Below are 72,089 nucleotides of genomic sequence, written 5' to 3' on the forward strand. Positions count from 1 at the left end.
ACCCACCAAGACTGGAAACTGAAAGGTACTGGAAAGGCATATGGGAGAAGGAGGTTGCACATAACAGCAGTGCACAATGGCTGGTGACCCTGAGAGAGGAGCACAGCAACCTCCCTGAACAGAACCCAGTTACCATAACAGTGGCAGACATACAGGAAAGAGTCTCAGATATGAAGAACTGGACAGCACCAGGCCCGGACATGGTCCACACCTACTGGCTAAAGAAACTCACAGCACTCCATGAGCGCCTAGCAGCACAAATGAACCAGCTGCTGAGGGATGGGACACACCCAGGATGGCTAACCGAAGGGCGAACGATCCTGATCATGAAGGATCCCTCAAAGGGTACAGTCCCATCCAACTATCGGCCAATAACCTGTCTCTCCACAACATGGAAGCTCATGTCAGGCATCATTGCGGCTAAGATAAGTGGACACATGGATCAATACATGAGCGAAGCACAGAAGGGCATTGGTAGAGATACCAGAGGAGCCAAACATCAGCTCCTGGTTGACAGAACAGTCGCACAAGACTGCAGGTCCCGACGTACCAATCTGTGCACAGCCTGGATTGATTACAAAAAAGCCAATGACTCGATGCCACATACATGGATCACTGAATGCTTGGAGTTGTATAAGGTGAACAGGACCCTAAGAGCCTTCATTGCGAACTTGATGAGGATGTGGAAAACCACACTTGAAGCCAATGGCAAGCCACTTACCCAAGTGTCCATCGAATGTGGCATATACCAAGGTGATGCACTCTCCCCACTGCTGTTCTGCATAGGACTGAACCCCCTAAGCCAAGTAATCACCAAGACAGGCTATGGATACCGCCTCAGAAATGGAGCTACAATCAGTCACCTCCTCTACATGGATGACATAAAGCTGTATGCTAAGAGCGAAAGGGACATAGACTCCCTGATCCACACAACCAGGATCTACAGCAGTGACATCGGGATGTCATTCGGGCTTGAGAAATGTAGTCGGATGGTGACTAAGAGAGGAAAGGTAGTCCGCACTGAAGGGGTCTCACTCCCTGAAGGAACAATAGCAGACATTGAGGACAGCTACAAGTACCTCGGTATACCACAAGCCAATGGCAACCTCGAACTGGCAACAAGGAAAGCGGCTACGGCCAAATTCCTCCAGCGAGTGAGGCAAGTCCAAAGAAGCCAGCTCAATGGCAAGAATAAGACCCGGGCAATAAACAGCTATGCCCTGCCAGTGATCAGATACCCTGCAGGAATAATAAGGTGGCCAAAGGAAGAGATTCAGACCACGGACGTTAAGACCCGAAAGCTCCTAACCATGCATGGAGGGTTCCATCCCAAATCCAGCACCCTGAGACTGTACGCAAGCTGAAAGGAAGGAGGCCGGGGACTAGTGAGTGTGAGAGCCACTGTCCAGGATGAAACATCCAAGCTCCATGAATACATCAAGGAGAAGGCTCCAACGGATGACGTACTCAGAGAATGTCTCAGACAATGGGGAACAGAGGATGAGGCGCTGGAAGAGGGACCATCATGGGAGGACAAGCCCCTCCACGGGATGTACCACCGGACCATAACTGAAGTGGCTGATCTCAAGAAGTCCTATCAGTGGCTAGAGAGGGCTGGCCTGAAGGACAGCACAGAGGCACTCATCCTGGCTGCTCAGGAGCAGTCCCTGAGCACCAGAGCCATTGAGGCCCAGATATACCACACCAGACAAGACCCAAGGTGTAGGTTGTGCAAAGAGGCACCTGAGACGATCCAACACATAACTGCAGGGTGTAAGATGCTGGCAGGGAAAGCCTACATGGAACGCCATAACCAGGTGGCTGGCATAGTCTACCGAAACATCTGTGCGGAGTATGGACTGGAAACCCCAAGGTCAAAATGGGAAACACCTCCGAAGGTGGTGGAGAATGACAGAGCGAAGATCCTGTGGGACTTCCAGATCCAGACTGACAAGATGGTAATGGCGAACCAACCAGATATCGTGATCATAGATAAAGGGCAGAGGAAAGCCGTTGTAGTGGATGTAGCGGTCCCAAGTGATGGAAACATCAGAAAGAAGGAACACGAGAAACTCGAGAAATACCAAGGGCTCAGAGAGGAGCTGGAGAGAGCCTGGAAGGTAAAGGTGACAGTCGTGCCTGTGGTGGTCGGAGCACTCGGGGCAGTGACCCCCAAACTAGATGAGTGGTTGCAACAGATCCCGGGAACAACATCGGACATCTCAGTCCAGAAAAGCGCAGTGCTGGGAACAGCAAGAATACTGCGCAGATTCCTCAAGCTTCCTGGCCTCTGGTAGAGACCCGAGCTGAATGAGGGACGGACACCACCCGAGGGGTGAGACGAGGATTTTTTTTTTTATATACAGGTATATTCTTACATGTTTTTGCTTCTGTGATACCCTACTTTTTTTGTGATTTGGTTCCGATGTTCCACAAGAAAAGCTCTGATGAAACATTCCACTATTCTCAAATACCTTAATCTTTATTTTTCTACACAAAATAAGATGGGGGGGGGGGGGAATTATAAATCAAAGAATGTAATTTCCGCTGCTCCTAGATCGGTTCAGGGTCCTGCGCCTGCATATGATGTAGAGTGGTTGAAGGTCAGAAACCATGGAAACACAAGTTTGTCGTGGCTGTTTAATATTAAATGAAATAAATTAATTAAGAAAGTTTGAAAAGTTTGGCTAGTGGCTAGCATGGAGTTAACGCTACCACGGACACATACACATAAAACTTTGCTTGTGTGTAGGTAATAGTGCTAGCTCCGTGTTCGCGTCTTAGCACTCATTTTTCCCGTTCTTATGCGTGTGTAACGTCAGGTCTGGTGCTTCGGCAAAACTGCAACTCTGACACCAATGTGTTGTTTATCTGTTTGAATGTGTCTTCAGCAGCAGCGACGGGTTGTTTACATCCGTGGTTTACACGTGTTATCAAGCTGGTACGGGACACCGTTGGCATGGTCATGTTGCCGCTACAGTGTGGGTGCTCCGAAGCTGTTGGCCTTCGAATTAGACAGACCTACCTATTTAGCACGGAGGTAGTGCTAATGCATACAGCATCCATATCAAACTCGCGAGGGCTGATATTAAACTTTCATATCATGGTGAGAGCCTCAAAATAGCGTCCTGTGTCCCGCATTTGGCCCACGGACCACGGATTTGAGACCAGTGGTCTAAATAGTACTGACTGGGCCCTGATCTATGGCACTTTGACATCTGCTGGCTTTTGCAGCTTATTACAATCCTTTACAAACTTGATACTTGGTGAGGAATGCATTCAGCCCTTGTATGTCCAATGCATTAAAATGCAACACTTGAATTAATTTGTGAGTGGCGTTCAACGGTTTGATTATATTGAAAAAAACAACAACAACAACAACAAAAAACAAGCAGTTAACCATGAGATTGGGAATGAATGAGTTCAGAAAAATATTGGGGGGGTTAAATATTACCTCTGAAAACACATGTACAATAGACCTCAATGAAATTGTTAAACAACTTTTGAAATGAGTTTGATGTACCACCAAAAGCATATTTCTAGCCATGACGTCCGCCAGCCAGAGGCATATGTGCACTGTTTTTTTTTCCAGCGTAAACCCTCACTCAAACGCCAGAGCACAAGGAAGTAACACTTTTTCTCCGTCCTAAAATATTCTATGTGGGAACTTGGTACCCCCAGCCTCTATAGTGTACCTAAGAATGTCAAAATACAAATTCTGTAAATGCAACGTTTTTGTAAGAATTCTATTTTTTCTTTTTACATGACAAATATGTTTCAGAAAACTAGAAACTGCAATTTCAGGAGAAATTGCATGTGCAGCGGTATATATTCAATAGATAAAATGCATCATAATACTCACTAGAGATGCTGATTATGCAATGTATTCAAGTGTGTAGACTGCCACAAATGATTTGTCAGTTAAATTTCGTTTGCTCTTGACTTGACTTGATTTGACTTGACTTGCTCTGACCAACTAATCAGAATGCTGACATTCTTTGGGCCAGTTAGCTGGAAACTGAGAACTGATTGGTTAAAAAAAATTCCCATTGCTAATATCATTTAAATTACATTGGCCAGCCCTCGGCACTAGGAAATTTAGATTGAAATGGCATCACAGTGGGGCATACACATACACAAACTGGAGGCAGTCCAGCCAAGAGAAACATTAAAAGTGAAGAGACTGTTGGGAATAAATTCATACAATTTAATAGAACAAATAATACATTTTAGGTTGTAAATGTAGGTGAGTGCTTCTGATAGTGTTGATGTCCGCAGAGAATGCCTTGCAGGCCCTGACATCCCACCACTGTAAAATACTGTAAATAAAATCCACCCACCTGTCAGTTGTCAGTCTTCAATTATCAATGAAACACATGAAGGTTTACAAGTGGATGAGGCTTAGACATTCCATAAACACAATGGTGCTTGTAAAAGCAGAAAATGACTTTAAAAAACACACCGATGCTAAAATGCGTCATGTGACCACAGTTCTTTGGCGGGGTCAAAGTGAAGTGACCCGATAACATCAAGGAAAATCGATACCCAATCAATCATTGATCAGTACACCTGATGTCAACATTCACTGGATCAATTTATTGATAAGGTGATTGTCACAGCAGTTGATTAAAAGTTATTCTCACTTTGACATCTTATTGCTAGAATAAAAACGTCATCATCTTAGTGTTATTAGATTTGCCTGAGTCAATGACGTCATCCAACAGTGACATCCGGACTATAGGTAAAAGAAAACCTCTTCAACTTAATTATTGCTTCTTTTCTTCTCATCGTTTGGTTTGTGGGAAACCGCGAAAACTGAGGTTCTTCCTGAAGGATGTCATTGATTACTTGAACAGCAGACATTCTGATTCTCTGCGAGACCACACATTGGATCACCCAGTGAACCATCAACTGGCATGCTCATCAGACCAGAGTTTCTGGTGATGTTTGCTCCAAAGACACTTCCTTGGAGGGATCTACATGTTTTCGTGAAGGGGCAGGGTCAAGATAGAGTGAGCTATTCACAGACCTGCGTGTGAGAGAGATAGGGAGAGAGAGAGAGAGAGAGAGAGAGAGAGAGAGAGAGAGAGAGAGAGAGAGAGAGAGAGAGTGTGAGAGAGAGGGGACATCAATATGATAGGTGTTGCCCATTGCTGTGGTAATGGTCATTTCCTGATGTGAACCCACCTGCCGTGTAGCGACTGTCCATGGAAGCTTACGGAGTGAGGCAGTTGGCCACGAGGCCTCGTCTCCGCCCGCATGAGGACAACTTGAGTCGTCCATCGATGCTGCAAAGCTCCTCCTAACTGAGCCTTAAGCTTTTCATCATTTTGATTAGTGCGTGAGGGGCCAATGGTATTCCTCAGGAACCAATCCCTCAGACCTGTCAATTCAAGTGTTAGTGCGTGTGCAAACAGGAGGCAAGCATTAGCATGTTGTACCTTCCAGAGCAAGAGTCTTGTGGAGGCTCCTGGTAGCATCCTCTAGCTGTGCATCCTGGGCAGCGGCCAGCTGGGAGGGGGTTAGGTGGGGTTGGGAGTGCAGCTGGACGTGCGGCACGGGCAGGAAAGGGCCACAAGATTTGGTGCGGGCCACTTTGACATGCCGTTGCTCGCCCATGTGCACCTGGTAGGTGGGTGGAGCTCCTGGAGGCTGCTGGGAGGTGATTGGCTGAGGCGGCTGCCACTGTTTGCTCAACACGTAGTCCAGCAATAGATTACTGTAGCCACACCCTCTTCTCGCAGTCGGCCTGGTATTTGCCGCCTGGGACCCCGTGAAACTGTTTAACCACATCCGACCCTGCTGTTCCTTCTCGGGTGAGGCCGCACCATCCAGCAGCCCATCTGAGCTGTCATTGGGACGGAGTGTTGCGCACACTTTGGCCTCCCCCAAAACTACAGAGTCCGAAGGGCATGCAGATGATGAGCTGATGTGGGAATGTGGTTGGGCATGAGGCTGAAAGAGGGATCTGTGGCTCTGATGATTCTGAGGATTCTCAGACCTGCAAAGAAACACAAATTTAAATTTAGGAAACCTTTTAGCTTATCTCATCGCAGCTTCACTGAGCCATAACAGTGACCTGATGCACACTGAACTCGTCCTGGGTTTGTTGTGACAGTAAACCTCCACTGGAGAAACACCTGTAACCAACGGGGGGCGACACAGTTGTTTGAACTCCTCTGCGCAAACACAAGGAGGAATTGAGAGTGACGACATAATCAGTGTGTAAATGTGCCTTGTGCATGTGTGTGTTACCACTGTCATCTCCAGTAGAGTCCAACGTGGAGTTGCTCTCCCATCTCACGGCGTCGTCTGCAAACATGGACATAACATAAACGACAGTGCTCCCTCAACAGTCCGACTGTGTGCATATGTGCATTACCAGTGTGGCAGCCTCTGTGCACAGTCATCTTGCCATGTCGTGCTTGTGTGTTCTGTTCATGGTGATTGTGTTTTCTCTGTGTGCCACTGAATAAAGTTTTTGTACTCCTCACATGTGCACTATCTTCTTCCTGTAGAACCACAGAAGAAGAGATTACAGGAAGGAAATAGTCCTGCAATTCTTGTCCATCCAAAACTTGTCCATGAGGATGTCACATTGCTTCTAGCAAATATATGACTGTGAACATGAATCTGTCAATCATTTGACCGTCACACAATGCATTGTACACTGTCAGAAAAGAAGGGTACTGTTGAGTCCCACTTTTGTACTCCTTTGTAGTACTTTTTGTCATGTACCCTCCAGAGCTCAAAATTGAACCCCTTGGTCCAAATAGGTTGGTTAAAAAGTGAACATAAATGGTCTAGATCAGGGGTCGGGAACCTATGGCTCGTGAGTCATATATGGCTCTTTTGATGATAGCATCTGGCTCCCAGATAAAAAAAATATTCTCGCTTGTTGTTCTCTCTTTCTGCTTGGCTTTCGACGAAGGCGGACACTTTCTGCACAGCTCCCTGCCCTCCCACCTTTTTTTCCCTGCTCGCCACTTAGTCTTTTGTGCTGTCTTTTGTCAAACCTTTTTTTTTCCCTAGCCTCCTACCATGTTTTCATCCGAAGAACTAACCATGGAATTAGTTGGCTGGTCTCTTGATGTAATCGACAAAATTTTTTCGACGAAAAGAGCGGGCAGTGGGGAGAGTGCTTGCCCTCCGGGCACACTTGCTGCCGGATACGCCCTGGATCCATGGAGAAAGTGGAGACCGGTGTGCCTGACAGTACTGTCCGTGGAGGATGTGGAAGACATCTACATTATTGGCCTTTTGATAACAGGTATGCTGCTGTTTGGTGTTGGCAGCTTGCTGTCCTATCGCAAAATTCAACCAACGGGAGCGGCTCTATTGGAAGTGAAGAAGCTGCCGGTCACTCTGGATGGCTTGGCGCGAATTAGTGATGGGTCCAGCGACACCGATGCGTTGACGCATGCGCCGGGCTCACAGAGCAAACCACGTGTCGGTGCATGTGCTGCTTCATTACGTCACGTGATTGACACGTGAACTGCACCGGCGCAGTTTAGACTGCATCGGCTGCGTTGACACAGTCCAGGCTGCTAATTGACACATCGGCTGCGTTGACACAGTCCAGGCTGCTAATTGACACATCGGCTGCGTTGACACAGTCCAGGCTGCTAATTGACACGTGAACTGCACCGGTGCAGTTTAGACTGCATCGGCTGCTTGGCACAGTCCAAGCTGCGCCACTTAGTCCAGGGGACGTCGACTCAGTGCAGGGAGCGTTGACGCAGTAAAAGCCCGCACAGTGTATCCTAAGGAAGTGCGTCTGGCGACACGATGCCGATTGCCGAAACAAGCCAGACCCTTTCTGTTTGCTGAGAATTGTATTCTGATTTGTTCAATAAAGATTAAAAAAAAAAAACAAAAAAAAAAAAAGCCAGACCTCACCCTCGCTCGAATAAAAATATATGTTTGGGCAATACGGAAAACACACTGATTATCAGAAAAAATGTGTCCGTCTGACTTCGAGCGTCATGTCGGCTGTCATATAATAGGCTATTATTATATGAGAAGTGCTTTATGGACGTTTGTACTGTACGTCATACTCCAGTTGATTGAGAGGTCCCGCCTATAAGGGGGAGTTCCAGAAAGTGACTGCGAGTGAGCACACCGCACGTTTGATGACACTGCCACGTTGCTATTAAAGGTCACATAAAACGTAAACCTTGTCTGCTGACCATCATTACATTGGCTAGGCTAGTTTAGCTGTTGTCGTAGTTCAAAGCTTAATATGTGGCGTGGGTTGGGTCGGCGCCGCGAGTACGTGCTCGCGCTCACACGCTCACAGCAGAGAGCAGCAGACTATTGACTGCTGAGACGCGCTTCACTCGAGTGACGTTGCTACAGTACGTGCATATTATGGAGCAGCTTCCGGACAAATACAAATTGTCCGCCGTGTAGAGCCATTTTGATCTCCTTTTGGAGAATAAGGTATTTATTAAAATCTCCTTGTCTCTCCAAGTGCCTCTCGGATTTTTGACATGTCTTATTCCATTGTGTGCGTGTGTTCTCCACAACAGGGGAAATAGCATGCATTAAACGCAACAGACTGAAATTTAAAACACTGGAGCATTTTATTTTTCTAAATCAAAATTTGTGAAGACAAAGCCCACGAGCATCCTCATTCACATGATTTTCACATTATTGAAACACATTGAATGATACAATATGAATGCATGGATGTGAATGATATTGTCAAGGGTCAATGTCATCTTTATTGTCAAATATGCTTTATGTATGACATGCAGCATAGATGAAATTTCTTCCTCTCAATCCTCAGTGCATACATGCATGCAAACATGCTGTGCATTAAACACACAGCTAAGAAAGGATAGCAGCTACACTGTATAAAAAGGCATGTAATCTGAACAGTATAGACAATATAAACAATATAAACAGCATAAACAATGGCGCTTGTGGCTATTGTGGGTAGAGTGAGGTCGTGCATTGTATACACATCATCATCAAATCAGTTTGTTCAGTCTGTCAAGTGGGTTGGCTGCAGGGATTTTGAAGGTCCAGCAGGTGGCAGTGGTCAGCGACACAGTATCAGTACAGTATCAACACAGTGTGTCATTGTGTCGACACGCCTCATGAGGCCTCATGGACCCATCACTAGCGCGAATGTCCAACACTCAGACTCAAGCGGTGACTGAGCTCAATCGCAATATTGTTGTGATTTTGGAGCGACTCCGCGCGATCGATAATACCATGGAGACGTTGGAATCCACGCTGCGGAAAGAATTTCTGGATCAGACTGATCGGCGCCACTGAGGAGATACAGACCAAGGACTCAAGGCTGTCTGGAATTGTTGGCGGCCGTCTCTCCAAAACAAACAACGCTATCTGGCCTTTCCCCTGGATGGAAATACGCACGGAGTCTAGGGCCCCCACCACCACCCCCCTCCTTCTCGGCCATGGACTGATAAGCCGGGACTGTCTTCATGATGAGCAGACCTCGACGATGCAGCTATGACCTGTACACGCATACACATACACAACTGGACAACCACACGCGCATACACATCCTTGTTATCACCGTCTTCATCGCTCCGATTCTTTTTCCCCCGTGACGTGGTTCGATAATGCGGAGCGCAACGGTGGACCGTGCGGCTGGTCATTTCGGCTGCGTCGCGGTTACCCCCCCCCCCCCCCCTTCCCATTCATCCTCCCCCGTATTACATGTTATGTCTTGTGACTTGTTGTAACTGTCATATGCTTATTTATGTGCTAGGGTCTTTTTTTATCCTGGACTTAAATTATCCTCGGAAGAGGATAGTTCGAGCGTAGGTTTTTTTCCTTCTCCCTACCCAGCATTTTTCCTTTCTGAATTCTGATTGTAATTTCCCCATTGCGGGACAAATAAAGGATATCTTATCTTATTAATGCATCCATCGATCGATTTTTCACTGCTCATTTTCTCGTTCAGGCTGCAGTTGGCTCCAGGAACCATTTTGATTGGATTATACTGGCCAACATTGCTGTTGCTGTGGAAACAGGTGTACCCCACCCCTTTTGAATCAACCCACTCAGCCATTAGCTCAAAGCTAATCCTAAGCAAATAAAATGGCGAAAAGAAAAAAAGATGACGAGTTGGGTAGACTTTGGGACGAATGGACCGAAGGATTCACCTTTGTGGAGAGAACAGGTTCTGCGGTGTGTCTGATTTGCAATGACAAAATACCATCGATGAAACGGTCGAATGCAGAGAGGCACTTTGACACGCCCCATGCTACGGTCACATCAAAATACTGTGCCGAGAGATAGCAGAAAGGAAGCGTGCATTCTACTGAGTAGGGTGCAAGCTAGCCAGCAGTAACTTCGCGTATGGACCCGGCAAGATTACCTTCATTCCGATAGTTTTGCTGGATTTTTAGCAATCGTGAGGAACGGTAAAACATTCACATTCATGGTGAGTATTATCACAAAATTATTTTAAAGAATACATTCAGAGGCTTATTATAATGACATTTTGTTGAAATTTTGGTTTGGTTTGTTTATTGAACATAAAACATATATACAGTAATAATTTGACAGAAAATAAGGTAGATAAAAAAAGAAAGAAATCAATCTTCATACAACACAGTTATTATGTTCAAGGGAGTAGGAAGAAGTAAAAAACTTATCTAGTCCTACCCCGTTATGTGATTGTATCTAATAAATCATTTTTATATCAATCAGAAAAGAAAAAAGTAAGAAGAAAGAAGTCTCCATTAAGGCTCATACTTTACCCTTAACCGTGATATTTTTACAACTTTTGGTTTGTATCGGGATTATATACTTCCACACCCTGACACTCTTGTGTCAATTTTCTCTTGTATTCATAATGGATATTTATATACCTTTCTCTATTTATCAACTTAGTTCTGATTTATCATTATATTTAATGTTTTGAATTTATCATTTTAACTCTGATTGATGTAGGTTGTTTGTACTATTTTTTTGAATTTGTTTTTGAACTCAGCAAGCGATTTACTCATTTTCAGGTCCGTTTCGAGATTATTCCACAGATTAACACCTTTGATAGATACACTTCTTTGCTTAATGTTTGTTCTTGTTTTGAGTTTTTTGAATAAGTTGGTACCTCTTAAATCATAGCTGCTTTCTCGAATTTCGAAAAACTTCTGAATGTTTTGGCAGAGCAGGTTATTGTGTGCTTTGTACATTAATTGGGCGATTTTAAAGTCAACCAGGTCATAAAATTTCATCGTATTTAATTTGATAAATAGTGGATTTGTGGGTTCCGTATATTTTGATCTATTAATAATTCGAATTGCTTTTTTTTTGTAGGTTGAGAATAGGGAGTGTGTTTGTTTTGCAGGCATTTCCCCATATTTCCACACAGTAGGTCATATATGGTAATAATAATGAAGTGTATAATGTGTACAAAGATCTCTTATTTAGCACTTCCTTGGTTTTGTAGAGGATCCCTACGGTTTTGGCTATTTTTCTTTTTACGTTATCGATATGTGGCTTCCAACATAGTTTTGAGTCTATTACTAATCCGAGAAACTTGGTTTCATACGCTCTTTCTATCTCAATTGAGTTTACCATAATTTTAGCTTGGTGTTTGATTGGTCTTGTGCCAAAAACAATTAACTTCGATTTTTTCAGGTTAAGTGACAATTTATTTCTGTCGAACCAGTTTTTTAATTTGTTTAATTCGTTTTCTACGGTTGTCAGGAGCTGTTTCAGATTTATTCCAGAACAGTAGAAAGTTGTATCATCAGCAAATAGGACACATTTAAATTGTTTTGAGACCTTGCAGATATCATTTATATATAAGATGAATAGTTTTGGACCAAGCACTGACCCCTGAGGAACTCCGTGAGTGATTTTTAGTTGATTCGTTTTTTTATTGTTGAGTTGCACGTACTGATATCTGTTTTCTAAATAACTTTTTATCCATTTATAAGCTACACCTCTAATGCCATATCTTTCTAGTTTTTTCAATAATATACTGTGATCTATTGTGTCAAAAGCTTTTTTTAGATCTAGGAAAACCCCAACAGTAAATTCTTTGTTGTCTATATTAGTGGCTAATGCTTCCACAAACTCCATAACTGCCATTGAGGTGGTCCGTTTTTCCCTGAAGCCATATTGATTCTCACTTAACAGCGCATGCTTTTGTATAAAGCTATCAAGTCTGCGAGAAAATAGTTTTTCTAATATTTTTGAAAATTGTGGTAGTAGTGATATTGGTCTATAATTTGTAAACCGATGTCTTTCTCCACTTTTATAGATTGGAATAACTTTAGCAATTTTCATTTTTGATGGAAAGATACCAGCTTTGAATGACAGGTTGCATATGTGCGTGAAAGGTCGCACTACATATTCTATAATCTGCTTTATTATTGTCATGTCAATATTAAAGCAATCAGTTGACTTTTTATTTTTAAAAGTTTTTATAATATTTGATACTTCTTCTTGTTTTACAGCAGTAAGGAACATCGTGGAGGAGTTTTTTTCTACATATCTATCTATTTCAAACAAGTTTGTTGGATCAGGAATTTGTTTTGCTAGGTTACTGCCGATGTTGACAAAATACTCATTAAATTCAGTTGCTATTTCTGCAGTTTTTTCCAAAATAGTATTTTTGCCTTTGATAAAATACTCTGGATAATACATTTTTTTAGGACTATTTCTGATTACTTGGTTAAGTATCTTCCATATTTCTTGTGTGTTACTTTTATTCTGCTCTAATAGTGCATGATAATGATCTCTTTTACTGGTTCTTATAATATTTACTAGTTTATTTTTATAGGTCTTATATATTTTTTCTGCTTCTTCAGTTCTCAATTTTAAAAACAATTTATATAAATTGTTTTTCTTTTTACATGCGTTTTCTATGCCTTTCGTTATCCATGGCTTACTTGTGTCTTTATACTTTTTGGAGACTTTAGTTAATGGAAAATGTTTATCATATAAAGAGATTATGGTAGACTGAAATACTTCAAACGCTGTATTTGGGTCTTCGTTTGAGTAGACCTCGGTCCAGTTTTGTTTTTCTAGGTCTTGCTTAAAGGCGTCGGTGGAGCGTTGGGAAATAACTTTTAAAATACAGTTTTATATCTATATCTATATCTATATATATATATATATATATATATATATATATATATATATATATAGGCGGCCCGGTAGTCCAGTGGTTAGCACGTCGACTTCACAGTGCAGAGGTACCGGGTTCAATTCCAGCTCCGGCCTCCCTGTGTGGAGTTTGCATGTTCTCCCCGGGCCTGCGTGGGTTTTCTCCGGGTACTCCGGTTTCCTCCCACATTCCAAAAACATGCATGGCAGGCTGATTGAACGCTCTAAATTGTCCCTAGGTGTGAATGTGAGCGTGGATGGTTGTTTGTCTCTGTGTGCCCTGCGATTGGCTGGCAACTGATTCAGGGTGTCCCCGCCTACTGCCCGAAGACGGCTGGGATAGGCTCCAGCACCCCCCGCGACCGAGGATCAAGCGGTTCGGAAAATGGATGGATGGATATATATATATATATATATGGCTCTCCAAGAAATGCATTTCCAAATATTTTGCTTTTATGGCTCTCTTAGTCAAAAAGGTTCCCGAACCCTGGTCTCGATTATCAAATGGGTCGAAAGGGGACCATATCTGTACCATTTTGTTCAATGGAAAACAACAGTGACTGCCATCTTGGCTCGCCCGCGGACAAGTTTTGGTGATTTTTGTACCCGTTCAGTATTTTTGTGAATTTGAAGACATTTATCGTGGGATTGTTTGTCAGACATTCTGTTGACTGGGTACATGGAAGTGTCACAAAGTGAGAGCCGACTTAGATGGTTTGGAAAAGTCCAGATGAGAGATTGTTGAGTATGACGCTGCCAGGAAAGAGAGCAAAAGGAAGACTGAAGACAAGGTTGATGGATGTAGTGAGGGAAGTCATGGGGGCAGTTGGTGTTACAGTTGCAGAAGATAGGCTTTGATGGAAAAGTGGAACATGCTGTCATTACACAATACAAAAGAAAAAAGGCACATGTCGATGGAGTATAATAATACATGTTTTTTGTGTGGGCCTGATTCCAAAATTAATGTAGTGGTCCAGTCAAATCATAAGCTACATATCACTGGCATCCGGGAGAATCTGAGTACCTCCAAAATCATCACTCTTCAGGAAATACCCAAAACGCTCTGTTCATTAACATTGCATTATCAAAGAGAGCAAGCTAATTTCAATTTTTTAGATTGGGCAAAAACTGGACACAACACCCACATGTGAACTGACCAAAAGCATAAATTTGGGAAAAAATGTGAACGTTGCCAATTTGTACCATAGGTGGTTCCGGCCTGATGGCATCAATATAGTGTTTGTGGACAAGATCACATAATACATAAAGTGGTATGTGTTTGCATAGTACAATAGCAAAAGTGCATTTAATGTGTGTGGGCATGGTCACATAATACATACTGCATATTATATTGGTGCGTGTGGGTAGTGTCAAATTATATGTATATAGAATCATCACCTTTGCTCTGTACTTCCTGTTGACTTGACGGGATGTCCCTCCTCTGTGCCTCACACAGGGGAGTTTCTCCCCCGTTGCCAGGGGGAAGTCACTGGGCAGCGTACCAGTCAGCTCCTGGCCCATGAGATTGATAGTTCACTAACACCATGGTCACAGGTGTACGGTGACACGAGCGAGTTCACGTGATGCCACTCACCGCCTCCTGCAGACACACATGCCTCAGCTCAGCCAATCGGACGGTGAGCAGCGCCTGCAGGCTCCGTCTCTTCTCTTGTAGAGCCAACATGTGTTCCTTCTCAAAATGTGAGAGGGGCTACATACACATACAAACAGAAACATAAAGTAAATAATTCATATGGGCCAAATATCATTTCTTTATTTCAGGGTTACCCAACCAGTTGATTGCAGTCGACCGGTAGTCCGCAGACAGGATACAAGTTAAGGTGTGTCGAGGGAAATGGGGTAAAACCAAAAAAGATATATCTGTGTGTGTGTGTTATTATATATTTTTGTATTAGTGTACACTGCACCCTAAGCATCCTATCAGTTTCACTTTCACAAAAAAGGACTGTAAAAAAGTAAATAAATGAAAATAAAAAAGTAGGCCACTTTTAACCTACAGTGGCATAGGAAGTTGTCAGCGGTGAAATTGCAGAGAGTAATCAGAGCTGTTGAGCTGTATTTTTTTTTCTTTATTCTCATTTAAAGTTTGTTTGATCTGTAATTCACCAACGGCATTGTCAAAGAATGGGAATCTAGAGCGCCATGAGAAGCATTTTAAAAACACTTAAGCTGTGATTCTTAACACCCGACTAAAGTGTGCCTCTGGCTCCATGTATTACAAAGGAAGGCAGTGTTTTATTTTTCACAAACTCACAAAATCTTAAATCTATTTTATTTTTGTGTTTCATCCCTGTTAGGGCCCATTATTGACGTTGCTTATCATAGCATGTGTGTGCGCGTGCTAGTGTGTATGTGTATGCGTGTGTACCAGTCAAAAGAGGTTGGGCACCCCTGCTTTATATGCAACCTCTTCGTTGCTTGATCAAGTAGTGAAATAAATATGTATACAGTGTAGATATCAGGTGTATTAAGTGGAGTTTTTAGGGGTTGGGGGTTGAGTTGGCCTCTGCCATTTTGGGGCCGGTCTCCCCCATCCTCTGTGCGAAGCTCGTCATGTGATACGGAGGACGGCTTGATGCAGGCTGTTTTGCGAAGTGCCTTACAATGCCTGCAGTTGGATATGCCTCACCAGTCACAGTCTCCCACTGATTGTGCATTGTTCATGCTTTTCTGTCCCTACTTATCTTATAGCGACTATTTGGCAGAGCTTCATTCCTGCAAGAGGACCTTCTCCGAGCTCACCAGCGGATGGCCGTGCTTTAGTGGCTTATGTATGACGCTGCCGCTGCTGGCTTAGATCAGATGCCTGACGTTGAGCCCACTGTGACGTCCCTCATTGTGTCCCCAGAAGAAACTCTTCGACAAATTGGGGTGTCCTCTCCCTCAGAGTTGAGTGACAGACAACCTTCTCATGAGGTCCTACAAGTCAGCTCAACTCAACTGTATTTATAGAGCACTTTAAAACAACCACCGCTGTATACAAAGTGCTTCACATTAAGATATCCTTTATTTGTCCCGCAATGGGGAAATTTACAGTCAGAGTTCAGAAAGGAAACCACAAGGTAGGGAGAGGGAAAAAAAAAAACAGGCTCGAACTATCCTCTTCTGAGGATAATTTAAGTCCAGGATAACAAAAGACCCAAGCACATAAATAAGCATATGACAGTAACAAGTCACAAGACATAACATGTAATGAGGGGGAGGATGAATGGGAAGGGGGCAGGGGGGGTTACCGCCCTCGCTTGGTGGGATGCCTCCACGTGGCGCGAGGGGGAACGCCGGGGGTCTCGAGCCCCTGCTGCGGCTAAAGACCTACCAGCTGACGGGGAAGGAGAAGGGACCTCACCGGAAGGAGAGACACCCGATGCTCGCCCCGCCGGAACGGAGGGAAGTGAGAGTAGCCGCCCCACAACCCACCTTAAACAAAAGTCAGGCGAGGGCGCGACGAGGGGGGAAAAAGGTTCCCCAGGGGGTGAGATGGGGATGGTGAGAAGGAAGCGCAAGCAGGGCGGGATGGACAAAAGACATGTGGGAGGATGGGTGAAAGACAGACTGGTGGGGATTCACCCCCATCCAGGCCCTGGCAGGAAGAGGGGAGCGAGGAGCAGGAACGATAAAAGAAGAGAGAGGAATGAAAGAAGGGGAGACAGGAGGAAAGGAAGGGCGGGACGGGAAAGGGGAAACAGAACTGAAGCTCGGGGTAAGAATGGAGAACAAGTGATAGTCACATGGAATGTGAGGCGATTGAGTGTGAGAGAGACATTTAGAAAGAGGTTGAGGAGAGTAGCAGAAAGAGTCAACAAAGAAAAATGTGAAGTGGTACTGATGACGGAACTAAAGGCAGAAAAAGCCGGAGTGGTGTGGTTGGGTGAGGAGGAGGAACAGGTAGTGCTTGTTCATGGGAGGAAAGCCGGAGTGATGTTGAGGGGAACGGCATTGAGGATGTGGATAGAGGAAGGACAACAGAAGTGGCTGGGAGAGAGAGTGGTGGCGGTGGTGCTGGGAGGACTCAGGCTGGTATCAGTCTACCAACCGAGCTGGGGAACGGATGAACGAGAAATGGAGAGATGCCGACGAGATATGGGGAGTCAGGTGGCGATGGGAGGGAGTGAAAGACTGGTGATTGGAGGAGACTTCAATGCAAGTGTGGGAACAAATGTGAAGATAGGAGGAGTGTGTGGGGGGCATGGGTTGAGGAGGATGAATGAAGCCGGAAGGGACCTAATAGAATGGTGTCAGGAGCACGATCTGGCATATGTTAATAGCTATAGGAGGTTTAGAAGGAGGGGGACGTGGCGACACATGGCGAGTGGAAAATGGTATGAGCTGGATGGATTTCTGGTGAAAGGGAATGAGAGACACCGCATGGTGAAAAGGATGTGGACTATGAGTGAGTATGAATTGTCAGATCATAGGCCGGTGTGTATGCAGGTGAATGGGAAGTGGAAGAGATGGAGGACAGAAGAGAGGATCCAGAGGAGAGTGGTGCAAGAGAAGTGGGAGGTGTTGAAAGTGGAGGAGAAGAAAAGAGAATATGAGGAGAGGACAAGAGAGAAATTGGGGGAGTTGAACAAGGAAGGACTGGTAAATGAGAGCGGGTGGACAGAGCTGGCGAAAATAATGGTGGAAACAGCAGTGGAGGTATGTGGAAGGGAGAGAAGAGAAATATCCAACCCTTGGACGGTAGGGAGAGAGGAGGAGATAGAAGAGATGAAGAAGAGGATATGGGAGAGGGTAGACAGAAGGAATAAGAAAATGGAGACACTGAGTGCAAGGAGAAGGCTAAGAGTGAGGGGAGGTGGGAGAGGAGTGGGGGAGATGGAAGAAGAGCTCACCAGACTAAAAGCGGAAGTGAAGGAAGCGCGAAAGGAATTGAAGAAGTTGCTGAGGAGGCTGGAAAGAGACTGGTGGGAAGGAGTGATTGAGGACTGTCAGGAAGCATGTTCTAGAGGGAGGTTTGGCGAAATGTACAAATGTTTGAGGAAGTTAGGAAAGAGGGATAAACCGGCCGCTCGGAGCACGACTGTGACAGCAAATGAGTTCAGGGAGCATTTTGAAAGTGTGTCGAAGGAGAGGTACGAGGAAGAACCAAGAGTGATTGAAGAGGCAGTTCGAGGAGCCGTAGATCTCAGGGACGATAGTAGAGCGAGCGAAGCAAATAAGATCATGAATGAGGTGCCTGAGAGGGAGGAAATCATGGAGGCTGTGTGGGAGATACGAGAGTCGGCACCGGGAGAGGATGGGGTGAGAATAGGATATTTACGGAATGCGTGTGAGGAAGTGATAGAAAGAGGGATTAAGATAGTGAGGAAGATGTTTGAGCAGAGGGCTGACCAGTGGGATAGAAGTGTAAAAGTGGGACTGATGGTACCGTTACATAAGAAGGGGGACAGGAATGACAGAAATAATTACAGGGGAGTGTGCCTGCTGAGTATGTGCAGCAGGGTGTTAGGAAGAATGTTAGCGAAGCGACTGAGTTGGTGGGCCGAACACCTGAGGCTCCTTGACGAAAACCAAGCGGGCTTTAGGAAAGGGAGGTCCACAGCGGATGTAACGCAGATGATGGTACGCATACAGGAGGATGTAAAAGATTGTAAGAAGAGAGTGACTCAGGAAGGGGTGAAGGATATGAAGGATGACGACTGGCCATGTGCAAGACTGTTAGATTTGAAAAAGGCGTATCCGAGAGTGAGTAAACCAGCGTTGTGGATGTTGCTTGAACGGTATGGGGTGAAAGGCAAATGTCTGGATACCATTATGGACCTGCATGAGACGACAGAGTATAAGGTGAGGGGAAGGGAGGGAGTGAGTGGAGGATGGATGCCAGCAAGAGGGCTGCGAGAAGGATGCTCTACATCGCCGATCCTCTTTAATATCTACCATCAGGCGGTGATGAGGCAGGCACTGGCGGCGAGGAACCGAGATAACAGGGAGGAGAAAATGGTGGTGTGGAGGTGGATACCAGGAGGGTCATTCGCAGGGGAACATGGCTAGGAGAGAGGGAGCTCGGAAACAAAAGAAGTGCGTGTATCGAGCGCCTTGTTTGCAGACGACACTACTATAGTGGGAACGAAAGGAGAGATACACGAGAGTGTAAGGAGGGTGAAAAGTGTGATGACTCAGTGGGAAGAGAGGAACAATGAGGAGAAGGAGGAGGTGCTGGAGTTTGGAACGCAAGAGGGGGAGGAGATTAGAGTGTTAGGAAGCTGGATTGGTACTCAGGCAGACGTGAAGAACAGGATCAAAAGGGCAGGACAGCTATGGGGGAGTGTGAAAGGGTGGCTGAAAGGGACACGACTATCAAAGAGGTGGCAAGGGAGAGTAGTAGAGGCGTGTGTGGAGAGCAGCTTGTTGTATGACTGTCAGGTAAGAACGTGGTTGAAGAAGGATGTGGGAAAACTACAGAAGTGGATGGATAGGTGCTATAGGTATGTATGGAGTAATAGGAATGGAGAACCACTGAGGCAAATGCAAGAAAGGGGAGTGAATATGTATGACGTGAGGAAAATGCTGGGAGTAAAATCCGTTGAGTGGAAAATCGAGAGGCGAGTGTTGCAGAGAATCGGACATGTGATGCGTATGGGAAATGAAAGACTAACAAAAGCTATGGTATTGGGATGGTGGGAGGAACTGGAAGGAAGAGGGAAGAAGATGGGGCGCAAAAGGAAGACGGTGTTGTACTGGAAGAGAGTGATGAGGAATGCAGGAATGGACTGGACGGAGGTGGAAAGATTGACGAGTGACAGGGAAGGATGGAAGCGGAGAGTGAGCGAGCGAATGGATCACCTGTATAAATGGGAAAATCAGAAGGGTCACAGATATGAGGTGGGTAGGAACGAGGAGAGACTGGAAAGGAATGTTAGGAGAGTGAATGACGGGTTGGTATGTAGGTATGAGGGGTGCGGAAAAGTATGCAGGAGTAGAGCTGGTCTAACCATGCACGAAAAACGCATACACCGCAGGAACGAGGAACAGGTGGAGTTTGAGTGTGGGAAGTGTGGGAGGAGGTTTGGGTCGAAAGGGAATAAAATAAGTCACGAAAGGAGTTGCACGGGAGGAGCGTATGAGGAGAAGGGAGAAAGGAGACAGTGCGGAGGGTGTGAAAGGTGGGTGACGAAAGCAAACTATGCCAGACACGTGAGAGGGTGTGAAAGAGTGGACAGAGAGAATGAGGTGGAGAAGGGAGGAGGGAGAAGGGAGGGAGCGGGCGTGGCGCGTGGAGGGGGGGCTGGGGGGGGGGGGACGAAGGGCGAATGGGGAGGGGGGTCGCGGAGGGAGAAGGGTGGCTTGCGGGAGGTGTGGGAAGGAGATGTTGGCGGGGAACCTTGCAAGACACCAACGGGATTCGTGCCGGGTGTGGGACCCGGGAGGGGGGGCAAGTCCCTGACGGGGGCCGACTGCCCAGGATCAGGATCAGGGGATGACCGCGACGCGGCCCGTGCGCTCTGCAGATATTCCACGTCGCGGGGGAAAAGAAGAGGAACGATGAAGGCGGTGAGGATGAGGATGTGTATGCGCGTGTGATTGTCTGGTTGTATATGTGTATGCGTGAACAGGCCGCAGCTGCTTCGTCAAGTTCTGCTCATGAAGACAGTCCTGGCTTATCAGTCCATGGCCGAGAAGGAGGGGGGTGATGGTGGGGGGCACTAGCTTCCATGCATAGTTCCATCCAGGGGAAAGGGGTCCAAATAGCGTTGTTTGTTTTGGAGGGACGGCCGCCAACAATTTCAGGTGGCCTTGAGTCCGTGGCTGTATCCCTTCACTGGCGCCGATCAGCCAAATCCTCAATTCCTTTTCAAAGCGAGAATTCCACTTCTCCCTGTTGATGTCGATCGTACGGAGACGCTCCAGAACCGCAATTGCAGTTGAGCTCAGTCACCGCTTGAGTCTGAGTGTTGGACATTCGCGCTAGACCATCGAGAATGACCGGCAGCTTCTTCACTTCCAATAAAGCCGCTCCCGTCGGTTGGATTTTGCGATAGAACAGGAAACTGCTCACACCAAACTGCAGCATACCTGCTATCAGAAGGCCGATAATGTAGATGTCTTCCCCCTCCTCAACGGACAGTATTGACAGGCACACCATTCTCCGCTTCCTCCATGGATCTAGGGTGTGCCCAGCAGCAAATGTCCCGAGGTCGAAAATCTTGTCGATTGCATGAAGAGACCAGCCAACCAATTCCATGGTTTGTTTTTTTAGGGTGAAAAATACGGCGGAGGCTCGGAGAAGACAGCACAAGGACAGCACATAGACTGAGTGGCAAGCAAGGGGGCGAGGGGGACAGGAACAGGAGCAGAGCAAAAAAGCGTTCACTGTATTGGTAATCATTTCATTAATTTAAGGTTTACTTAATTCTTTCACATTGGTTACCCATTAAAAGTTCTACATTTCACATTATAGTGAAATGTAGAACTTTGAGATATAAAGTTATTTCATCAAAATTTGACAATTTTTTTAAAAATAAGATAAGGCATTTTTTGTTCTATTCCAGAATAATTCTTGCTGCTATGCATTATAATAAAAATGCTGGCAGACCACAGAAAGTGACAAAATAAGTACAGAACTGGTGATGTGTGTGTCGACCCGCAACTTCTGACAGCAGCACTGAACAGACCAGACCGGACAAGTCAACCGTTATTGCCGAGCACCAGACTAGATTCCTCAGGAAATAAAAAAAATTACATTCCCTGTATTCAGTTGTCCTCATTTGTTTATTTTTATTCCAGTATTTTGTTATGATAGACAACATGTCCACATTAACCACTCTAAAACCAGTCCAAATCACAGTTCTGGAACATTTCTCTGTGAAACACGAAACCCTTTAAATACAGCTGACTTTTTTCGTGGTGGTGGAAAATGTGCCCTGATACAAGACACGGCGCATGCTGGGAGCACAACACGGTTGTCCTGACCAAGAAACTTCCAGCATCAGCGCATCCTGTGGCCCATCAAATGCCTTGCCTTTGTACTGCTGCTTGTAGGTCATCCATGCCACCTGTAATCCATATGGGTCTAGGCACACAGTATTGAGTCCAGGATGGTCGGTGATGCAGTCCAGCACCTGATTGAAGTGTTCCTGTCCTTGTCGACGTACAGTCACTCCTTCTTGAATTTCATAGCAGCAAACACATTCGACTGCTGTAGGCAATTGCTGGCATTTACCACAAGTACACCTGAAAAAAAAAATTACAAAAGTAAAATACTGAGCAATGACACCATGAGCATAAATTTTATTGAACAAGTGTATTGCTCACAGTTGTCACTGTGTGGTAGCACCGCACTACGGTTCAGTTACATTACGGAATGTCCTGTCATACTTATTTGTCATGTCCTTGTTTATGATGATACTAATGCAGCGTGTTATACCGGAGACAAATTCCTTGTGTCTTCTACATACTTGGCCAACAAAGACGATTCTGAATCTGATTCTATACTCATCAATCAATAATTCTGTTGTTTATGAAAACATTTGATTCAAAATATACAAGTATATGGATGGAATACTGTACAAATTTAAAAAAGTCATTACAAAAATCTCAAGTACAAGTCAAAAAATGATTTGCTAGAAAGAATGCTCAAGTACCGAGTAGGCTAACTGCTTGAACATGAAGTCAGATTTTTTTTTTTAAACAATGTAATCAGATTGACAAAAACATAAAATTATGTGCACATGCCTGCATCTTCAAATCATAAAAATAATACCAGCCTATATCTTACCAATCTTGATGGGTCTTGTCTCCATTCCATGTCAGGTCGTCTGGGCACATTGTTTGCATCCTGATTAGCGTCTGGCTCGTACATGTAAGGTCCAACATGTAAAATTCCAACCTCCTCTTCTTCACCCAACTCTTCAAAAACTTGGATATCCTCACTTGCGCTTGATCGATCGCTTGTATCGCTGTTTGAATCATTGTTTGAAATGCTTTGCATGTGGCCGTATGGAGTTCTGTCATCACTGTTCTCCATGTGACGTATCACTTCCGGGTTCCGCCCCTTTCAGGCTGGAACTTCGGAAAATCGATTATTTTGTCAAATATACAACATATAAATTATTTTTTCATGCTTTATTTGGTGGACAATGTTTAAGTACTATCTTTGTGACCCTATTTGGCATTTCATGAAATTACTTCACACTTGGCCTTTAAGATAAGGAGACATGTGGCCGAAGTCTACAGGATGGGATGTACAAGGGCCACTGGGACCAAACAGTATCACCTCTGTCTTCTTTTCATTGAAATTCAAGAAATATTTTGCCATCCAGGTTTTGATTTCTTCCAGGCAGGATAAAAGTGACCTTAATGAGAAGGCGTCTTTTTTGCTCAGTGGGACATAGATCTAATAATAATAATAATGCATTTTATTTAAAAGCGCCTTTCATGCCACCCAAGGACACTGTACAGACAATAAGAAAATACAATGTAAAAATTAGTAAACGAGATATTATATAAAAACAGGACATAAAATCATAAAATCATAAAAACATAGGAAATGGAAGAGCTATGTGTTGTAGGCAATCCTGAACAGGTGTGTTTTTAGACGGGACTTGAAAGTGGAAAGAGGTGTGCAGTTTTGGAGGTCCGGAGGTAGGTTGTTCCAGAGCTTTGGAGCAGCGTGACTGAAGGCTCTGGCTCCCATGGTGCTCAGTCGGGCAGGGGGCACTGACAGGCGGAGGGAGGACGAGGATCTGAGGGAGCGAGAGGGGATATGCACCTGGAGAAGGTCGGATAGGTAAGGAGGGGCCAGGTTGTGGATGGCCATATATGTATATAGAAGCAGTTTGTAATTGATGCGATGTTGAACAGGGAGCCAGTGAAGCTGTTGGAGAAAGGGGGTGATGTGCTGCTGGGAAGATGTTTTTGTGATGATGCGAGCAGAGGCGTTTTGGACCAGCTGGATTTTATGAAGGGACTTTTGAGGTAGGCCGAAGAGGAGAGCGTTGCAGTAATCAAGGCGGGATGTGACATAACTGTGGACAAGAATAGCAGTGGTGCGGGGGGTGAGGGAAGGGCGAAGTCTGGTAATATTGCGGAGGTGGAAATAAGCAGTGCGGGTGATGGTGTTGATATGCGAGTGGAAGGTGAGCATGCTATCCAGGATGACACCCAGACTCTTAACCTGGGGGGAGGGGGACACTAGGGAGCTGTCAATGTTGAAGGAAAAACTGTTTACTTTGGATAAAGTGGATTTGGTGCCAAGAAGGAGGACTTCAGTTTTATTAGTATTTAATTTAAGAAAGTTTGTTGTGAACCATGTTTTGAGTTCGGAGAGGCAAGAGGTGAGGGAGGGGGGTGGGAGTATGGAGTTTGGCTTGCAGGAGAGGTAGAGCTGGGTGTCATCAGCAAAGCAGTGAAAGTGGATATTAAATTTGCGGAGGATATGGCCAAGAGGCGGGAGGTAGATGATGAAGAGAAGGGGACCTAGGACAGATCCCTGTGGTACACCTGTGGTGACTGGGGAGGGCTTTGAGGTGAAGGATTTGAGCTGGACAAACTGAGTGCGGCCAGTGAGGTAGGAGTGGAACCAACTGAGGGGAGTGTGGGAGAGACCAATGGAGGAGAGTCTATTGAGGAGGATAGGGTGAGAGATTGTGTCAAAGGCAGCGCTCAAGTCTAAGAGGATGAGGATGGATACTAAACCGGAATCAGATGCTATGAGGAGATCATTCACAATACGGATTAGGGCAGTCTCTGTGCTGTGGCGGGGGCGGAAACCGGACTGAAAGGGTTCATAGAGAGAGTGAAGGGACAGGTGGGAGTGGAGTTGAGCAGCAACAGTTTTTTCAAGGATTTTCGAGATAAATGGAAGGTTGGAGATGGGGCGGAGGTTATCAAAGTTGTTGGGGTCAGAGCCATGTTTTTTCAGTGTGGGGGTGATAGCAGCAGTTTTGAGGAGTGATGGGACAATACCAGAAGAGAGTGAGGAGTGGATAATAGCAGATATGAGAGGAAGCACAGAAGGAAGGCAGGATTTAACAAGGGATGAAGGGAGGGGATCAAGCTGGCAAGTGGTGGGCTTGGATTTGAGTATGAGGTTGGATAATTCAGCAGTCGTTGGTGGAACAAAACTGGAGAAGAGATGACAAGGAGAAGAAGGTTCAGATGGGGGGGGAGCAGGCAGGTTTTGATGGAGTTGGTGATGGATCTTAAGGATTTTGTGATTGAAGTGTTCCATTATGGAGTTGCAGGTTGCTGTGGAGTACAGGTGGAGGGGGAGAGAGTTTGGTGGCCGGAGGATTTTGTTCATGACGGAGAAGAGAGTTCTTGAATTTCCTTCGTTGGAGAGGATGAGGCCGGAGTAGTAGCTGGATTTGGTTTGTGCAATTTGGTCCTTGTATTTAGTGATATGGGTAGTGTACATGTCCTTATGGATGGTGAGACCGGTTTTCTTATAGAGTCGCTCAAGTTGGCGGTTTTTTGATTTCAATGATCTAAGAGCGGGTGTAAACCAGGGGGCAGATGTAGAGAATGAAGCAGTCCTGGTCTTCAGGGGGGCGAGAGAATTTAGAATATTTGTGAGGCAGGCATTGTAGTGAGCGGTGAGGTCATCCGGGTTTGAAAGGGCGTCTGGGGGCGGGGAACGGTCGATAATGGAGCAGAAGGTGTCAATGTTGATATTTTTGGTATTACGAAAAGAAATGAGGCGGGAGGTTTTGATTGTAGAGAGACGGAGTACGATGTTAAAAGTGAGGAGGAAATGATCGGTTTCAGGAAAAACATCAGCAGTGGGCTTGGAGGGGGAGAAGCCAGAGCAGCAAACCAAGTCCAATGTGTGGCCTTTGATGTGGGTGGGGAAGTCAGTAAGACAGTGTATCGCGAGGCTCTCCAGGTAGGATGTGAAGTCTCTTGTGAGTGGCAGGTCGGGGTTGTCCATGTGAATATTAAAATCTCCCAGCAAAATTAAATTTGGCGAGAGAGTGGATAAGTGTGTGATTAAACTGGAAAATTCATTGATGAAATCGCTATGTGGCTTCGGGGGGCGATAAACTGTGGCAATGATGGTTGGCGTGGGTCCAGGGAGTTTAAACACCATGCATTCAAAAGAGCTTGATGCAGGAACGGAGACTGGTAAGACTTTCCACTTCTCGCGGTGGATTACCGCGAGGCCTCCTCCACGGCCGTTGCCACGGGGACGGCAGATGTAAACAAAGCCGGGAGGAGTGGAGTCATTCAGAGCAGCGAAGTCGTTTGTTTGTTGCCAGGTTTCTGTTAAAACGAGGAAGTCAAGTTTGCGTTCGGCGAGGACGTCTTGAATGAGGTGACCCTTGTTCGTAAGTGAGCGGATGTTCAGCAGTCCAAAGTTGACAGCGGAGGTGTCATGTTTGATGGCGGCAGTGCTGTTAGCCGACCTAGCCAGGCGGGCTACTGCATAGTAGTTGGTGTTGCGGCCGCGGTTTCTGGGAGGACGTCGAGAAGTGGACCAGGTCGAGTTGATTGAGCCAGGATTTTTGTAGTCAACATGTCTACGCGACCCGCGGTGAATGTAGCGACGTCGAGGCAGGCGAGCGATGTCAGGATGATGGTGCAGTTCCGGCGGTGGAGGCTCCGGTGCAATCCTCCGGATCCGGAGAAGATCCGCGACAGAATAGTGGAGTAGTCCTGTCACTGGATGATGGCAGAACGTCAGAAGTATCAGAAATAACCCAAAGGCGGCGAAGTTGTGCCGCCCCATGACGAGGGAGAAAGGCCGGTGCGGTGACAGCCGGTAAGTTTAAGCTACCGGCGTTAGCCCGTGGACTAAGTTACGATTTGGGGTTTGATTGATCGGGTGAAGCTATGATTTGTTACATCAATCACAGTCCAAACAGTCCAAAAACAGAAGGGCAAAAGAAAAATCAGAAGAAATATCTGAAAAGTTTTGGAAAAGTTTGGAGTGAGAAGCGGCGACATACACGCCAGCGTCCTCTCACCCCCAATCTGACAGTCATCTGCATAGCAGTGGAAGGAAATACCATATTTCCTTAAAATGGAACCCAATGGGAGCAGGTACAGTGAGAACAGCAGAGGCCCCAGAATTGAGCCCTGCGGAACACCACATGACAGTGGAGCAGTACGTGACTCAGAGCAGCCAAGGCTGAGACAAAAGGTTCTGTCAGCTAAATAGGACCTAAACCACTCAAGAGCGCAAGGGCCAATGCCCACCAAGTGCTGCAAATGAGTCAACAGAATACTGTGATCCACTGTATCAAATTCTGCAGTTGAATCCAATAAAACCAGACACATGTAGTCTCCAGTGTCATTTGCCAGGAGGATGCCATTAAAAACGCATAACAGGGCTGACTCTGTGCTATGCCTCGTCTGAGGGTAATAAATCGGGCCCAGAAGGTCACTGGCTGCTCTCTGCCCAACCTGGAGGGCATTGCTAGCTCACGTTACATCAGCAGAGCTGCCAATATCATCAAGGATGCATACCACCCCAGCAACCACCTGTTTGTCATGTTACCCTCGGGCCGGCGTTACAGATCACACAAAACCCGGACAAGCAGATTCAGGGACAGTTTTTTTCCTAGAGCCATTACTGCAATAAATAACCACAGAAAATAATCAAAGCTACTGCATTTTAAACCTAAACTCACTGACCTCACCGCAAAAATGAGCAATATCTGAGCCATTTCATTTCATGTGCAATATGTGTCCTGCGTGCAATATAAGCCTCAGTCCACACTACCACTACTGCTGCTGTTGTGTGTTGTTGAGTTTTGTATTTATTAAACCATTATTTTATTTTATTCAATTTTATTTTTATTACGAAATGCACTAAGGAGTGGCACCCAAATTTCGTTGTATTCTATACAATGACAATAAAGGCGATTCTGATTCTGATTCTGACTGAAGGACCTCCAAGATGTTATGTTCATCCAAGAAAGATTTCAACTGCATGTGTATCACTTTTTCCAGGATTTTTGAAATGAAAGGCAGTTTGGAAATGCGCCTAAAATTTGGCAGCACATCTTGATCAAGACCTGGTTTCTTGATCAAAGCTTGGACCACAGCATGTTTAAACTGTTGGGGAACTATACCAGAAGAGAGGCTGCTGTTGATAATGGCCAAGACCGATGTACTAATATTCGGGAGAACCTCCTGAAAGAAATGCGGGGGAAGAGAGTCATAGGGGGAGCCAGATGGCTTAGTCTGGCAAACCACATCCTCTAAAAGCGTCAAGGACACAGTTTCAAAAGAATTTAACACAGCTGAACATGGAAGATGGACAGAGGGGTCAAATGTGGTATTTGAAACAGGAGGCCTAGCTGTAGAAACCTTATCAATGAAAAACTTAAGGAATCTCTTGCACATTTCGGGTGAAGATTCCGAGCAAGTAGGCCAAAGGGGTTCGAGTACAGAATCAATGTTTTTAAATTGTACGCGTGCGTGGGTTATGACGGTTCGCTTGAATAAGGTCCGACAGATATTCTCTTTTGGCCTCTTTTACTGTGATCTGGTAATTATGCCAGCAGTCTTTCCAGATTTGATAAGAGACCTGAGATTTGTCTTTTTTCCACTTGCGTTCGGCTTTGCGACACCCATGCCTAGCTGCGTGAGTTTTGTCGTTAAACTAAGGCTCGGGTTTAGGTTTTGGGAGCACAGTTTTTGAAGGAGCCACCAAATCCAGGATGGCACGGAATGATGAGTTGAACCAAGAGGTGAGTTCCTCTGTGTTAGATGAAGGTACGCGAAGGTTATTAAAGGCATCAGAGAACCGACTAGCAGTGAGAGGGTTAAAAATTCGGCGGTTGCGACCAGGTACGGTAGATTTTACAGCAGCACGCGAGAAGGCTACATCAAATAAAACTGCCATGTGATCAGAAATCCCATTTTCAAAGACTTCCGGGTTTGACACCGGTAGACCATAACCGAGGACGAGGTCTAAAATATGACCTTGTTCATGTGTCGGGCTGGTCACATATTGCACAAAATTAAAGGAATCAGCAAAAAGAATGCATGCAAAGCACGGCGTGGGCTACTACATCTTCTTCACACTACGATTAGCAATTCGAGACTTACGCCAACTGGCAAGCAAAACCCAAAATAGCAAATGAATAATGCTGAATGTATGCCCCCAACCCTACACCAATATGTCGCAGAGACGTCAAGATGTATGAATCTAGCATAATCTGTCCTTCTATCAGCATGTTGTCTGAGAGTTAAGGGTGTTTGAACCTGACATATTCCTTCAGCATGTTATCAGAGTGGTAAAGGCGCCTGAATCCTCTGCTTCCCTTTGGCATGTCAGAGATTTTAGGGTGTGTCAATTCAACCTACCTACACCTCAAGACATGAGGGTGAAAGGAAGTACGGAACCCAACTTATACTCCATTTGCATGTTGTCAGAGTGATGAAAAATACACAAAATGGGTCCAGTGTAGTTTCATCAGCATGAGGTCACACAGCTAAGATTGTTGAATCCAACATACCTCAATCCCACTCCCTCATTAGGATAGTGTCAGAGAGATAAGGTTGTCTGCATGAAACGTACCCCTTCCACATGTTTAGAGATGTAAAGGTTTAGGAATCCAACCTACCCACACCCCATCAGCATGTCAGAGGCGTAAACGTGTTGAAATCTAATGTATCTCACCCCGAATCATCACATTGTCCGAGAGGTAAAGGTGTTCGAATCCAACGCCTCCACATCAGAATGTGGAGTACGTCGGATTCTAAAAAACTCAAGAGTTGTATGAGTCCAACGTATCCACACAAATTCCAATTTTGTCAGAGAGGTTAGAGTTGGTAAAGTTCATGACACATAACACATAGCTCATAGCACACACCGCAAATACATTAACAAGCATGCAAGTTGTCTCCTACCAGGTGCTGAAATGAGTTGTCCTTTGACCTCCATGGCTTTTGTGTCCCATTTGACTTCGCCTCTTCCTTCCTGACTGACCGACTCATTTAGCTCAAGCAACGGCTCTCACCTGCAACACATACACAGCCGCAAAACACCAACTGAGTCAAACAGAAGGCGCACATGAATGAACTCACAGACAAGCTCACGCGCCATTCAAGAGGAACGTTCAGTTGGGCAGAATTTTAAGTTCACGCAATTCACTCAATGTTTTTATGTTGTGATTTCAGTTTAGGTTTCAGGAAAAGTGCACTCATTGTCGTACGCAATAGAAAGTAACAACACCAGTGACTGAAAAAAGGGTATAGAGACACTGGTTTTATTTTCCAGCATGACTTGACATCTCCCACACTGCCAAAAGTAAAAAGGGTGGTTCTATAACCAAAAAAAACCCAAAAAACCCTGATCTGAACTCCATAGAAAATTCATGGGCTGTTGTCAGAGGAAGATGTTGGACAGCTATCGACCTCAAGTTTGCTATCAAAGCAACCTGGGCTTCCATTAAACCTATGCAGTACCACAGACTGATAGCCTCCATGCTATGGAGCCTCAACCAAGTATTGAGTTTATTGAAATGAACATACCTTTCAGAAGCCTGACATTTATGCTAAAAATATCCTTTTAATTTTAGACTTATGTAGTATGAAAAAGTGAATTTTAAGTCATTGTCCAAGCCATAATTATCGAAACCATCTAAACCTTTCCCCCCCCCCCCCCAAGATGCTGCCCAAGTAGGCATCCGTCAGCAAGTGCTCTTCTAGAGCCTTTCTTTTTTGTTGTTTTTTTTGTTTTGGGCTTTTTTTTTTGTCTTTTGTTTTGTCACATGGTGTTTGGTGTTATGTCGTGTGGACCTGATGTGGATTGCTTTCAACGTTTTTTGGCCACGACATTCGTCCAAGGAGAAGAATCTGTGCTTGGTGGTTGCGCCTTCTCGGCAGCACGCGTGTACCAGTAAAGAGATTTTGGTCTCTTTATAATCACACTGGCTAAACCCCAGTGGGACAAAAAAGACTCCGTGGATGAGACTACTATTGTAGTAGAAAAATATATGTATTTTCACAGAAAAAGAAAAGAAACATACAGATCACTGGAGAAAGCGTGTCCATCCGACCTCAAGCGTCGTGTCGTCTCAACTAACTAACTTAGCTGTTGTCATGGCTAGGCTAGTTTAGCTGTTGTCGTAGATCAAAGCTCTTTGATGTGTAACGTCCGTTGCGTCAGCACTGATTGGTTGAAGCCAAAAGACACGCGCGTGCGTACATGTTCACGCTGACGCGCGCACAGCACAGTGCAGTGGACTATCGACTGCTGAGTCGCGCTTCACTCGAGTGGCGTCGCTTCACCAGCACTGATTTTGATTGGGAGAAATGTCAGCGCCATTTGACTGTCGGTGCTGGACAGCACCGGGGCGCTTGTGTTTTTGTGCCTGTAATGGGCAGCACTTTTCACAGCCCCTTTTTGTTCAGTGGCGATGTCGGCGCTGTTGGGCAGTCTGCGTTGATGCAGCTGGATGGATGGCTTGTTGAGCCGAGGATGAGGAGAGAGGAGCATCAGCGCGGAGCGCAGATGTGTATTTGGAACTGAGAGTCGGGGGCTTGGAATTGAAGCGGATTTATGTGGGACAGGAGAAGTTAACCAATGCGACATCTTCTTGTTTACCGTCAAACTTAGCTTGAAGCAGACGTATGCACATTTTCAGCGTGACGTCTCTGATCCACTGATGAAAGAACACTTTGATTCTCTGCTCTTTCAACCAGAACTGCTTCAAACAACAAAGCGCATGAGGATAAAGTGGTGAAGATTGCACAACTGTCCGTGTTTTTATGTTATGTGTTGTGTTTATTACTTACTTTATGGTAACTGTTTTCTAAAGCGCTTTGTTATAGCTGCAGCTGTTGTGAAAGCGCTATATAAATCAGGATGTATTAAGATAAGATAAGAAAACCTTTATTAGTCTCGCAATGGAGAAATTCCCAATTCACAGCAGCAAAGTTATGAAAGGAGAAGTAGAACAACAAAATATAGGAGCTGCTGGAAAGGCAGCCACTCTCGCGGCGCCATTTTGAAGTCAAAATAACAAAAATAACACAACACAACACATGGGACACAGACAGTCATGCAATCTTCACCACTTTTCTGCATACACTTTGTTCACAAAGGCCGCGGGCAGTCGGTGGGGTACATCCTAAACTGGTTGCCAGCCAATCGTAGGGTACACATAGACGAACAACCATTCACACTCAGAATCACATCTAAGGACAATTTAGAATATTTCATTAACCTGCCATGCATGTTTTTGGAATGTGGGAGGTAACCGGAGTACCCGGAGAAAACCTACGCAGGCACTGAAACAACATGCAAACTCCACAAAGGAAGGCCAGTGCCAGAATCAAACCCTGCACCTCTGCATTGTGAGGCGGACGTGCTAACCAGTCGCCCACCGTGCCGCCATGAAAAAAAAATACTTAAATGACTGACAAAAATAGTGAACTGTCATGACATTCCTATTTATTTGTTTATGTCAGAGTTGTCAATTCGACATTCAAAATAATGACCCAATGAGGAGAGGACACACTGGATTCTGGTACCAAATCTCTCAAGGGGGGAACGAGGAGAAGTGTTAGGTATCAGTTCTCCGCACGTCACCCAAGGATCTTCCTGCTCGCCCTCTCATTTATTTCTCATTGGGAATCTAATACATGGGTGTGTCCAACCTAAAGGGTGAGGGCTGTTGAAGACACACACTGAACTTGTTTGACTATGTGTGTGTATGTGAGTGAAAATTATGTACCGGTACATGTGTGCAATCATTAAAAAAAAAAAACAGCACGTAAGTCGCAGCTGGTGTTGTCAGCTCCATCTACGTCCGACTTTGCTCTTGTTTTGTCTTTTTTACTTTATCTCTTCCCAACCACTTTCTCGGAACGACAGTTGGGTCCCTCAATTGTCACACAGTGCACTAAGCATTTTTTATTATAAATGTGAGCATATCTTTATTAAAAGCATAAGCGTTCTTTATTGCAGGCATAATCAATTTATCATTGCAGGCATAAGCGTTCTTCATTGCAAGCATAATCAATGCATCATTAATATGGATATGATATGGATATGATAACTAAAAAAACATAATCAATTTAACATTTCCCACGGTTTATCCTACATTTGCAAGTATTCTCATATCGTCACACAGAACCTTCCTGTCGGACTTTATTCAGTGGAGTCATGTTGTATATGCAAAGATAGTTAACTGAGGGGCTGCAAAGAAGGAGGTTGTCACCAGATTAAAAACTAATCTGAAAAAGAATCCAGGAAAAGATGGTTAAAAATCATCTATGACATTCTGATATTGAAGTGAAATCATGTCTCCATAAACTGAGCCGTTGTCCACATCAGAATCACTGTCATCCAATAGTAACAGCAGAGAATACATTCCATTCACTTTGGACGTCGTGGCCGCAATGGCCGTCGTGATAAATCGGATGAGCAGAGCTCTGATCCAAGGAACGCAACAACATCTACACAATGTCAAGATGTCTGAAAAAAAATGCAAGAGCGATTAAGGCATAACACACCAATTTTTTTTCAGGTGTCAAAGCCTTACCCAACCACTCTGACCACGAGGGCGGAATGATCTGGTACAGCATGCGGAGGCCTTCAATGGCCCTGGTGAGGGCGCGGTGAGGCGCGGTTGAACAACACTGCTCACCGAACATCGCACACGCTCCATTGGCCTCAGCCAAGAGCACATCGACCGCTATACGGTTCTGGAATACCATCAGAGAGGTGGCTGCCAACTGTTTCTTTGATAGCCAAAAAGGCTTCCTCAGTATAATTTCCACGCTTCTGGACACTGTTGCGGAGGTAGTTGATCCCATCAACATGTTTATTTGGGGTAACCCAAATAAAAATGAATCCTCACCCTCCAGCAACCTGGTTAGCCCACTTATATTCATCTGGTACACCACAAGGAACTCCAATCTCAAACCCTCCAGGAGGCGCCACGTCGGTATCGGAGAAGACCTTTCTCCGTCATCGACGATAGCGCAGCCCCTTGTACTGTATATCCTCTGCTATGGACAGAATTATAGTCATTGGTAAAAACAATGACACCAATGCGCAAACACCTGTAGCATGATAGCATCACTTAAATCTGTGCTTCTCAGTTATTTTCCGTTTCACCCACGCTCCCAGACAAAAAAAAAACTCTCCGCCACCACGATAATTGTCATTTGCCGATATAATTGTGAAAAGTACACTTCTGCATTACATCATATCCTTATTAACATTAAAGAAAAGAACAAAAGAAAGAAATATAGTTCGATTTACAGCAAAGAATAACTAGATTAACATAGTTTTTTTAGTCTGGAACAGAAACGATCCTGAACCTAAAAAAATTAAAAATCCTTATCTAAACCTTGTATAAACATTTTTGACCAAATTATTGCACCATTTGAACTATTGCACAATTCTGAAAACTACAATTCAATAAATCAATAAACAATAATAAATTCAAATTCAACTCAGCAACATTAACACCCGAGCACAATACATAAAACACTTCATCCTCCAAAACAAAAATGAACAAAGATTTTTGTGCTATTTTTTTCCCTTTTTTTTTCTTAATAAGATCGACTAGATCGATTAGATATGAACTACTTTAGCCCCTTGTGCTGATTTATTTTCTTTTTTTTTTAAGACTGTCTCGATCACAGGTGTCAAACTATTTGTTTGCAAACAATCAAAATTCAGCTGACAATCAGATATGCTTTTACTTAGACAAAAAGAGGGTTTTTTTTCATTCTCTCACACTCGCTTGTATGCTCTCACACACACACGCACGCGCACACACGCACACACACACACACGCGCACACACACACATACATACTGTAGTATTACTATTCAAAGAGCGACCGATGTTCTGACATGCGCATGTTTCCAGTTGGGGAGCAGGAGATGGAGCAATTTAAGGAATAAATCAGCCGATATTGTGTGTGTGTGTGTGTGTGTGTGTGTGTGTGTGTGTGTGTGTGTGTGTGTGTGTGTGTGTGTGTGTGTGTGTGTGTGTGTGTGCGTGTGTGCGCGTGTGTGTGTGTGTGTTTGTGCCAGTGTCAGATACTACGCGTGCAGCTTGAATGTAGGTCAGGCTACTAATGCTTGCCTGGCAACAGTGTAAAAATCCCAACTGTGGATCCTTGTGTGCGATTGGCTCTGCACGCCAAGTAGAGAGCCAATAACCTTCCCACCTTGAGGCACCTCTCCATTTTTGTCTGTCTCCATTTTTCAACATCTTCCAGAACACACGTTCACTACCACTTGAACAATCAGTCGTTCTTGACCGCTGTTAAAAATATGAACTGCATTTTACTGTAAAAACTATATTCAACTCTTTCAACCATATGTCAAAAAATAAACTATATTGATTAGTATAACCTACACATTCAACACTATGAATTACATTAAAAAGGTATGAGCAAAATTCAATCAGAATTTGCCATCTGTGGTTTGAATGTCGGCCCCCTCTTCTTTCCGGGTATTTGCAGAGCTGTGATGTCACAGAAGAACAATTTAGTGGTGACTGTGGCATGCAGTTGTGTGCTCATTGTGTTGAGTTGCTCTTCATGTGTTTTAGCACATTCAAATAGGGCGAATTAATTCAGTTCAAAATGTTGTAGATGGAACTAGTTAGAACAGTGGCGATTGCTCTCGGACTGCAAGGGAAGCTCGGCTTCCCCTAAAATGTCAAAGAATAAGTGATCAAATATATGAATGTAAATTTCATTATGTGTAGATGTCATTGGCTAAATATGCACTACAACATGCTCAACTTTTGTTCCGAATCAGCTTCTTCTTACTGGTTATGACGCGACTCCCTTCTCATTCATTCCCGCAGCTTCGCTGTGCTTTAAACGGTAGACGCTGAGCGTCCGTCCGCAGAGCGTCTACTACTGCCAGGACGCCGAGCGTCTCGAGAGTTCAGGGTAGGTTGTCCCAATGCGTTGAACGGAGACGAGTCATTGGATACAAGCTGGTTTTTGTCCCGCCCACGGACGCTCGGCGTCTCTGGGACTGGATGGCAGTGGGAGGGTACCGGACGCCAGGCTTTTCTGCATCAGATTGGATGATCTGTCTGAGCCTGTGTGCTAGTTTGATTGACATCAAAATGTGCCAATCACCGACCTTTTAGTGTCGGCGTCCGTGTGAGCAATTTTTCAATTCGCATTCTGTTCTGAGTTGAGCTGGTGACTTCTCCTAATCATTTTAGCGACACTCTGTTGTAAACAACGAGCAACAAATTAATCTTTTATTTCTGGTGGGTTTTATTGAAGTTCCTGTAGTTGTAGGACACTGATTAAGTCCCTGGAAAAGACGCCTTGTTGGTATGACAGGGTCACAGATCGTTTTCTTGAAAAGGAATGGAGAGTAGAATTCACGTACAAATAAACAGACACATTTTATGATGTCGGCCGAAATTGAGCTTCCCCTCTTTGACAGACCAGCATCCGCCACTGAGTTAGAACTGCTTCTTTGAACAATAAAGCTACATTTCCAAAGTATAATCTGCATTAAACAGTAAAAACTAGCGTGAACATATAAATTGGATTGGATTGGATACAACTTTATTGCCAAATGTGCTGTATGTTTAAAAAAAAATCACATCTAACTTTTCAATTACATTTAAAGCAATGCAACAATGAAAATCAATTGTCCATTGTTCATAAAAATGATTAACCATTCAAATTATATTACAACCAACAAATCAATCATTGATCAAATTAAACAAAATCAATTGTCCTTTATACACACTGCCTCATCAAATGAGGCAGTGTATATAAAAATTAATAGTAGCAATATCAATGGCATCTGATTCCCTGAAAAAAAGTTCAAGCCAAATTCTCACTGAGCAGCGAAGCTTTGCAAAAGGTTGGCAAGACGTTCGCCAACAATTTTGATGGTTTCAAAGATTTTTTTTGTGTGTCGCAAAGAAATTTTGAACAGGATTTGGGGGGTTACTTTAAAAATGTATTCCAAAACAGTAACTAGTTTCCTATTATTAAATATATTAAGTAATAGTACCATAATATTAAAGTAATGTAAATTGAGTATTTTTAATTACTTTTGAATTATTCTATACCAAATATGTTTAAAATATATTACAAACAAAAACAATCCATATGATATGATATGATTTTTACATATTTGTCTCTTTCTTTTCTGACCTATGGTTGTTTAACACGACAAAATTGAAACTGTTGACGAACATCTGGAGAACATCTGGCAAACATCTGCGACCTTCAACAAACCCTGACAAATCCTGATGAGAACACATTTGCTCCCTTTGCCAACTGATTTCTTGCTTTACTGTTGTATATGTTAGTTGCTCGATGTACAGCACTTTGTGTGCAGTCATGGCTGTTTGAAAGTGCTCTATAAATACAGTTGAGTTGAGTTGAGTTTGCACCTCAGTGGGATAAGGGCTCAAAGCCGTACTCACTGAATGGTGCATACACGGAGCAAATCTTTTTTTGTCGGGGTTCGTTCACTGTTGCAAACAGTTTCCAAAGACGTTTGCCAGATGTTCCCAAAGAGTTTTAATGGCTGCAAATATTTGTCTTCAAACAAATTTTGAACTTTTTCAAAATCAGGTTTGGCGGATAGTGTATCACGGTGCCAAATGACCTCCTTTGTTGCCTGACCAAATGGTGTACTGGCATGTGACTGATTTCCGTCCCTCCCGAAGAGGGGCCACACTGTAGGGCGGGGCGTTGTCCTGCCGGGGGTACCTCCGCAATAACGTATTCCACTCTCCAAACTCCAAAACGACTTCCTGCCGCCCGTGACAACGACGTTTGTGGGTTACTCGGCGCGCCAACAGATTCGAACGAGAATCTAGCGTGCGCAACATGCTTGTGCTTTGTCGTGATCTCCTACCTGGAGCACAGCGCGTCCGTCTCGCGGTCCACAAGCAGCATCATGCACGCGAGGTCAGATTGTCTCTTCACGTCAACGTGGATTTATTCATTGATTGTCGACGCTGATCATCACCGATCGATTGCGTTTCGCCTCTTCACCGCCATCCCGCTGCTCCTCCTCGTCTGCGCTCAATGCAGCTCTGCTCCAGGTGCACGAAGATGCGCGCCCTCGACCCGACAGGCGCGCGCGCGCACACTCCATCAGGCTGTTGTTAAAAATAAATTCGTATTGGTTGACAGTTTTTTCATCTGATGTACAAATGACCTCATCCCATCTGTTCTTTTTAAAAATCAAACGTGGCCCTTGAGTACGAAAGTTTGTCCAAGCCTGTTCTAAAGGTTGCTGAAGGGAACATTTATTTTGTTGTTGGCCTTTCTGCCACAGAGTGGTAGCACACTGTAAAAAACGACTAGTCACATTTACTCGTTTCCTCACTTTACCCACAATAGCCACAAGTGCCATACTTTATGTTGTTTATACATACCTGTCAACTTTTCGGAGCGTCAACCTGTATAAACTACCAAAAAAATCCTTATAACATAGCAAAGCATTTTATATGTCAAAATAACGGCAGAAAAAACCCCCACGAAATTTTCAATGATATTTATTGTAGATCTCCATAATACAATGTCTGGTTATTGTCTAATCATCATTCTACTTAGTGGCATTACTTATGTTACCGGAAATGAAAGCATTCGAGTAGACTAGCACCATTCTGGGCAAAAGCAAACGGAACTACCTGTTGGAGGAAGAAAAACCCTGGAAATTTTCAGAATCCGTATGATTTGTGCGATACGGCCATATACGTAAGATTCACCACAAAATCCGTATGAACTACGGCTAAACCGTATGAGTTGACAGGTGTGTTTATATTGTCTATACTGTTTATGCTGTTCACATTGCATTACATTACATTAGCTGCTATCTTGTCTTAGCTGTATGTTTAATGCACCGCATGTTTGCATGTTTGCACTCAGGAGGATTGAGAGGAAGAAATGTCATCTATGCTGCATGTCATACATAAAGCACATTTGACAATAAAGATGACCTTGACTTTGACCTTGACCTTAAAAAAATCTCGCAAGTATTTGCACTCACTCTAGTAAGTAAATTTCACTGCTGATATTTCAAGTATATCCCACTCATGAGATTTAGGTAAGAATTACAAGAAACTAAAAATTGTAGGTCGGAAAATATTAAGTAACCCTTACTCAACTCAAAGTTACACATTTTCATTAGTAAAAAGTAACTGCTATAATGGGTAACCAATGTGAAAGAATTAAGTAAACCTTAAATTAATGAAATGATTACCAATACAGTGATCCCTCACTACTTTGCGGTTTATCGCGGGTTCAGTGCATCGCGGATTTTTTCAAACATATTAAAAAAGAAATATATATATATATATGTACAGGTATATATACTTTTTTTTTTTTTACATATACATGAGTACAGTACTGTATATGTTGCTCTATGTGACTCGCTGTTGTTTTGCAGCTTCTCGCGGACCGTTTGCGAACTTAAAAAAAACAAAATTTTTTACCTGTTTATGTTAATTGGATGCTACTTCGTGGATTTTCGTTTATCGCGGGTGGTTTTGGTCCCCATTAACCGCGATAAACGAGGGATTACTGTATGTAGCAAATAGGTAGTTGTAACTTGATTATACATATCTCTTTACCTAATATATCTAAGTACTTGTTACTAACTGTGTTCCAATAAATGTGATAATAAATATTACATTTTCCAATGCAATGGTTTATTCACAATCATTATGTCTGCCTCACATATCAGTGTGTGGCAGACATAAACATTGCATTTATATGGACATAAAACAAATCACAAACATGGAATCTGGGTATATGGTTAACACAATTATCTTGTAAAGGCAACATAACTCTTGTACATAGAGATATAATTATATAATATATAATACGATATGTAGCATATAATTATATCTTTACAAGATAGTCATCTTTATGAAAGAGGACACAAATACATGTCATACTTACAAGATACCCCCCGGCCCAAAAAATAAACATCTGGCAGCAATCTAGCCCCATACACACATCTTCAGCCCAGTACAAGAAAATTACGTGTTATACTGTCCAATGATTTTTTAAAATCTTAATCTTAATAGTTAATTTCAAGACACTATTGCACCAAAATGTGCGCAACCGTATTTTGAAGATAACTTTTGAACTACAGGTTGAAAACAGAGGAACATCAGCCAACAGGTTACAACTGGTGAGGGCTTGGGTCACTGTCTGAGGGTGTGTGATGTTGCTTCATGACAACATCTTCACCCTCAGATTGTGGAATTTAGAGCTTCACTGCTCGGTCCTAGCCAAAGTTTCTGAAACGACTCAAAGGTGTAGCGCAGTGGAGTGGGGTAGGCCAGGTTGAGGGCGTAAATCACCCCCATCAACAGCAGTGGCGGTTCTGGGGAGGGGGGGGCAACAGGGGCCAGTGCCCCTGTAGCACTGATTCTGCCCCCCCCCCCTCCGAGCATAGATGACGCAGTCGCGCCGAGTCGCCGACGCGAAAGATGGAACCAAAGTGCGTGGCTTAACATTCTAGTCGGACCCTTTAGTGCGCTGCACCACTTAAAAATGAGCGGGAAAATGAGAAGCAGTCCGCAGAGAAGGAAACTACCACGACACGAGTGCTATTTTTGACACACCATTTATATTTTCGATGTAAAATCACAAAACGAAACAAGCCCCCAACAGTAGCATTATTCATTCTAATTCCTCTTCACTTAAACATTTAACGTTAAAAATGAAAAGAAAAACGGACATTACATCATATTTCTATATGAAAAAGAAACAAATTGATCCAGACAGAGAGAGAGAGAGTCAGATGATGATGGTGGTGAGAGTTCTGAAGAGGAGCAAGTTGAAAGTACCAGAGAGGGAGAGTCAGAGGACACGGGATTCATTTATTTTCAGAGCGAGGACACAGAGCAGGAAAGGGATACAAATGAAGATCCTGAGAATGAGAAGACGAAACTGCAATAGAAGTGGAGTGTGAGACACAGACAGAGGATATTTGCGCTTCAACAAGCACTGCACCATCAGGTATGTGATGCTGAAAAGAACACGATCCTGTTCTCTGTGTGTGTGTGCGTGTGTGTGTGTGTAACTTTTTTAGTCTCCTTTTTATTTAAATTTTTATTTAACAGGATCAATATATAAGACATTGCCTTTTAAAATTTGGATAATTGTATGCATGTAAAACATCTAGCTATTTTTGTCCCCGGTCAGGCTTGAGAATGTATTCACTTACTAAACAATAATGAATACAATTAATAAATAGCATCAATGAATTCATTGTAGACAATTGTGTATGTTGATGTAAAGAGGACCCGCCAATGCAGCCAGACCTAAAACAGTTTCCCAGGACCCTGATGGGGGACAGGAGAAGGAGCTTCAAGGCAGGCTGGTACCATATCAACCCCTGGCTTGAATATTCTCAACAGATGGACACGGCATATTGTTACGCGTGCAGACATTTTAGCCCTCCTAATACAGTTTTTTTTTCTCATCACGGTAATGTTATGACTACAATGCTTTCAAAGTTTGTTGAAATAAAAAGTCAAATAAGATTTCGAATCTGTCTTTTTAGCCCTGGATTGAATGTGCCCCTCCATCAAAACCCCTGGCCCCAGCCCGGCCCCCTCAATGAAATTGATCCAGAACCGCCACTGATCAACAGCATGCAGGCAGTATCTCCTGTCCTTCTACAAGGACGGAGACATTTACTGGATCGTCTCCCTCAGCCACATGAACCACCAAGATCTTGAGGGTATGCTCAGCTGCATTGCTGAGATTGTCCTGCTACATGCAATTAACAAGAAAAATAGAACCGTTTCAATCATTTGAATTAGCTGACATCTTTCCTCATCAGCACACAGTCATGAACTAATATCAAATAAGCATGTTTGCCATGTTAAATTACCTGTATACAATGCATCTCGTCATCTTACAAACTATTCCAATGTCATTGTAATGTCCATATTCAATACCAAGCTGAATTGCCATGGCCAGTAAATGGCACCAAAGACTTGTAACAAGACTGGCTAAATGGCACCCACGACACATGAATGACAAGCCGGTGACATCTGTCGCACCAAATGCACTGTACCCTGTTCAAACAAAATCATGTATTCCTATTCTTTGCCCGTGCCCTCGGTGAATTGGACACGAAGCAAACTCTGAATGAGAACAATGACGATAAAAGATAGAGCGCAACAGTTCTGATCACAAGCTGCAATTGCAGACTGCTGAGCGCTAACAACGTCCGGTGACGTAATCACGCGCCACCGTAAATTCAAGATTTACCTGCTTTATTTGATTAAAATTTTTTTTTTTTGTGAAAATAAGACTGATGGGATGATTAGGGTGCAGTGTACATTAATACATTACTAACATGTACAAAGACACACAAACGGTTGTTTGTTTTTTTTCTCCTCGACACTCCTCGGATCTACTTGGGACCTGTCTTAGATCTACCGGTAGACCAGGATCGACCTAATGGGCACCCCTGCCGTAAGGAGCCGACTTTTTTTTTTCTCCTGTTTTTTTTCCCCCCCTCCTTCGGTTAAAGCCGCACGTGATTGGTTAAGATCCGTGGTAGAAGGGGGAGGGGACGGTTACACCCACACCCACACACGCACACACACAAACACACGTAAACACACACACAAACACACAAACACACACAAAAACACGCACACACAAACATACGTAAACACACACACAGAAACATACACGCACACACAGAAGAAACACACACCCGCACAATCACACACGCACACACACGCACACACACAAACACGCGCACAGGCTGCAGTGAAGAGAAGGGGGAGGAGTTAGAGGCACACAACAGCAGCACACTGTGAGCAACACACTAACAGGAGAGACGGAGACGAGAGAGAGCTCAATGTCGCTACAGAGAAAAAAACCAACACGGCGGAAAGTGGAAACGCGAGAAAATGGATCGGAAACGCAGTGAAATTTGGACTCATTTCAATTTAATTGATAGTTCAAAGGCAGCGTGTAGACTGTGCAAGGTTAAAATATCCAATATCACATTTTAATTCATAATTTGTTGTGTGGTAATCAAAGCTTACTTATGTTGTTATAAATAGTTAAAAGCTTATAAATATACACAATCAGAGATTGGAACATTTTGTTGACCTTGTTTTGAGATGGGTCTTCGTTTTTGTACTTTGTAAGTTATTTTTTGTAGCACTCCATGTTGTACTCCATTTTGAGTATGTTCAGAAGAATATAAATCAAGCCATATAAATAATAAATATTTGATATACTGTATATTTTTTACATTAGTAATTCATTTTACATTCCATTATTTTTGGTAGTAAATTAATTTAAGCAGCAAAAAAACTGAGGAGGCATTTAGGAGCCGAAAGAGCACCTCTTTTTAGTGAGCCGAGCCAAAAGAACCGGCTTTCTAAAAAGAGATGGAATTCCCATCACTAGTCTCAATGATGTTGTTCAACTGTGGGCGGGGACTGTAGGTGTGCAGCTCCTCCTTCGAGTGGCTGACGCATGCGTGACTCACGTGCTGCCCTCAATGAGCATGCACATTCAAATTGAATTCCATTTAAGTAAAATGTACTTGGGTTTCTATGTTTTATGCGTCGTGTCTTTTAATTGTGTAGATGTTATGAGCGACTTTTGAGTGAATCTTACTCTTGTATTACAGTTTGTTCAGTGTAGGAATACATTGTGTTGTATTTACACCCTTATTTTGTGTTATCATCAAAACCCACATTTATATGTAGATATTATTAAAATTTAGTAGATGTAATTAACCCCACCCAAAAGTTATTTTTTACAGTGCAGTGTTGTGATACAAACAGGCATACATCCTCCTGCTGCGTATAGGAACGTGACTGAATTTTCAATACGATTACATCCATCCAGCCATTATCCGACCAGTTTACAGTGATAGAATTTTACAGTTTAACCCCAGCGAGTCCCAGGGACTCGCTAAATGAGAAAAGTAGGGACAATATGTTAATGGTATTATCACACAGCGGTAAACTTCTCTTTTACTTGCCTAAAATAGCACTTCAAATATTGCTTGCAGAGTCAAGGGCGTTTATGGTGGCCACCAGTGTTGGCTACTTTTGTTAGGCAGTACAGTAATATATTAAATGTAGGCAGTAATGAAGAAATATAATGAGTTACTCTTTATATTTCTTAATATTCTGACAGGTTCTGAGTTCCAAAATGCATTACAATTTCTGGACCACAACACGGACTCACTTCACACGAAAGCAGTCCATTACATCACTTACAGCATAAGCTATATTCATAATCGGTCATCACCATCAGATTTTCTTGACTCCCTCGGGAGTAACAAAGTAAGTACAATCCATGCATCCACCCATCCATTTTCTGAGCCAGTTATCCTCAAAAGGGTCGCCCGAAAGACGGCCGGGACAGGCTCCAGCACCCCGCAACCATTTTGAGGATGAAGCAGAGAGATCTTTTTTTCTGCTTGGCACTACTCCTGTCCGACCCGCCCATATATCTCTGCTCGCTGACATGGTCAAATGTGCTGTCTTCTGTGTTGATTTAGCCTACGAATGTTTTTTTTTTTTTTTTTTTTCCGGAAAACGATCATGGAATTAGTCAACTGGACTCTCACTATGGATGAAATTTTTTCGACGAAACAAGTAGTCAGTGAGAGGCCTTCTTGCCCTTCTGGGACATTTGATGCTGGGTACACTTTTGATCCCTGACGGAAGTGAAGATTGATTCGCCTGACAAGACTGTCCATAGAGCAGTGGTCCCCAACCTTTTATTTGTGTCACGGACCAGTTGAGACAAGTCCATACTTTTCGCGGACCGGTGTCATGGGAGAATCCCGCCTATTGCGTTAGAGTGACCCTCACCACGACAAGTAGGACATTTTAGAGACAAAAGGACATGGACACCCATGGCAAGACACTGGCCAGGAGAGATGTAAGTTGGTCGGATCTCTGCAGTTTCATCCCATACCTGAGCTTTTTATTAAGAGTCACATGAATTGCAACAGCACAATCAATACGAGAATCAATATGACATGACACGTATGGGGACTTCAACCCTTGTTCTATTTGTTTACTCTGTCCATATCTGCGCCGCTCTGTCTCTGGCTTTATGTGTATTCGAAGCTGGGCGTCCAAGTTGCCCTGACTTTGTCAAGGGTGGCAGCCCTACTTGTGTTCGTGGGATTGTAGTTAGTATGCTATTCTGTAAACAATGGTAAAATGAGTGAAATAATATATTTTACTACACAAGTAAAATATATTTTATATTATACTATATATGAGTATATGTGTAGTTGTTTAGCCATGTATATGATTAGAACATTACATTTGATAATATGGTTATATATAATTTCCTTCTCAACTGGCAACAATTTTTTTCATCGCTTTTAAATTGCCGGTTTTAAAGCACCGGTGCTGACAACAAAGATAGTTATTTTATGAACATGTTTTCATTCATTTCAAACCGTTTTATTCAAACAAAATGCAGAATAACATCAATTAACAGAGTGAACTAAGAAATGGACCAATCAGGAATTATAAATACGCGTTGTAATGTAAACATAATAATACCGAAAATATGATCCGACATCCTGCGTTGGCATCTTTGCTACTTGCAAATGTGACTGATCAAAAGATGACACGATTGATTGCTTCTTTCATCCGGTGGCTACTGGCTTGTTATTAGCGACGAAACTGCTAATGTTTTCCGTGGGCAACCTCTGCTCGCATTTTCATGTTTTCCGCTTGATCACTTGTGGTTCTTGCCTTGTTCTTGAAGACATACCACGCGCGACAGCTTCCTCCTCCACGTTGCTCTGCAGATGCCGCCAGGGAATGAACTTCTCTTGTCCAACTCGCTTCATTATCGGAAGTTTCGGCTGCCCCATTTGCTGCGCATTTCGCTTTTTTTTTTTTTTTGCTACTCTTCCTTTCTGTGTATTGCTTCTTCCATTTATTGGCGGATTCTGTCTATTTTCAAAAACCAATGTTAGAAGGTGGACTCCATTTGGCAATTTCCAACACGACTGCTCACAGCTCTTTGAGGATTTGAAAAGAGACCCGCAGCTTGTCTTTTTTCCACTTAAGTTCACGTTTGCAGCATTGTTGTTGAGCTACAGGAGTTCTCTCATTAAGTCGTGGCTCAGGTCTTATTTTTGGTCACATAACTTCCAATGGAGCCATAGATTTGATTGCCCATTCTCTCTTCCATGTTAATTATTTTTTAAAATGTATTTTTATTATTTACATAATCAGAGCTGGGCGGCCCGGTAGTTGAATGGTTAGCACGTCAACTTCATAGTGCAGAGGTACCGGGTTCAATTCCGGCTCCGGCCTTCCTGTGTGGAGTTTGCACGTTCTCCCCGTGCTTGCGTGGGTTTTCACTGGGTCCTCCGGTTTCCTCCCACATTCCAAAAACATGCATGGCAGACTGATTGAACACTACAAATTGACACAGTTAACACACCGCTCTTTCCTCGTCTCCCACTGTAGTAACAGTGAAGCCCAGCGCTACATACACTTTGTCAAACTTCCTCGTCTTCGTTTTCGGGTGACTTTCTTTTGTCTCATTATCTTCGTCTCTCTCCACCTTTCTTTTCATATTGTCTCTTGGGAAGGGGTAGGGAACTCCGGTTCGTTGGGAACCATATCCTGCCTGTTTTAGATCCCTCCCGACTCCAACATACCTGATTCTCAACTCAACTGTAAGCACTTTCAAACAGCCATCACTGCATGCAAAGTGCTGTACATGGAGCAACTAACATATACAACACTAAAGCAATAAATCAGTAACAAAGATGTTAGAAAGCACGAAACAGTAAAAATTAGACCAAATCTGAGTCATGCTGAGTCAAATGCCAAAGAATACAAGTGAGTTTTGAGGCAGGTTTTAAAGATGGGCAGCGAGGGAGCTTGCTGAATGTTCATTGGGAGGTCACTCAGGAGAGAGGGACCAGAAACGGAAAAGGCTCGAACCCCTCTAGGCCTCCGTTTTGTCCTTGGTACTTCTAATAATGTCTTTTCCACAGACCTGAGGCGCCGGGCAGGTGTGTCGGGGCGGATGAGCTCAGAGAGGTAAGGTGGCGCTAGGTCATTTAAAGATTGGAAAACAAATAATAGGATCTTAAAAAGAACTCCAGAATGTATCAGGAACCAGTGAAGGGATGACAGAGTAGGAGTTATGTGCTCCCTCGAGTACCAGTTCCAACTTGATGAACTGACCGTTTGAATCAGGTGTATTCAAGAAGATTGAGATCTACAACAGGCAGGATATGGCTATCGAGGAACCAGAGTTCCCTAACTCTGCTCTTGAGGTTTTATTTGCTGCATTTCATACCGCCTGCCCGTTGCAAAAAACAAAACAAAAAAAACTACACGATAGAGGTAATGCTCTCTATGCACCACTGCCAACTGCTGGAGTGGATGTGCAATTACATTTTATTCTATTCTCTTCGGCAAAAAAAGGATGTTCCCCAGCGTCACACGCGCCCCCCTTGGCACTGCATCGCTCCCCACCTTTTGAGAAGGACTGGGCTAAAGTAACTCCAAACGGACAAATTGCAATACGCACCGCAAGAAAAACAAAATGAAAACTTTGGAGTGGCCTAGTCAAAGTCCTGATCTGAATCCTATTGAGATGCTGTGGCATGACCTTAAAAAGGCGGTTCAGGATAAAAAAAAACCCTCCAATATTTCAAGTTTCAAGTCAATTTTATTGTCAAATGTGCAACATACAGCACAGATGAAATTTCTTTCCTCTCAACTACAGGAGAGAGAGATATGGCTGAATTACAACAATTCTGCAAAGATGAGTGGGCCAAAATTCCCCACAGTGCTGTGAAAGACTTATCGCAAACACTTGATTGTAGTTGTTGCTGCTAAGGGTGGCCCGACCAGTTATTAGGTTTAGGGGGCAAATTTTTTTCGCACAGGGCCATGTAGGTTTGGATTTTGTTTTCCCTTGAATAATAAAAACTTTAATTTCAAAACTGTATTTTATGTTTACTGGTGTTATTTTTGACTAATATTTACATTTGTTTGATGATCTAAAACATTTAATTGTGACACAACATGCAGAATCAAGAAGGGGGCAAACACTTTTTCTCACCACTGTAAGTCCGTTGGTAAAGGAGGGCCTGTTTATGCCACAGAAAACACAGTTTCACTTTGAAAAATATGCGGGGATCTTGCACACCAACCTCGACACATTTGTCACATAGGCTTGCACACACAACATTATTTTTAGTAAGGCTATGTTCGGCTTTTGCTGATTACATTGGTCATAAATCAAACAAAATCACACCTTTGTTTCTTTAGATGTTTTTATTGTTTTACTGATAAAGAACTCAACACTAGTATCTCTCAACAATATAATTAAATATCAAATAAACGCATCTATTTTTCGAGTCGGGTTGGGAGTGGGTGGGGCCAGAAAAATATTGATCAGTGGGCATCGCCCCCGATTGCTTGCCCACGGCAACAGGTGTGGTTGTTTGTAGAGAATGACATCAGAGAAAAGTGATACAAAATGAGTCAGTGTAGTACATCATACATTGGAGTCAAAGTGTTACAACATCCTTCTTTAGTTTTTTAATAATTCATTTCCAATATTTATTTTAAATCACTGACATGAACGACAGCCTCCAAGATGAGGATGAACAGTAGAGGATGAACACCATCTCAGTGTCGTTAATGAGTCTTCAAAGCACAAATATGATATATTGTGCAGGTTGGTTTTTCAAAACTCACAAAAAAAACCCCAACCTGTGAAATGATTCAGTATTCAGTAGTTTAAGTAGTCTTTTCTTCTGCCGCTGCTTTCCAATTCCATTCCTTAGCTCATTTGTTTCTCCAACATTTTCTGTTTGAGAGTTGATTCCAATTTGTTTAATTATTTTACATCTGCTGGTGGTTCCCTCCAGCGGCAGTGGGAGGAAGCGAAGCACTGCCACCCTGTTGGGCATCCACAAATCCCATCCTCTGCCTCCTCTTCCTCTGCTCAGTCATCTACACGCACACGCACACAGTCAGTAGAAATATAACGTACAGTCATGGTAATGTCTACTGCAAAAAACAAAGATGGCTGCTGCTCCCTGACTCCATACCTTTGTTTATAATGTCTGTGTGCTTTTCTTTTGCCATTTTTCTCGGGCAGTTTTTTCCTTGCTTCTAGTCTAGTGTATATTCTAGTCTGCTATTCTTTTTTAAATAACCTATTTTTAATTAATTTTGCATGTGTTCAAAAGCTTGTTTCTAAATAGTCTGTTAGTTGTAAATGGTCAAGGCGTTGTTCTTTTATAGTTGTTTAAACTGTCTTTGCATTATTTTGACAATTTGTTTTATTAAGACTTTATTTTCACTGTTATGTCTGCTTTTCCAATACAGACTTAATTTTCTATTTTTTTAAATAGGCTTTTTAAAAATATACATTTTTGCATTTTACAATTATTTTAAATATTTTTTTCAATTTTTTTTATAATGGGCTTCCTTTTTAATCTTTACATGTATTTTAAGATTTATAAAAATACATTTCACACAGCTTTGTTAATATTCCGTCGGTTATTTAAATACAGTTGTACATGGATTTACACGTGTGCCCAATTTAATACGTTTTTTTCTGAATTAACAGCTGGCACTCACTTTTTTCACTTTGTGTGATGAGGAAAATTTGAGTTACGAGTGTGACTCAGACATTTTACCACTCGAGTGAAGTGATAAAAAACAGAAGCAAACAAGGTGGGATTTCTACAATGCAAATCAGTTTAAGAACAACATTTTCAGACAAAGATTGGTTTTACAGTGAAACTCCTCTCCAACGAAATAATGTTTGCGACAAGAAATTTTTCACAACAGGGGACTTTTCACTATAGCAAATTTATCTCAGATGTAAACATCATTTATGATCAGCATTCACTTTCACTTACATCAATTTCTTGCATAATGTCTTTTACTTTGCTTCCACCATCTTTCCTTTTTATTACTTTTATCCTGTCTTCAAGCATTAAAGCTTTTCTTTTCTTCACTCCGTGGTCTGCAAAGGTCCGTTTTTGTAGCCATTTTATCAATGCAACATTTGTGCTGCATCTGAAACTAACAATAACAAATACTTTCTGTACTACTGCGCATGTGTAAGCCACTGTGGTGTTTGCTGTTGCCGTTTCCAAGCTAAGCAGTAGGAGTCGCTGTAGACTGAGGTTGGATTAGACTTTTGCGGAAGGCTTGTTTACATTGTAGTGAATCTCGTTGCGAGGCAAGGGCAGAGAAAAAGATTTCGTATAACGCAACAGGGGGGGGGGGGGGTTTCGTTGTAGGGGGGACAGAAAAGTGGGAATGTTTTTAATGCATGAATTTTTTCACACTAGGGGGTATTTTCGCCCATGCAGGTTTCGTTATAGAGGAGTTTCACTGTATTGTATACCCAAACTATGTTTCTTGGCAGCGATGTGCTCAGTTGCGCGAATGTCATTTGTTCCATTATTACATGTGTATGGCCAAGTGGTTGGCGCGTCAACCTCAGTGCAGAGGTACCGGGTTCGATTCCAGCTCTGGCCTTCCTGTGTGGAGTTTGCATGTTCTCCCCAGGCCTGCGTGGGTTTTCTCCGGGTACTCTGTTTTCCTCCCACATTCCAAAAACATGCATGGCATAGGTGTCAAACTCAGGTCCTGAAGGGCCACTGCCCTGCATGTTTTCCAAGTCTCCCTGTTGCAACACACCTGATTCAAATCATCAGATCATCATCATCAATCAGCAAGCTCTGCGGAACCCTGCCATTGAACCTGTTCATTTGAATCAGGTGTGTTGCAACAGGGAGACTTGGAAAACATGCAGGACAGCGGACCTCCAGGACCTGAGTTTGACACCTATGCTTTAAATTGTCCCTAGGTGTGAGTGTGAGCGCAAATGGTTGTTTGCCTATGTGTGCCCTGCAATTGGCTGGCAACCGGTTCTGGGTGTCCCCCGCCTACTTCCCAGAGGCAGCTCTGGATAGGCTCCAGCACGGATGGATGTGTATGTATTTGTGTGTGTGTGTGTCACACCTTTTGCATGTAACAGCCATGTCTCTCTTTTCAGTTATTTTTTTCTGATGCAGTGTTGTGAGCTAGGTGGGCGAAGCCCGTGATCTGTAATCGATGGTTTTATAGGTGCAGGTGCAGCTGTGTGTTCGTGTCAGACTACTCACATTTCTGACCTCATTGTGCTTTTTAAACATTTCAATTCTGTATTCCTCATATTTTCCTGCTGAGCTAGTTTTCGTTCTGTTGCGCCTACAATTTCGTGTCTCCCATTTCTCCTGTCCCACTCTAATTACCATATTTTTCTGACTGTAAGTCATACTTTTTTCATTGTTTGGCTGGTCTTGCGACTTATACTCAGGTGTGACTTGTACATCGTGAGCCAAAAACGTGATGTCTGTATAGCTTTAAACTCCTTTCACTGCTGCATCATCCTGTCTTGGCTCCAATGTTCTTGGCCACTTATTAAAGTAGTTTTTTTTTTTTTAAACTTGGGTCGTTTTGATGCAACAAATAAAATGGAAGAAAGCATGAGAAAGAGGCCTCGGCTTTCCACAAGTCAGGTATTAGCGCTTCTCTCTTTCGTATAGATGGTTACTGTGATCAATGGGGATAGCCCACGTGATGCATGACAACGTCATGATGCAAACAGATGTGCGCTTCTTACTTTCTATCCTCAATAAAAGACATTATACTCAAGTCTTTTACCAAAACTAATAAAGAGTCGGTTTCCACCTCACTCCAAAAGGGTGCTGCATGTCAGTTCCGCGATATTTGTTCACCTCTGCTTGTCTTTCCGGTGGGCTGCCCACCTAACGCCACACAGCATTTCCTGTACTCTAAAAGACTCCTTTTGGATGGAGCATGCGCAGCACACAACCAAATGTTCCATTTGAGGGTGGTATTCCAATATGTGCTTATATGGCCAAATGTTCGGGAATAAGGAGCAAAGAAGTGACCTAGGTCCTTTATTTGTGTTTTTAAAATTACATTCTGAGCATATTTGGGTTTTTACAGGGGTTTACATGCCGTTTTACAGTCTGAATATTGCTAATATAACGGTTTTATACAATACAATACTCCTTTATTTTGAAAGGGTTTTTAATTGCATATGAATGTAGTAATTGTTCTTGGTCTCGGTTTTTATCAAATAAATTTCCGCCCAGAAATGCATCTTATAATACAGTCAAGACTTATGTTTTTTTTCTCTTCCTAATGATGCATTTTTTTGACTGGTACGAGTTATACTCCCTTCGCGACTTATGGTCCAAAAATTATGGTATATATGAGTGGAGGTCATGAACACAAAAGGTTCCGAGAGGCTGTTTGTAAGATGAAATGTTTGTAGGTCAAGACATCACTATTTGTCTATCATTGTCATTTGAAGTCATTAAAAAATACTGTCGTGTGGTGTTGAAGAAAAGGAAACGGTGAGTGTGTTGCAAAATACGTCTTCTTTCTACACTTTTCCAAATTTGCCACACAGAGCATTCTGTACCGAACTCCATCCATCCATCCATCCATTTTCAGAACCGCTTGAACCTCACTAGGGTCGCGGTGCACCGAACTCACCCCTAATAATTATGTCAACAAGCATCGTACTGAGAACGTACCATACTGCAATTTATCTTTAAAGTAAAGTCGATGAGCATATGTCGACGGAGAAGGAGAGATCGTCAACAGAGATTTCTTATCTTCGCTGGATTCCTCTCAGAGTGACAAGTTCAGTTGAGGCTGCCTAGGTGTTATTGTTTGGGAGGCACGTGCTGACGAAGGAATTGCTGAAGACTTGGCGGCCTGAGTCTGCTTCATTCTTCTTCTCTGCGGTGCTTAACGGTGGCTGGCAAGTAGTCTTCTTATTGTGTCATAGTGTTGGAAATGAGCGGCTGCTCGACGTGAACTGCGGCATGAAGGGGAACTACAGTATCATGTAGTGCACAGTAAAAAATAAGGCATTTTCCGAACATTTATGGACATCAGTCAGTGTTTGCTCGAATCTACAAATGTTCAAAACTTGGGGACCTTGACCTTCGTTCATGTGTGGCACAGGATTTTTTTTGTATTTTATACACATTTCGTTTTTGTCCTTTCTGACACTGTTGACCTGCCTTTCGTTATACTTTACTGATTTATTTTTGCATTGACATTTTGTTGTGTCACATTTTCAACACACTCACTTTGTTCTTTATTTAATAAACTAGATTTTGTACTGGTACCATCACTCTGTTGTTTTGGGGAACAAATTTGACAGAAAGCAGTACAACAAAGTGTGTTTTTAGAATATAAAACACTCCGAAGAGAGACAGATCATAATCTCTGTTGCTGACACTGCAGATTTTCAGAGATATCTACAGGACAGCTCTACACATTGACAGTATAGTGTGCATGCCATGACCTAGCACCATCGCTGTCCCCCTAATATTTTACAATAGAAGTGCTTTGTTTTTTTTAATGAAATGCAATAAACAGAAAAAAAATGTGTTTTTCCAGGAGCTTGGACAGATTGATGGCACTTCCATTCCTTTCACTGGCGAAAGTTGATTTGAGAGAAGAATGAATTGAGTTACAAAACTGGCCACTAAAGGAACTAAACTCCCGAGCCAGTGTACCACTAAATGTAATCTGTTTTGTTTAGCTTCTTTGCATACCTGCTCTTTGAGCTCTGTAAGCTGCGTGGTGAGCGTCATCACCACTTTCATGGTGGAGGCAAGCTTGTCCTGCAGCATCCTCATCTCGTTCTGCTCGCCGTCACCATCGGTGACTACCAGTGACATGGCCTGCATGCGGGGAAACCAATCCAGGTTGTTGTTCTGCAACACACCAGGCGTTCAGGAATGTAGTTGCAGTCTCAGGGGCGTGATGAACATCTCTTGTACCTTGATCATCATGGCCACATAGCTCTCTGGCCCCGTGTAGTCTGTCTTGTTCTTCTCGCGCACAAGAACGATAAAGTATAAGTAATTCCAGATGTTGTGCTCCAGCTTGATATGCTCCTCGAATGATACAGTCTTGTTGTCAAACTTGTCTCGTTCCAGACCTGAAAGCATAAAGCACTACATCACTGGCTGTGATAACTGAATACAGTGGTGCCTTAAGATACATTTCATTGGTTCCATGACCACTCTCGCAAATCGAAAAACTCTTTACCTCAAATAATTTTAATGAGCCATTAATCCATTCTAGGCCCCCCCCCCCCGCCTCCCAAACAAACCAAAAAAAACCACCCAAGAAAAAATGGTGCTCTATAATCTAGCCATCGATCTTTTTCCGATCCACTTTATCCTCACGAGGGTCACGGGGCCTATCCCATCTGTCTTCGGCAGAGATGAAAGTGGACTTTTCTGAAAATCCCGGAAAATAAACACACACACACGCACACACACGCCTGGCCGATCACGCATGAATCAGTTTACACAAAACGCTATTCAAATACTCGACATTCAATGACTAATCCTCCTTTTGTGTGCACACGTGCACCCTTTGTGGCTTCCGTTCTCGACGAAATTTCGAAATCTCCGAGAAATGGCGAGGCCATGAGAATGCGAGGCGAGGGTATTACTCTTGTGGCGACGCCACTCAAGCTCAGCGAGCCTCAGCAGTAGATAGTCCGCTGCTCCCTGCTGTGTGTGCTTCAGCGCGAACATGTACGCATGCACGTCTTTTGATTTCAACCAATCAGCGCCGACGCAACGACGACACACACCCGACGTCACACACGACAACAGCTAAGCTGAACTAGCCGAGACGACACTCGAAGTCGGACGGACACGTTTTTCTGCCAATCTGTGTGTTTCCCTTTTTGTCAAAATATATTTTTTACGACAACTGTCTTGTCCACGGTGTCTTTTATTCGTTCCACTGGGGTTTAGCAAGTGTGTTTATAAAGAGACGAAAATCTCTTTACTGTTACTAGTGTTAGTGTCTCAACATGGCTACGCTCGTGAAAGCAAAACAACGATCTCAAACGCGTCTTCGTTCAATGTTGTCAACTCATATCCGGATTAATTTTAGGCAAATTTTCCTCAATTCTCCGGAGAGATTTTCATAAAAATTTGAAAAACCCGGAATTCCGGGAAAATCCCGAGGACTTTCATCTCTGCTTCGGGCAGTCGGCGAGGGACACCCTGAACCAGTTACCAGCCAATCGCAGGGCACACACAGACGAACAATCATCCATGCTCACACCGAGGGATAATTTAGAGTGTTCAATCAGCCTACCATGGATGTTTTTGGAATGTGGGAGGAAACCGGAGTCCCCAGAGAAAACCCACGCGGGCACGGGGAGAACATGCAAACTCCACACAGGCCCCGTTTCTTAGTGTTTTGTCCGAATGAAATGAAACTTTGGCCATAACTAGTTTATTATATTCAAAACATCACATCAAAACACTAGGGTCTTTGGCCTTTTTTTCTCCGTTCTACAGTATATGTTCTAGATGGCCTCCATTTAGCTCCGTGCATTTCTTGAGGCGCAGCACGAAGTTGTCCATGACGTTCTTACAGACTGAATTGGTAATGGCTCTCATCTCCTCCCTGATGGCTTTCTTGAGTTCTGTGATGGTTCTGGGTTTCCCTGCGTAGACTCTGTCCTTAAGATAGCCCCAAAGAAAAAAATCTGGGGGGCTTAGGTCCGGGCTATGGGGTGCCTACTCAAAATCAGTCTTGAGACTGATCACTCGACCTCCGAAGTTCTCTTTCAGCCAATCTCGGGACAGGTTTGAGGTGTGAGAACTTGCTCCATCTTGCTGGAACCAGAAATCTCGGCCAGAGGCATCATTGGACCAATCTTCATCGAAGAATCTGGCGCAGCAGTGACAGTCACCAAGGAGCGGTATGTGGAGGTCCTCAAAACCTTCAAGAATGAGCTCCAGACCATCTACCCGTCGCTCATAAGCAAGTTCTGGTTCCAGCAAGACGGAGCAAAAATGGCTAAATAAAGTACAACCGAACTGTTTTGCTTCCGTTGGCTTTTTAAAAATGTGTTTTTAGCGTGTGTCCGTATGTCTTAGCTGCTACCGTATGCTTTAAGCTAACATACCTGGTATGTTTTAGCGTGCATGCATGCTACCGTATGCTTAAAGCTATCGTGTTTTTAGCGTGCGTGCATGCATGCTGTATGTTTAAGCTGGCGTATGTTTTACCATGCCTGGCTGCGCCCAATAATACAGTGTGTTTTGTGTATGTGTCAAATACGGAAATAGCACCTGTTACTGAGACTGCGCCCAACAATACTGTGCGTCGAATGGTCGTGAAAATACGGTACATGGATATTTTAATATATGTATTCTATAATTATATATTGATGTCATTCTATATTATAAATAGGTAATATTAATCATGGATACTGTTAAATAGGGTTAGGACCATAAATGGGTATTACAAAATCTGGATATTATCCATCCATCCATTATTTGATCCGCGTAACCACACAAGGGTCGCAGGTGTGCCTGGAGCCAATGCCAGCTGTCTTTGGGCAGCAGGTGTGTACGCCCTGAACTGGTTGCCAGCCAATCGAAGGGCTTGGATATTGTTATTTAAATCTTTATCCTGTTTACGGTTTTTACTATCACGTTGTGTTTGGCACAGCGTTTAATCCGAGATACCCCCACCCTTTTTTTTCTTTTGGTCCGGGCTTGGACCAGCAGTGGTATTGAAATACTGCCCAGGTGTCAAACTCACGCTGTCGGTATGAAAGGCAGTGGCATACCATCAATGTCAAACGGAATCAACACACCTCCAAAATAATTTTTTTCAGGAACCACAAACCAAAAATCCAATGAAATTCCAAAATGTAAAATGTACTATTCCACAATACTGTCATTTGCAAATTCCTTTCAAACTATTTTCAGTTAAATACACTACAAAGTCGTGATTAACTTCCGAGTTTTTTTTCTTCAATTATTCACACATTTGGAACAAAGTCCTGGGACACTGAATGAGCGTTTGGGAACTGAGGACACGACTCGAAGCGTTGTCGGTGGAATTCTTGCCCAGTTTTCTCGATGTACAAATTCGGATGCACAACAGTCTGGGGTCCCCGTTGTTGTAGTTTGCGCTTCATAATATGCCACCCATTTTCAATGGGAGATGGTCTGGACTGCTGGCAGGCCAGTATTGTACAAAGCCATGCTGTGGCAACAGCAGAATGTGGCTTGGCATGTAGCAACAAAGTGTTAACTACCAATGGTTTTCTGATGTGTTCTGAGCCCACGTGGCAAAATCCTTTGCACAATCATGCGGGGTTACAATGCGGAATGTTGTGGTCATGTTTTTGAACTTGACTTTAACGTGCAGAGATTTCCCTACATTTTCTGAATCTTTTTATATTATGGAAAGTAGATGATGATATCCATGAATCCCTTGCAACTGTACTTTGAGAAACGTTAAACTGTTGGACTATTTACTCATGCAGTTTTTCTGGTGCACCTCGGCCCATCCTTGCTTGTGAACAATAGAGCCATGGGTGTATTTTTTTTTTCTGAAACATTTATTTTGTGCATGCAACGTATGAGTTGAAAGCCGTCCAACTCGGCATGTGTGTCCGGATGGCGCCCCCTGAGTGGCTGCCTCTCCAGCAGCGCATATCCCAGTTTGAGTTTCTTTTCGTCCTTTTACTTTATTTATTTCTTCTTCCCATTTTGTTTAGCGTGGTTTTGTACCCCAAACCTACGGGGGGGGGGGGGCAGCTTCATTTCTGCTCATCTCCTTTATTTGGTTTAATCTTTTTACGTATCCTGTGAACGGAGATCCCGATGGCACACGCAACTCCATTGTTTACAGTAAGGACCAGCTGTTAGCATGGCGGGCTAACAGCGGGCTACTGGCCGGTGACAAACCGGATATCCCACGCGAGTTGAAGAGGAGGAGACGAGGGTGTCGAGCCGGGAAGGACCGCCGCACAAGGAGGAGAAAGTACAGACATGTCCTCCCGTCCGTCATCATGGGGAATGTAAGATCGCTCCCTAACAAGATGGATGAGGTGGCGGCGCTAACGCGACATCAAAGGGAGTACCGTGAGGCTAGCCTGATGCTACTCACTGAGTCGTGGCTAACAGCGATCACTCGGGACACACATGCCGAGTTGGACGGCTTCCAACTCATACGTGCGGACAGGAGTGAAGGGAGTGGAAAGAGAAAAGGTGGGGGACTGGCTGTTTTTGTGAATGACAAATGGTGCAATCCGGGGCATATCACGATCAAAGACAAACTCTGCAGCCGGGACATTGAACTGCTAGCCATTAACCTCAGGCCCCATTATCTCCCGAGGGAATTCTCACACGTCATAGCTGTGACAGTGTACGTCCCCCCGTCGGCTAATGGTGATGCAGCGCGTGATGCCCTGATGACTGTCGTGAGCAGGCTGCAAACACAGTCCCCCAACGCCATGCTGATCATCTCTGGGGACTTCAACCATGTCTCTCTGTCGTCCTCCCTTTCAACCTTCACGCAATATGTAACCTGTGCCACTAGAGACAATAAAATTTTGGACTTGTTTTATGCCAATACCAAGGAGGCATATAAACCCCTCCCCTCCTCCCTCTTGGAAGAGCAGACCACAACTTGGTATTTCTCGAGCCTGTGTACAAACCACTGGTGCACAGGCAGCCAACTGTGACCAGAATGGTCAGGAAATGGTCCACGGAAGCTGAAGATGCTCTGCGGGACTGCTTCGACACGACCAGGTGGGAACTCTTCAGCGAGGTTCACGGGGAGGACATTGATGCACTCACTGACACCATCACGGACTACATAAACTTCTGTGAGGAGAACACCGTACCCACCAGAACTGTGCGTTTTTTCCAACAGCAAACCATGGATTAATCCCGACATAAAGGCCCTCCTGAAGGAGAAGAAGAGAGCTTTTATGTCGAGAGACAGAGAGGAGCTGAAGGCCGTGCAGATTCGGCTGAGAAGAAAGATCAGGGAGGGGAAGAAGATATACAGGATGAAATTGGAGGACCAGTTGCAGGCCAACAATGTCGCTGGTGTCTGGAGGGGCCTGAAACCCATCTCAGGCCATGACAGCCCAAAGACATTGACTGAGAAGGACAAGAACTGGGCAGATGGACTGAACCGTTTCGACCAGTCGTCTGTCCCTTCCCCCAACCACCAACTGCAACCACTCTCACTGAGGACTTCTTCTCCTCCCCCTCCTCTTTCGACCAGCTCTCATCAACCCAGTCTGTCACCTGGTTCCTGCCTGTCCGTCACAACAGAGCAGGTGAGGAACCAACTGAGGAAGATGAATGTGAGGAAGGCAGCAGGTCCAGACAAGATCAGTTCCCGGCTCCTCAGGACCTGCTCTGACCAGCTGTGTGACATTGTCCAGCACATGTTCAACCTGAGCCTGAAGCTGGGCAGAGCTCCACAGCTGTGGAAAACTTCGTGCCTGGTCCCAGTGCCCAAGACCCCCCACCCTAAGGAGCTGAACAGCTACAGACCGGTGGCGCTGACGTCTCACCTGATGAAGACGCAGGAGAGACTCGTCCTCGCCCACCTTCGACCGCTGGTGAGCCCGGCACTGGACCCGCTGCAGTTTGCCTATCAGCCTGGCATCGGCGTGGAAGACGCCATTATCTACCTCCTCCACTCAGTGCTGTCACACTTGGAGAAGGCTGGGAGCACTGTGTTCATGTTCTTTGATTTCTCCAGTGCCTTCAACACTATCCAGCCCAACTTGCTGGGAGGCAAACTGCAGAACGCCGGAGTGGACCACCATCTCACAGCATGGATCACAGACTACCTCACAAATCGGCCGCAGTACGTGAGGTTGCAGAGCTGTGAGTCGGACAGGCTTCTCTGCAGCACTGGAGCGCCGCAGGGGACTGTTCTGGCTCCATTCCTGTTCATCCTCTACACCTCGGACTTCAGACACGCCACTCCAAACTGCCACCTTCAGAAGTTCTCCGATGACTCTGCGATTGTTGCCCTCATTACAGAGGGGGACGATCGGGAGTACAGGGGAATGACGAAGGACTTTGTGGACTGGTGCCAGCAGAATCTCCTCCAGATCAACCCTAGGAAAACTAAGGAGTTGGTTGTGGATTTCTGCAGGAAACAGTCCTCACCAGCACCGATGAACATCCAGGGTATGGACATAGAGAGGGTGACCTCCTACAAGTACCTAGGTGTTCTTCTGAACAACAAACTGGACTGGTCTACAAACAGGGACACCCTGATTAGGAAAGGACAGAGCCGACTCTTCCTACTCAGGAAACTGAGGTCTTTTGGGGTTCAGGGCACGCTCCTTAAGACTTTCTATAACTCGGTGGTGGCCTCGGCCATCCATTATGGCATTGTCTGCTGGTCAGGCAGCATCTCAGCCCGGGACAGAAAGAGACTGGAGCGACTGGTCAGGAAGGCCAGTTCTGTCCTGGGCTGCTCCCTTGACACTCTGGAGGAGGTGGGCAACAGAAGGATGCTAACTAAGCTAAAAGCTATGATGGTCAGTCCCTCCCACCCTCTCCAGCCTGCCCTGACAGCACTAGGTAGCTCCTTCAGCCAGAGACTGTTACACCCGCGCTGCAAGAAGGAGAGATACAGACGCTCGTTCCTACCAACTGCTGTCAGGCTGCTGAATAAAAAATAGCAACAATAATACTAATAATAATTAAATGATGTGGAAAACAACTGTAAATAGCACTGCGATTTATCCATTTTGTATTTATATTGCACTTAATTGAACGGTGTTTGTTTGTTTTTTCTTCTTCTTTCCGCCTACATTCTTGCTGCTGGGGGCTGTAAATTTCCCCAGTGTGGGACAAATAAAGGATATCTTATCTTATCTTATCTTTTCCACCCCTTCAATTCTGCTGAAGATTGCACATTTCCCCAGTGTGGGACAAATACAGGTTTTCTTATCTTATCATATCTTATTCACTTCGCTTCTTCTACATATCGAGAGGAGCTGGATGAGGTGGCTTGGGCATCTGATTAGGATGCCTCCTGGAGGCCTCCCCGGTGAGGTGTTCTGGGCATGTCCCACCAGCAGGATGACCCAGGACACGCTGGAGAGACTATGTCTCCCAGCTGGCCTGGGAACGCCTCGGGATACCCCGAAAAGAGCTGCAACAAGTGGCTGGGGAGAGGGAGGTCTGGGCTTCCCTGCTAAAGCTGCTGCCCCAGTGACTTAACCCCGGATAAGTGATAGAAAATGGATGGATGGATGGATGGGTGGGTGTATTCACACCGAAAAGTCCTTTGGTCTGGACCAATAGTGGACTTAATTTTTTTCGTTTAGTGCGGTTCATAATCACACTGCACTTTTTGTGGCGTGTGATGATCGGTGCGCCAATTCGACAGAAGTGACTCGGGTGCCACGCAGAGGACAAACCCGTAAATGGAGGAAAACATGTAATTCCAACGTGCTGCATTCTTGAAAAGACAAAGGATCACCATGGGCTGATATTTCCCACACCGGCTATGCGGGCTTGTAAAGCCCATAATGTCACACGTATCCTGTATTTGGTGCGGATCGGCAGTGGTTTGTACTCAGACTTGTAGCAGACCGTATTAAAGGGGGGATCACACGGCAACATTTGCACCGGGGCTGCCCCAGGCGAGCGTTCACACGTGCAAAGTTACACCGATGTAGCCCCTGAAAACAGCTTAAACCGGAGCAAATTTAACCCAGCTCAAAGAGGTGGTTTAAAAATTTGCTCCGGAGCAAATGCTCATTTGCGGGGGGAGTAGCCTCGCTACGCATGAGAAGAGTTGATTACATACGGCGAGAATGCGTTGTTTTTGTGCTCTGTTGTACTTGAGGTGGCTTGGGCATCTGATTAGGATGCCTCCTGGAGGCCTCCCCCGGTGAGGTGTTCTGGGCATGTCCCACCAGCAAGACACCTGTTGTGTGTTCACAACCCTCCCCCATAGAATTTATCTTGTGATTTTGTCTCTTGAATTACTGCTTGGCGCATTATGTTTGCTTTTCTGAGTGTCATTGAAGTCATCGTTGATTTACGTTTTCAGGGGCGGTCATTGAACGCCTCTCGAGCAGAAGGCACGGAGACCGAGAAGGACGTCCCTGTACAGTAGTTGCTTGAGTTGTGTATGTTTTAAAAAGAACCAACACGACAGCTCTTTGTTTTCTATCGTTTTGCATCGCTGCACAAACTGCCGTGTGAACGCAAGTGGGGTTACGCCGGGGCTGCACCGGGGTTAACACGCTCACCGGCTTTGTACGTGTGAACGCTCCACAAAATTTGCTCTGGTGTAAGATATATCGCAACAAAATACATCGGTGTAGCACCGAAGCAAATGTGTGCTGTGTGAACACACCTTGAGTCTGTTTGGAATCGCACCAAGACCACCTCAAAAAATGGACTTCGGTCATGTTGTTTGCTCCACACCAGGATGCATTTGTGTGTATTTACATCTGCATAAAAGGTCCGGGCCAGCGTAGGAAACAAAGCCTTGTCCAAATTTCTTTGACCGAAGATCCACTTTTCGATCAACCAATCTCCCGCGATCGACCCGCTTGGGCGCATACGCACGCACACACCTACACACGCATGCCATGATGAGCAATAGCCTGACGCTGATGTATGCAATGCACTGAGGCAGCCTGTTCATGATTGTAGCTCACGTGTATCGTTTTAAAATGCTTCTCTCGGCCCTCCAGATTCCCATTCTTTGCCCGCCCCCTCGGTGAATTGGTCAAAACAAACTCTGAATGAGAATAATGATAATAACGATAAAAGATGTATCGTTATAATAACGATAAAAGATATAGCGCAACAACTCTGATCACAAGCTGCAACTGCAGACTGCTGAGCACTAACAATTTGCGGTGACGCGGTCACACGTCACCGTCGGTTAAAGATGACCTGCATTATTTGATTTTCTTTTTTAAATACTTTTTGTGAAAGTGAGACTGAAAGAATGATTAGGGTGCAGTGTGCATTAATGCAAAAATATATATATACAGGGTGTCCATAAAGTCTCTTACATTTCAAAAAATCATGAAAAATGCAATTGATTAGGTATTTTATTCAGATTTGTTCTATTGTATTCAGCGTTCATTAAAGGCTTTTTTTTAACCTCTTTGAATACATTTCTACATGGGCACCATTAGTTGCATGAAGCACATCAAGCTCGATTACTTGCCATGTTCGCTGGAGCATAGTCTCATCAATTGTGGCAATGGCATCAGTAATCCTTTGCTTTAGATCAGAAATGTCCCTTATCTTTGTTCGATACACAATATCTTTAACATAGCCCCATAGAAAGAAGTCCAGGGGAGTGATATCTGGTGAACGTGGCGGCCAAGGGATTGGGCCATCCCTTCCAATCCACCGGTCTGGAAATGTTTGATTGAGGAGCCCACGAACATGCAGCCCCTTATGTGGTGGTGCATCATCTTGCTGAAAAATGATGGTCGGTTGAAGATCATTCAATTGTGGAGCGACACATCCAGTTAATAGGTCAAGGTAAACATTTGCATAAATTGATGTCTCGAAGAAAAATGGACCAATTATTCGATTTCACATGATATACACACAAATGCAGTGTGATGAAAAAAAAACGTTAATAAACACTGAATACAATAGAACAAATAAAATGTCTAATCAATTGCATTTTTAATAAATTTTTGAAATGGTAAAGAGACTTTATGGACACCCTGTATTACGAACATGCACAAACACACAAATGTTTTTTTTCCCCCTCTACACCCCTCAGATCGACTTGGGACCAGTCCTGGATCTACTGCTCGATCGCTAGCGGCGTAATGGGCACTCCTGCATTAAAGTATTAACTACAGCTGTCAAACGATTAAAATATTTAATCAAATTAAAAACACAACTGTCATAATTAACTCAAATTAACTCAGAATTAATCGTGATTACTCACACAGTTTTTATCCTTTCTGAATTTCCTTTTATTTTTTTTGTCCTATTTTTTCCCGTTTTAATGCTTTCATCAATATGAAATCATGGATCAGTTTTCTATGTGCAAAATGCAAATATTTACTGAAACAACAATTTTGATTTTAAATTTTGCATGAACATTTTTCACTTGGAGCAGTTATTCACACAATCTATCACACAATAGGACTATCAACAACAGTGAAAAAAAATATTTTGTCACACAACAGCTCCTTTAGCAGCTCTTTTTAGGGAATCAAAACAGAGCAATATAAAATTATAAAGTGCACATCTAAGATAAACTAGTACTCAGCCTCAAGTGGATTTAAGCCATGGTTGCATACTTGGTTTTTCTCAAGTTTGCTTTGAACACAGCAGTCAGGCTATGTTGATTCTGTTGGTCCTTCTTGCGCGGAAGTTTCTCTACGGTTTTGTGTAGACATCATTTCGGATGACCACACTTGGTTCGAGGCATGCACAACACTGGAGACGTTTTATTTTCAGTGCGGTCACTACGACTGCACCGCTAAACTCTCGACGTGCCTCAGCGCACCGTCATTGTCAGACGAACACAGAGAAGCTCCACCCCCTTTATTTATATGGACACGGAACACGGGAACCTTCCACACAAAATAGTTCCAAACAAGTAACAATTGCGTCAGTGGCATACATCGTATTCGACAGGCTGCCTGGTCTTTATTCACCAGAGGCTCATCAACCTCGTCTCTTATTTCTCTCCCGAAACAGTGTCTTCTCCCACTTGGTGTACCTTAGCCTTCTCCGCTACATACAATTTCTGTCCATAGATTGTGATGGAGGCTCTCACGGGCAATCCGTAGTGGGGTTGTCAGATGCAATGCGAATGATTTCAGCTTGAGTCTAGCTGTGGACAATGTTGACAGGCTTGCATGCAGTCGCCATACATTTAGCTATGGCTTCAGCAAATTTGTTCTTCACCGTGTTATCCATTTTCTTTGCATTGAAATTCTCCATAGCTGTCTGTCTTAGGCGAGGGGGCGGAGTACTCATATCAGCTGTGTGCTTGGCCATTAAGTGGTATTTCAGACTCGACGTGCTAGGATGATAGCTCAGTTTACGACTGCAAAACATACAGGTAACTTTGGTCTTGTCAGTGGAACTATCTGGCAACTTTTTAAAAGTAAACTTTCCATTCATAAACTCTTTTAAGTGTCCGTTTTCTGAGTCTCGCACTGCCATGGCTGCAGAACAGACATGGGTGTGGACTTCTGCCGCGCGCTTGTTGTTTTGTTTCCGGTTTATTTATAGAGCAACGTAAAATCCGCTGTGACGTGTTGCCGCATTAATCTCGTGATAGAAAATTTTATCACGTTAAAATTGATTTAGATTAATGCCGATAATAATGCGCTAAACTGACAGCTCTAGTATTAAGATACTTTTTAAAATGAGAACAGTGAAACAACTATGGCATCTGTCCTGTATGAACATCCAAGTATGTTAACAACATACACAAGCAACAAAGTGCAACAATATATTGCCTAAAAACTGCAGCATACAGGACTGGTATATGACAAAATACAACAAAGTTAGGAGTATTTGCTACAAAATGAGACGAGTAAAAGACCTGGTGGCTTTCTTTCCACTCACTCACTGTCTCGAACTTGACCTCCCTCGATCACCACACAAGACAGCGTTGCTCAGCTGATGTCGTGCAATGAAGTTTTGAAGCCAGCCACGGGACGCTTCGAAGTCTTCGATGCCCATAGTTAGCGTTATGGAACTCGCTTCCTCTCTTATTAGCGGCCCAGTTTGCGTGAAGGTTTTAGCACGATAACAGTCAAGCCATTCCAGAAAACGTTTATTTACTCGACTGTCTGTCGAGCCGCAAGCAATTCACTCCGAGCATGTAAATAGCCAGAATCGGACTGAGCAAGAATCGCTTCCTCGTTTTTCAAAGTCTCGTCGATTTGAGTCTTTCCGTTTGACAGAGATCCGCAGGTGGTAGATAGGAGTTCTCCCTCTTTCTCTCTCCCTTTTTCTTCGCCTCCCCATCCCTTCCTGTACTCTGCAACTTCAAGTAATTGTGCCACCTGGCGTTGAAATGCCTGTCAGTCCAAATGAAACGAATGCAATCATTCACATCGAACCTTAATTGTGGACCAATCTTCGGCAGGCCGGATTAAAAAGACCAACAGGCCGTATCCGACCCACGGACCGTAGTTTGACCACCTCTGGTCTAGACACACTGTTGTGTTTACTTCGTATGTTCGTGTGTGTGTTTGTGTGTGTGCGTGCGCGCTCACGCCCATGTGTCTGTGTGTGTGTGTGGCTGGGTGAGGAGTGCACGACAGAGAGAGAGAGAGAGAGAGAGAGAGAGAGAGAGAGAGAGAAGGTGATTGGGCTTGTCTGAAAAGAGGAGCAGCTCTCTCTTCGCCTCCTTAATTGTCTTGTCATGAACACTTCTGCTGCTCGCTGGTGGGATAGCTGGACAGCAGCTCGCTGGAGCCTAATGGAAGCTACACTGTCAGAGCGGAATAAAGGCAATGCTGATGAATGTTAATGACTGTATGAGGTTTTATAATTAAAGATTTAAGTAAATATGTGTACTCCTATCGTCTTTGTCTCAAATATGTAAAAAAATAATACTGTTGACCGTATTTTCCGCACTATAGGGCACGCCAAAAAGTCTTCAATGTTCTTAAAAGCTCACGAGCGCCTTAAAATCCGGTACGTCTTTTGTATGGGCATTACGGTAATACATCGACTCCAAGATGGCTCCTTCCTGGAGACATGCTTCCAATGTTATAGCCTTCTGTTGGTTCAGTGAACCGTGTCTCTGCTTTATTACATAAGTTTTTGTTGCAGCTCCGAAAAAAGGAGAGCTGGTGTTCATTTTTTAAAACAGTCTCAACAAACACCGGTACGTCTTTGTCTGTCTCCGTGTCTTCTTCCGTTCGACTCGAGAGGCGTTCAAGACAAACGTAAACTCATGATTACTTCAATGAAACGACGAAAATTGGAAATAATACATCAAAGCTGAAAAGCAAGCGAGGATATCACAAAATAAATTCTATAGCCACCCGTACAGAATTTATTTTGTGATTTCATCATTTGTGAATACACAACAAAGGAATAAATAACTACTACTGACATATGATCGTAGTAGTCATGGCGCTATGATCAAGGAAATGCCAATGCCTTTTTCGGAGGCGGTCATGAACGCCTTGAGTTGAACGGAATAAGAGAAGGCACGGAGACGGACAAAGACTCACCTGTATTTGTTGAAAAAAGGAGAGCTGTGGTTTTATTTTTTTTTATAACGCAGACTTTATTAATGGTTTTCACAGTCTCAATAAATACAGGTACCGTACGTCTTTGTCTGACTCCGTGCCTTCTTCCATTCCACTCGAGAGGCGTTCATGGCCGCCTCCGAAAAACGTAAATTAATTATTTCTTCAATGAAACCACGAAGAAAATCAAACGAGGAAATCACAAAATAAATTCTGGGGAGGGGGGGGGGTATAGAATTTATTTTGTTATTTCCTTGCTTGATTTTCTGTTTTGATGCATTATTTTCCATTTTCGTAGTTTCATTTACGTACAGTAATAGTTAATTTGCATTTTTCAGAGGCGGTCATGAACGCCTCTCAAGTTGAACGGACGCCTCTCGAGTTGAATGGAAGGAGCGCCTTTCATTCAACTCATTCAACTCATTCATTTCATTGCGCCTTATAATGTGAAGCGACCAATGTATGAAAACATTTTACAAAATAGCCATTCATTGAAGGTGCACCTCATAATCCAGTGCGTCTTTTAGTGCGGAAAATACAGTACATATTTTAAACATGCTGGTTCCCCAAACCCTTACACAAAAATTCCTAGGGGGTGGGGGGCGGCAAACCCTAACTTCGTGGATTTTCATCTTTCACGGGGAGTTCTGGTCTCCATTCACCGCGATAAGTGAGGGATCACTGCATTTGGTTGCCGGTCTCAGCTTTTTTAGGCAGTCATCACATGAGAGACAAACAAAACTAACGTTTATCAGTTTGGACATGAATTATCTTGTTTTCTAGTGTATTCAACTGTCTATAGGTTGAAACGGATGTGCAAACCGTATTTTATTTTATCTACACTTTACACAATGTCATACTTCATTGTAAACTCAAAGTATGGTATACATTTACTTTTGAAAAAATGTGTTGTTTGACTTCATGTATCGTGATCAAAAAATAGACTGTACTATTGTATAAATGTGAGTAATATGATTGGATGCACGGCGTGGACTGACAGCAGATGAAACAGGTGGTCTTCAGGATCTCCTCCTTCTTCTGCTTCTCACTCCTGAGGTCAGCGAAGGTGTCGATGATGACTCCGAAAATGAGGTTGAGGACAATGATGATGACAATGAAGTAGAACAACAAGTCATAGACCACACGGGCAGGAAACAGCGGCTCCTACACACACATGCAGAAGCATATGAAGGGGCAGTTACATGCAGTCTCCCCTACACTCCATGTGAAGAGTTTAAAAAAAACTAAACTAATAATGATTACATTAAAACATTTTCCATTTGAGTTATCTGGTCTCTGCTTCACATTCATTTTCAGTCTACTTATGTAAATCATGTCATCATTGAAATGAATAAAACAGGTACATTTGTTTAAACACATGCAAGGAGGGAACAGAGGCACTTGCGCTTTCAGTGTCTCCAGCAACTACACGGTGGAGAAAGTACCTTGCAGCTGCCATGGTGTGTTGCCCTCTGTTGGCACAATGTATAAAAGGTACTCTTCGCACTGACATACTGTACATAAACACTAATGCTACTAATGCAGCAGTAGCCAACCCGCGACTCGCGAGCCGCATGCATCTCTTTGGGTGTTTCACTACGGCTCTTGGGCTTTCACATAAGCCTTGAAAACACCTCGGCGGTGGCGCTGCCATTCAAACAACGGCGTTAAGTACAAGCAGAATTTACGATGTCAGCCTCTCATCAATTCCGTTACTTGACTGACATACAGGGCAACTCGTCAGATGACAACTGAATCATCACTTATGCACAAACAAGTGCTAAGCTAGTCAGCGAACCACCTCTAATTTTAAGGCAGGGATGCCCAATACATCGATCGCGATTGAACGGGAGCCAGTCGACTGATCCCAAGTCGACCACGAGGTGGGAGGAGGAAATGGGTGGGGGTGGGGGGGGGATATTTGTGTGTCTGTGTGTTTCGGTTTTGTTCATGTGAGGGACCGTTCTGTTCCGGCTGTTGCTCATAGTGGCATGCATGCGTGCGTGCATATGTGCGCATATGCATGGTTGAGCGCCCGCGTGCGTGGGTGTGTATATGTTTGCACGGATGCGATCAGGTAGATCATGGGAGGTTGGTCGCCTCAAAAGTCGATCTTCGGTCAAAAAACTGCCAGCTGACAGGAGTAGTAAGTAACCAGTAATGTACAATTAATAATGTACAAAACAAGTAATGGCAGAAATCACTGCACCAAGGTGCTAAGCAACATGGCCAGAAAGAGAAAAACGTTATTTTATTTTTGTTTGTGGACTTGGTTGAACTGAGAGTGCGTGTGAGAGACAGTGCGCATAATAGTCATTGTTGAAAATGACTGGCCTATGGTCTTAGTACTGTAGGAGTCAATTTCTGTCATCATGTTGGTGTGTGACATTTACAATAAAAGTGGCTGAGCAGAGGTAGGTGTGTGTGCGTGTGCGTGTGAAGAAGGGATGGTGTGATGTTTATGTGTGCGCATGTGTATGATGAAGCTCTTAGTCGATGATGGTTGGCCACCCCTGAACTAATGTAAGCCTCGGTTCGTTGAGGATGTGCAGACTTCGCCGCCATCTTGAACATGGAGAGTCCAGCTAATACGTCCATTCACTTGTCTTGAGATAACTGTGTTTGGTTCTGATAAATTAATCATAATTCTTTGTATTCTTTCCCAATTTTGACAAGGATTGGTCTGTTAGAAACATCAGACATGCAGTTGTAATTTTAATTGACAAATTGAATAATAAAGTTAGAACAAATGCTTTTTAATGATAAAAAAAGAGAAATCATTTTTGGGGGGGGGGTAGAGGAACGGTAACAACAATGAACTTGATCTCATAATTCAAAAAGCTTTTGTTTTTCTTCCTATCATGTTGACCAGTATAGAATTGACTGAAGTATAATTAAAATCTTTCATCCATCAATCCAATCAGGGCCAAAATTAAAATCCAAGCTAATCTATTTTACGTTCACATTTTTATATTGACTCCAGAGACTGTGCCTCACCAGTCATGAACCTCACTGCACGTCACTGATGAGGGGTCATCAGGGACAAAATCCTGTCATGTTTTGGTTTGTGACCAACAGGTGGCACTGTGGGGCTTTTCCCTGTAGGTGCACACCTGTAGGTCGTTAGGTAATTACTGGCTATAAAAGGACTCCCGGCCAACTACTCATTGTCGGGTCATTGTTTGTTGCTCTTTGCTGCTGTCATGTTTGTTTGTCAGTCATGTTTAGGTCATGTTTTTGGTCATGTTTCTGTTATTGATAGTTTTGAGCTTCAGTCATGGGTTTTTGTTTGATACTTTGGACTTTGTTTGTTTAGGATTTAGTTTTCTTTGTTTTAATACACTTCTTTAAGTACACCCTGCTCCTCCCCTCCTGCCTGCTTTTTGGGGTCCACCACCACCTCACAACGTGACAAATTCAGGGTTATGTCACATTTGGACTCTGCAAAACCTCTCTCACACACAGCTCTCACAGTCACTACTGAAATGCTCTCACAATCACGACAGAGCGACTTTCGACTTTTGGATTCAATTTTAATTCATTTTTTGAGCAGATTTGTTAGTTTTTAATTTGTTATACTTTTAGTTTGTTTTCTATTACTTTGAGTTTCTGTGATATAAAAATTCCTCGTCTCACCCCCCCCTCGGGTGGTGTCCGTCCCTCATTCAGCTCGGGTCCTCTACCAGAGGCCAAGAAGCTTGAGGGTTCTGCGCAGTATCCTTGCTGTTCCCAGCACTGCACATTTCTGGACTGAGATGTCCGATGTTGTTCCCGGGATCTGTTGCAACCACTCATCTAGTTTGGGGGTCACTGCCCCGAGTGCTCCAACCACCACAGGCACGACTGTCTCCTTTACCTTGCAGGCTCTCTCCAGCTCCTCTCTGAGCCCTTGGTATTTCTCGAGTTTCTCGTGTTCCTTCTTTCTGATGTTTCCATCACTTGGGACCGCTACATCCACAACAACGGCTTTCCTCTGCCCTTTATCTATGATCACGATATCTGGTTGGTTCGCCATTACCATCTTGTCAGTCTGGATCTGGAAGTCCCACAGGATCTTCGCTCTGTCATTCTCCACCACCTTCGGAGGTGTTTCCCATTTTGACCTTGGGGTTTCCAGTCCATACTCCGCACAGATGTTTCGGTAGACTATGCCAGCCACCTGGTTATGGCGTTCCATGTAGGCTTTCCCTGCCAGCATCTTACACCCTGCAGTTATGTGTTGGATCGTCTCAGGTGCCTCTTTGCACAACCTACACATTGGGTCTTGTCTGGTGTGGTGTATCTGGGCCTCAATGACTCTGGTGCTCAGGGCCTGCTCCTGAGCAGCCAGGATGAGTGCTTCTGTGCTGTCGTTCAGGCCAGCCCTCTCTAGCCACTGATATAACTTCTTGAGATCGGCCACTTCAGTTATGGTCCGGTGGTACATCCCGTGTAGGGGCTTGTCCTCCCATGATGGTCCCTCTTCCAGCGCCTCATCTTCTGTTCCCCATTGTCTGAGACATTCTCTGAGTACGTCATCCGTTGGAGCCTTCTCCTTGATGTATTCATGGAGCTTGGATGTTTCATCCTGGACAGTGGCTCTCACACTCACTAGTCCCCGGCCTCCTTCCTTTCGGCTTGCGTACAGTCTCAGGGTGCTGGATTTGGGATGGAACCCTCCATGCATGGTTAGGAGCTTTCGGGTCTTAACGTCCGTGGTCTGAATCTCTTCCTTTGGCCACCTTATTATTCCTGCAGGGTATCTGATCACTGGCAGGGCATAGCTGTTTATTGCCCGGGTCTTATTCTTGCCATTGAGCTGGCTTCTTAGGACTTGCCTCACTCGCTGGAGGTATTTGTCCGTAGCCGCTTTCCTTGTTGTCAGTTCGAGGTTGCCATTGGCTTGTGGTATACCGAGGTACTTGTAGCTGTCCTCAATGTCTGCTATTGTTCCTTCAG

At 44.0% G+C, this 72,089-nt stretch overlaps 2 protein-coding genes across 4 annotated transcripts in view; both read right to left on the bottom strand.

The window, feature by feature from the left end:
- Window positions 1-4,575: 4,575 nt before the first annotated feature.
- LOC147211481 (uncharacterized) lies at window positions 4,576-38,120 on the bottom strand. Of its 2 annotated transcripts, none has more exons than XM_086127467.1 (10): window positions 37,897-38,120; window positions 29,926-30,035; window positions 14,696-14,812; window positions 14,500-14,613; window positions 6,383-6,512; window positions 6,256-6,312; window positions 6,080-6,140; window positions 5,442-6,001; window positions 5,188-5,383; window positions 4,576-5,029 (listed from the first exon to the last, which is right to left on the bottom strand). In XM_086127467.1, the coding sequence occupies exons 2-10, from the start codon at window positions 30,010-30,012 to the stop codon at window positions 4,924-4,926; spliced, it is 1,428 nt and encodes a 475-aa protein (XP_085983593.1). In that variant the 5' UTR covers window positions 30,013-30,035; window positions 37,897-38,120; the 3' UTR covers window positions 4,576-4,923. The 2 variants fall into 2 exon arrangements, with proteins under 2 accessions (XP_085983593.1, XP_085983585.1); XM_086127459.1 differs by having other exon boundaries at window positions 6,080-6,179.
- Window positions 38,121-47,694: 9,574 nt separating this feature from the next.
- itpr3 (inositol 1,4,5-trisphosphate receptor, type 3) overlaps window positions 47,695-72,089 on the bottom strand; it is a 191,980-nt gene continuing 167,585 nt past the window's right edge. For both annotated transcript variants that reach the window (XM_086127490.1, XM_086127481.1), the window contains exons 56-59: window positions 68,150-68,315; window positions 53,893-54,053; window positions 53,665-53,826; window positions 47,695-49,009 (exon numbers count right to left, since the gene is read on the bottom strand). In XM_086127490.1, the coding sequence (XP_085983616.1) occupies window positions 48,899-49,009; window positions 53,665-53,826; window positions 53,893-54,053; window positions 68,150-68,315 (600 nt within the window). In that variant the 3' untranslated portion in view covers window positions 47,695-48,898. The remainder of the gene's footprint in view (window positions 49,010-53,664; window positions 53,827-53,892; window positions 54,054-68,149; window positions 68,316-72,089) is intronic.

This window comes from Hippocampus guttulatus, chromosome 1 (genome assembly GCF_054856545.1).
Source record: "Hippocampus guttulatus isolate MCC_2025c chromosome 1, RoL_Hgut_1.0, whole genome shotgun sequence".
NCBI lineage: Eukaryota > Metazoa > Chordata > Actinopteri > Syngnathiformes > Syngnathidae > Hippocampus > Hippocampus guttulatus.

What these genes read in the sequence shown, in the direction of transcription:
- LOC147211481 (XM_086127459.1), bottom strand. Translation starts at nt 30,012, where the DNA reads ATGAGTCGGTCAGTCAGGAAGGAAGAGGCGAAGTCAAATGGGACACAA. An exon ending in ACAACTCATTTCAGCACCTG is followed by an intron (nt 14,813 to 29,925) that starts GTAGGAGACAAC and finishes ATGTGTATGTAG; the next exon opens with CCCCTCTCACATTTTGAGAA. An exon ending in ACGAGTTCAGTGTGCATCAG is followed by an intron (nt 6,002 to 6,079) that starts GTCACTGTTATG and finishes GTTTCTTTGCAG; the next exon opens with GTCTGAGAATCCTCAGAATC.